This window comes from Rhincodon typus, chromosome 1, assembly GCF_021869965.1.
Source record: "Rhincodon typus isolate 14 chromosome 1, sRhiTyp1.1, whole genome shotgun sequence".
Taxonomy (NCBI): Eukaryota; Metazoa; Chordata; class Chondrichthyes; order Orectolobiformes; family Rhincodontidae; genus Rhincodon; species Rhincodon typus.
Window position 1 is genome coordinate 118,212,847 of NC_063332.1, and position 72,089 is coordinate 118,284,935.

Sequence of the window (72,089 nt, forward strand, 5' to 3'; positions counted from 1 at the left end):
GATGCTGCCAGACCTGCTGAGCTTTTCCAGCAACAGCGGTCTTTGTTCCTGATTTACAGCATTTGCAGCACTTTCGGTTTTATTAAAACTCGATATAGTTCTTCCATCGATTTGAGTAGGACATGTAGTGCAGGCCTGATAGTTATCATGAGTAGCAGCCCCAAAAACCAATGCAATTTGAAGTTGGGACTTTTGTGCAGCAGGACTTGACCGGAATGCTGGGAAAATCAAACGTGCCATAAGAGGCAGTGCAGCGGTTAAGAACAAACTGAGAGTTAGCTGACAAAGGTGTCAACACTGGCCCCAGTGTAGACCTCACTCTGGAGGAGGAGATCAGGAGGGATGTGACTGGTAGTTAGTAAGAGCTCATAAGAACGTAAGAATCTAAGAAATAGGAGCAGGAGTAGGCCATCTGGCCTGCTCCACCATTCAATTAGATCATGGCTGTTCTTTTTGTGCACTCAGCTCCAATTACCTGCCCACTCACCATAAGCCTTAATTCCTTTACTATTCAAAAACCTAGCTGTCCTTGCCTTAAAAATATTCAACAAAGTAGCCTCAACTGCTTCACTGGGCAGGAAATTCCACAGATTCACAAACCTTTGGGTGAAGAAGTTCCTCCTCAACTCAGTCCTAAATCTCCGTGCCCTTCTCTTTGAGGGTACGCCCCCTAGTTCAAGTTTTACCTCCCAGTGGAAACAACCTCCCCGCTTCTATCTTATCTATTCCCTTCATAATTTTATATGTTTCTGCAAAATGATCCCCATTCTTCATGGTTTCAATGTTGGGCCAGGAAAAACAAGCCTGTTACTTTGAACTCAACAATTGGGCAAGTGAAAACTTTACACTTACCACTTTAAAGGCAGTCAACGATGGTCCTTCGAAAAATCAGCAATGGGAGTTTGTACTGATGGACCAGGTGGTGGGATCGGGCATAAGGCTTGATAGAGGGGAAAGGATAGAGGGAAAATAAATCCCTCAGACAGATTCCTACCAGATATGGATCAGGATTTTATGTAGAGGCTGTGATCATGCCCAGTGGTTTGGGCAAGCCTGCTTCTGCCAGCCCTGGAGCTAGTCACTCAATTCTCAGGCAATTTGTTGTCAAAACCCATGGTTTTTAACGTGGGCTGGTCAGCTCTTCAATCTCAGCACTGCCACTGGGAGTAGTTGCAATCGTCGGGCCTGCAAGAGACCTGGACCCAGCAATGATGGGTCAAGCCCAGAGTCAGGATAGCTAATTTCCATTGAGGGCAGGCAGGGGTCATCCAGCAGGGGCAGCTTTGCTGCTCGTGGGCCCCACATGGACCACAGCATCCCCTCTCAGAAGTGACTCCCCACTATCCCGCGCTGACAGGGATGCTTGGTTTCACACAGCTGTAGTGGAACAGGTATACTGAGTGGCCTATATATTGGACTCTTGTGGGCATCAATTGGCCTGAATACAGGAGTATGTGATCCAAATTTCAGGCAAAATCCCTCAGTTCCCAAAGATAACTGGGTGTACTTTGAGGCAGTTAGAGGAGTTCAATTGATTGGAAACCTGATATATACCATACTTGTTTTAATCACCATTGATTTGCTCCTGTTTTACTCTGCTTGACGTTAACTATTACCTATGTAGTCGGATCTCAGGTCAGTAATTGCTCGAGTTTGTTTTTTCCTGTGCTGGGTGCTGGCCTGAGCCAATTTTAGCATGAGGCCTGATTTGAATGGAGTGGAAGAGCTGCAGGCATACGTGCCCATTGAGTTCGGGCTGACTCTGATGTGGAGCTAGCTGGCCAGTAGGTGCTGGGGGGCAGGAGATGAGGTTCTAGGAGAAACCATGGATGGAGAAATCTGGGCCAGGAGGAGCTGTTGTGTTTTTTTTTGTGTGGTTGTTTCCTGAACATCCTTTAATCATCATGAAATCTTGAAGTACAAGATGGAGTTGTGGCTCCAAGTGGCAATCTTCGGCTATCTGGATGTGAACTTTGTGAAAATGCCCTATAACCCACATTGGACCAGATTTGCATCATAAAGGAAGTTTATGCCAGTTTAATTCAGGCAGATTGCTTGCCCACTTATAGGCCATTCTGAATACCAGATGGGCCTTAGATATCAATAGGAAAGCTGAAGCATGTTATTACTGTCCCAAGTTGATTGGGTGCAACATAGACAAATGATCATTTACACTTTTCCTCTTCCATCTTCCTCCATATTTATTCTGCAAATAATTGGACAGAATATATAAACGTAAAGTGTAAAGATGATTTCAGTAAGAATGGTGGTAACCCAAGATTACGTGAACCTTACATCTGTTTCTGATTTGCAAAACATTGAACTTCCTAGTCATCATTTTTGCATTCCTTCAATTATGGATTTATAGGATGGAACTGTCTCAGTTGACAATGTATGCCAATCAAAAACACAGATTATTGCAATCACTCATTACTGTAACATGTTTCAGTGCTCCTGCAAGGTAGTTTGGGTAATGCTTGAACTTTATCACATGGAGTGTTTTCGCTTGGTAGCTGATAGGTGCTCAACATTAAGTTTCAACATTTAGCCAGAAGGTTGCTCCGTGTTGAGACTGGCAGTTGTGGGAAGCTGGGATTCCACAAGGGGCTCTTTTGGAGCCCTTGTATATCCTCTCAGAGCTCAGACTGCTGATCGGATCATTTGCTGCCCAGGGACACCTGGACACAACACGGGTGCAATATGAAAGTGATCAATTGCCCACACTATGCACATCAGCACTTCCTCTACAATATTCCACAGAACAGTACTGTGCACGTATCTGCCAAAGGTTATCGAAGGCATATTTCGGTAACACTCCATTGACTGCAATAGAGTGCATCAGAACTGTAACCCTCCACTCAGTACCCCTCAAATAAAACAAAGAATTGCAGATGGAGGAGATGTGACACACACAAAAACAGAAATTGCTGGAAAAACTCAGCAGGTTTTGCAGCATCTTTGGAGAGAAAACAGAGTTAATATTTTGAGTCCAGTGATCTTTCTTCAGAATTGGTAACAGTTTGGAAAAGGTGGTAGTTATGCTGATGATGGTGGGAGAGGGGAAAGGAGTGAGCGGATAGATGGTTACAGAGTCCAGACAGAGAGAGAGAGAAAAAAAATGTTGGCCAGACAATAGAATTGTTGATAGTAAGACAGGGAAGAACAGAAGCCAAATAAGAGATAATGGGGGCTATAAGCGGGTGAAAATGGTTTGGCTGTGCTGAAAGCATTCCATGTCATTACAGGCCTTGGGCTTCCTATCAACTATCCCTTTGTCTACCTCCATTTTTTCTCTCTTTCTCTGGGATCCGTTTCCACCTGTCTGCTCAGTCCTCCTCTGCCCGCCCCCTACAACTTGTCATTAGCATAAATGCTGCCTTTTCCTAGCTTCTATCAGTTCTGAAGGAGGGTCACTGGATTTGAAAGTTCATAGGACTTAAAACGTTAACTCTGTTTTCTCTCCACTGATGTTACCAGACCTGCTGAATTTCTCCAGCAATTTACATATGTTTTTATATGACTCAATATTCCTTCCTGGCTTCTTGTCCTTGCAAAATTACTCGTCCACATATTGCCCAACTGGCAAAAGTCCAGGTATGAGTTGAAACCATTCATATGTAATGAGATGTGTGTGATTTTTTTCATATAAAGTATATATATCTCAATTGCTTTAAAAATGGATTTTAAACTGGTGGCATATAGGGGTTGATTAACTTTGAGAAGGGGTTTGAAAATTAACTGGATCAGTCTTTCTGGAATCATGATTTTAATCCAATATGTAACAGTGATTGCAAGGACTCCTGGAGAGCAAATGAAATTTTATGTATATTGTGAGATTCTAAGGCACAGAGAGAAAACAATAATCCAATAGCTATGGCAGGATGAGTTAATATTCTTTTTAAGAAATTAGTTCAAAAGATTTCTAATACATTTTGAAGGTGTTCTAACTGAGATCAGAAGCAAATATAGTTTCTCTGAGGAAAAGAGATTGTTCTGAGCTATTATGGGAGTAAGTTATGTCTGTGAAAGAGTGTGGTCTGTGAAACCTGCAGATCAGGAGTGTTTGGTGAGAACTCCACAGATTACTTAAAGACTGAAAATGTCTAAGTTTTTGGATGTGAGGAAAAGATGTGTGAGGAAATGACCTAACATCTCATGGGACAGGAACTGAGAAGAAGTAGCTAAGTCAGCTTGTAGATATGATTGGGAAGGAAAATTTCCCTGGATTTTGATCAACTGTGAAGCGATGCTTTTGGGAAATAGATGGGGCTTTATTCTCCCATGTGCATCAATATCTTTCAGACTGTGTTAAGATAGCTTGCTTTGGTTTACTTTGTTCTTATTTACTTTTTTGTAATAAAATTCTGTCTTTTTGTTAAAACCAAACCTGCAGTATTGTGTGCTTATGTTTCAGAGAAAGATTTCTATGTTAAATTATAGACTTGAAATATATGATCCATCAAGCTGGATTTCATCCTGGCTTCGGACTTTTCCAGTAATATCATTAGCTGGGAGCACAACACGAAGTGCACCTCACTTAACACTCCATGATCACCTGTTCAATCCACTACTGCCTGCCTTCCACTTCTCTGACACATCCTCCTACCACCCCCTCGATCATGACCCTACCCTTGACCACCAAACCATCATCTCTCAAACCATTCATAACCTCATCACCTCAGGTGACCTCTCACCCACAGCCTCCAACTTCATCATTCCCCAACTCCGCACTGCCTGTTTCTATCTCCTTCCCAAAATCCACAAATCTGACTGTCCTGGCCGACCCATTGTTTCCGCCTGCTCCTGCCCTACTGAACTTATCTCTGCTTACATTGAGTTTGTTTTATCCCCCTCAGTCCAAGAACTCCCCACCTACGTCCGGGACACTGCCCACGCCCTCCACCTCCTCCAAGAATTCCGATTCCCTGGAGCCCAATACCTCATCTTCACTGTGGACATCCAATCCCTCTACACTTGTATCCCCCATATGAATGGTCTAAAAGCCCTCTGTTTCTGTTTCTTCTCTCCTGCAGGCTCAACCTGTCCCCTTCCACCAACACCCTCATTGCTTAACTGAACTTGCCCTTACCCTCAACTCTCCTTCAATTCCTCCCACTTCTTGCAAACTAAGTGGGTGGCCATGGGCACTCACATGGGCCCAAGCTATGCCTGCCTCTTCGTAGGATACGTGCAACAGTACCTCTTCTGCTGCTACACTGGTGTTATCCCCATGTCTTCCTCCGCTACATCGATGACTGTATCGGCGCTGCCTCGTGCTCCCACAAGGAACTTGAACAGTTCATCAACTTTACTAATGCCTTTCACCCCAACCCCAAATTCACCTGGACCATCTCCGATACCACCGACATCTATTTCAAGCCCACTGACTCCCACAGCTACCTAGATTGTACCTTCTCTCACCCACCTTCCTGCAAGAATGCAATCCCCTATTCCCAAATCCTCTGCCTCCACAGCATCTGCTCCCAAGATGGAGCGTTCCACTCCTGGACATCCCAGATATCCTTCCACTTCAAGGACCATAACTTGCCCCCTCCGGTCATTGAAAACGCCCTCGACCGCATCTCTTGCTTTTCCCACACCTCTGCCCTCACATCCCCTCCGCCCAATAAAAAAAAGACAGAATCCCCCTTGTCCTCACGTATCACCCTACTTACCTTTGCATCCAACGTATTATTTTCTGCCACTTCCACCACCTACAATCTGACCCCACAACCAAGGATATATTTCCCTCCCCACCCCCATATGCCTTCCTTAGGGACTGCTCTCTCCTCAACTCCCTCGTCTGCTCCACACTCCCCACTAACCCCACCACCCCCGGCACCTTTCTCTGCAACCGCAGGAAGTGCTACACATGCCCCTACATCTCCCCCTCTCACCTCTTTTCAAGGCACAAAACAAACCTTTCACATCAGACAGATGTTCACCTGCACATCTGTCAATGTGGTCTACTGCATCTGCTGCTCCCGATGTGGCCTCCTCTACATCGGTGAGATCAAGCCGAGGCTCAGAGACCGTTTTGTAGAGCATCTGCGCTCTGTACGTGACAAACGACAACACCTTCCGGTCTCCAACCATTTCAACTCTCCCTCCCACTCCCTGGGTGACATGTCCATCCTGGGCCTCCTCCAGTATCACAATGATGCCACCCTGAAACTGGAGGAACAGCACCTCATATTCCGCCTCGGGAGCCTACGGCCCGATGGCCTGAACATGGATTTCACCAGTTTTAAAATCTCCCCCACCCCCGGCCTCATCTGATGTCCAAACCTCCCTCTCATCTCCACCTCCTTGGCCTGACACTACTTGTCCATCTTCTCTCCCACCTATCCACCCCTCCCATCTCACTGACCAATCCCCACCACTCCCTACCTGCACTCATCTATCACCATCTCACCTACCTTTCCCAGCCCCAATCCTCTTCTCTCTATTTATTTCTGAGCTCCCTTCCCCCTCCCCCATTTCTAAAGAAGAGTCCCAACTCGAAACATCAACTTTCCCGCTTCTCTGATGCTGCCTGGCCTGCTGTGTTCCTCCAGCTCCACACTTTGTTATTTTAGGACAAAAGTACCCCTGCACAACCATTCGCCACCACTGGGGACTCAGTGCAAACTCATATGCCCCTGTGGAGATGCACAAACAACACTGCACATCACTTAGGAGTGTTCCCTCTGCAGTCTAAGTGGCGGACTTATTAACTCAAACTTAACAAATGAAGAGGCTAGGCTCCAAGATGACCTGTTCAACCCACTACTGCCTGCCTTCCACTTTTACACCCTATGAATTTGTTAAATTCGTTAGTATTTTACAGTAAGTGTAAAGCATTCTTCAGACTTGCAATCAATTAATTGTAGAGCTAACGGAGCAATTGCTTCTTACTTGCTTATAACTGCGTATACAAAGGAACACAATGATTCATTCGTAGGAATGAACGAGTAAATTTTGTGGCGATTTCAGTTTTGAGGAATTAGCCTTAAAAGGAGGGAAGGAGCTCTAACGGAGTAAATCTGTACTCATGAATAGATACAGCATGAAAATAGCTAAACGTTTTACACCTATGGAAAAGTCATGTTTTCAAAGAACGAGAATCGGATCAGTTTCAGTAGATTATTGTTGTCATTTTCTGAAAAGCCGTTGTAAATGCTGCAGCAAAGCAGTTAACTCTGATGTGGATTATACTGAGGAGAATGATCAAGATTTTGCAGATTTAGGAGTGAAGGTTGTACTTTATCATTTTTACACTCAAAGCCACAATGAATGCCAAGAATAAATAGACAAGGAGAACGAGAATGTGGAGCAAATCTTCCATTTATTTCATATCATGAGAATATCTGCTGTAACCACATCATAACAATCTCACACCAGATGCTGTGTTTTACTTTCCAAATCCTTGCAATTACTATTAATGCCAAATATCAGATGTGGCATCCATGGATCACCCTGGCATTTAGAGTTTCTTGGTTCTGAATCTAGCTGCAGATAGAGTAGGTCTTCACTGGGGTTTTGCATTGAAGCTGTCACATTTTCCATTATTTTCAATCTTTAAAAGTCGCATTCCCTTCAATTGTTTCAATCCTTTTTATGGTTGTACGCATAATCACTCAAATACTGCAATGTCAGAATAAAAAAAACTTTAATGACAATAAAAATAGCGGACCTGTGTAGACTGTGGTCAAGTGGAGCTTGGTAATGTTAAAATGCTTCATATTTACTGACAAAAGATGCTCAAGTTGATAACACTGATCTATTAGAGAATCTAATCTGTTAAAAATCTATTTTAAAAATTGAATTTTAAACTGGTGGCATATAGGTGTTGATTAATTTTGTGAAAGGGTTTGAAAATTAACTGGATCAATCTTTCTGGAATCATGATTTTAATCAATATGTATCAGTGATTGCAAGGACTCTTGGAGTGTTAATGGAAGTTTATGTATATTGTAAGATTCCAGGACAGAGAGAGAAAACAATAATCCATTAGCTATAGCAGGATGAGCTGGTGTTCTTTTAGAGAAACTGGATGTTGTAAACGGAGTCTACATTTAGTCATTGTAATTTCCATTTTAAGATATTTGTCCTACCTTTTGGATAAAACATTAACAATGACCATGTCTTCTCTCCCAGGTGGATGAAAAAGATCTGTTAGCATTATGTGGAAGAAGACTTGGAGCATTTTCCCTGGTGTCCTGGCCAACGTTTACTTCCCAGAGCTGTTAATGATATTGTGAAAGGTGCTACATAAATGCAAGCTCTTTATTCCTCAATTCGTAATTTTATTGATGACTATTTAAAAATGTGTAGGCAATGATACTGCTACGTTAACCACATTGCAACTGTCCAACTGATTTGAAGCTTTTCAGCTTATTTGGATGAGAGTGATAGCTGCAGGTGGATGATGTTACTGACAATGGCACTGTGGTACAGGAAGACATTCAGTTGGGAGAACTAAAAGGAATGGAATGGTTTTCAGAGAGGGGGATTGATAGTGTTTTCTCGCATGCACAGCATGAGACTAAAGAGAAGGCTACGTTGCCTGTCCAATGTCAGGTTTAGACATGCGCTCATTTGGAGGGTAACCTTAAGTTGGAGGGGAGGATCCAATTGTCATTGTCCATGTAGGCAATGATGACATAGATCCAGTTAGCTTGTCTTTGATTTGGGCAAGGCTCCTCAATGAGCAGATGCAAATCCTTTATCAAAAGAAACGGCAGGGAGATATAAAGCAGGAAACTACAGGCCAGTTAATTTGACATCTGTCAAGGGAAGATGTTCATGTTATTACTAAACAAATTATCGTTAGGTACTTAGTCAAAGCAATCAGGCAGAGTTGAAATAGTTTTGTAAAAGGGAAATATTGTTTAACATAGCTATTGCAGTTCTTGGAGGAGGCAACATCTACTGTGAATATAGGGGAACTGGTAGATGTCCTGTACTTAGCTTTCCAGATGACATTTGCTAAGATGCCACACTGAAACCTATTAGTGAAAAATGAAACCTCATGATGTCGGGGCTAATATATCAGCATGGATAGAAGATTGGCTAGCTAACCGGAAACAAAGAGTAGTCATTAATGTGTCATTGCCTCATTGGCAAGATGTAATAAGTGTTGTGCTATTAGAATCAGTACTGGAGCCACAATATGTTACAAATCACAGAAATGATTTGGATGAATGTACTGAAGATGTGGATGCTAAGTTTACTAATGACACAATAGGTAGGAAAGGAAGTTGCAAAGAGGACATAAGAGGCTACAGATCAATGTAGATAGTTTATGTGAAAAGAACTAGTGGACAAAGTGGGCAAAAAATGCGAAATTGTCCATTTCGGCAATGAAAATATTGCAAAAAAATCTGAATACTGAATGATAACAGAGATCTGAGATGCAAAGAGATCTGCATGTCCTAGCATTTGAATCAGGAAAGATTAATATGCCTATGCAGCAAGCAATTAGGAAAGTTAATAGAATATTATCATTTATTTTGAGGAGAATTGAATAGAGAAGTACAAAGATTATGCTTCAGTTACACAGGACACTGATGAGGCCATATCTAGTGTACTGTGTACAACATTAAGAAAGGATGCAAATACATTTGAAGCAGTTTAGAGAAGATTTATAAGAATAATATCTGGATTGAGTTGGTTATCTTATGAGGACAGGTTGGACAGGCTGGGTTTGTATCTGCTGGAATTTAGGAGATAATGAGGCAATTTGATTGAATAACATAAGATCCTGAGGGATCTTGACAGGGTAAAAATGGAAAGAATATTCCTCTTGAGAAAATCTAGAGCTAGGCATTAATGTTCAGAATAAATAAATTCAAAAGTAAATAAGTTGAAGGCAGAGATAAGGAGAATTTTTTTCTCATCAAGGGTTATGTCTTTAAAACTCTCTTGCTCAAGAGGTGGTGGAAACGAGACCTTGAATAATTTTAAGGTGGAGGTAAATAGATTCTTAATAAACAAAGGGGTGAAAGGTTATCAGGAGTAAGTAGGAATACGGAGTGTTCGGATCATTCATGGTCTTACTGAATGATACAGCATGCTCAAGGGGATGAGTGATCCATTCTTATTCCTAATTTGTATGTTTGTACCTGTGCTCATGACTAATTTTTATAAGGGGAGGGAGGCTAAAGGATTGGGGCAAAACATGATATACACAAGAGGAAAACTTGAACTCAGCAGCACCATTTAAATAAGTTTTTACATTGAAAGCTTTCACTTTTCACTTGTGTAGTAGTCAAATCCCATACAGCGTAACTTCTGAATGTTTAAAGTAGAATTAATGCTTTTCAAGGCTGGGTAAGGTATGCAGTGATGTCAACCTGTCAAGTCATTTTGATCCCTTTATCTTTCAGAATTGAATAAAAAAAAATCTACCTATCTGTGAACTCATGGTTGAGAAACAATCTGTTTTGATTGGTTCCATAGCTGTTTGGTAACATAACGCTAAGTATTATCATTATAGCATTACAGATAGTTTCCTGCTTTCCATAATAGATCATTATCAGAATGACAATGTAGCATGACTGTTCAAAGGACCACTCAAAGAGGTTACTAATTGGTTAGTGTCTTTGATGTAGGGTTCCTTGGATAAGGAGACCAAAACTGCACACAACACTCCAGCTTGGTCTTACCAATGTCCTTCCAATTTCATCAAGACATCCCTGCTCCTGTACTCGAATACTCTCACGACAAAGGCCAGCATTCAAGTTGCCTTCTATATTGCAAGGTGCACTTGCGTGTTTATTTTCTGCAGCTGGCACATGAGGGCACTGAGGTCTTGTGCACCTCTCTCTTTTCCAATCTATCCCCATTCTGATCATAATCTGCCCACCTAAAGAGGATAACTACATTGTAGTGCATCTGCCATGTATTTGCCCACTTACATAACCTGTCCTAATCATACTGAAGCCCGTATGCATCCTCCTCACAGGCTCACCCTCCCTCACCCAGCTTTATGTCATCTGCAAACTTGAAGGTATGACATGTAATTTCCTCATCTAAATCAGAAATATATATAGTGAATATCTGGGGTCCAAGCACTGATTCCTGCAATATCCCACTATCACTACCTGCCACTTGGAGAAAGATCTATTTATTACTACTGTTTGCTTCCTGTCTGCCAACCAGTTCTCAATCCATTTCAGTACATGATATCCAATCCCATGTGCTTTAATTTTGCAAGCTGATCTCTTATGTAGGACAGTATCGAAAGCGTTCTGAAAATCCAAGTAAACCACATCCACTGGTCCCACCTTATTCATTCCACTTGTTATGTTCTTTAAAAAAGTCTAGCAGATGTGTCAAGCACTACTGCCCCTTCATGAATCCACGCTGATTCTGTCCTGTCTCGTCATTATCTTCCAAGCGTTTTGGACTCAAGTAGTTCTACCACAACCAATGTCAGGCTGGGATGTGGAGGTGCCCCTGGGCTGGACAAGGTCAAAAATCACATGACACCAGGTTATAGTCCAACAGGTTTATTTGAAAACACAAGCTTTCGGGGCCTCACTCCTTCTTCAGGCATTAGTGAGAGAGGTGGCATTAGACATAGAATTTATAAGTAAAAGATCAAAGGATCACCCAGCTGATGAGGATGTATTAAACAAATATAAGATGCTGTTAAATCTTCAATCAGTTAGAAAGTTTTAATCGATTAATATGTATACGTAAATTCCTGAATGTCAAGCTAACCAGTCTTTTCTCTCTGTTTCACTTCTAAAATAGTTGGGTTACATTAGCTATCCTCCAATCCATAGGGACTGTAGCTGAGGCTATTGAATTTTATAAGATTACCTCTAGCACATGTGCTATTTCTAGGGCTAGTTCCTTAAGTACTATGGGATGAAGGCTATCAGGCATTGGGAATTTATTTGCCTTTAATTCCTTTAGTTTCCCTAATACCATTTCCCTACTAATAGAAATTTCTTTCAATTCATCTGCCCCATTATCTCAGTATTCCTCATAATTTTGAGATGTTATTTGTGTTTTCCTTTGTGAATGTAGAACCAATGTATATATTTAATTGTTCTGCCATCTCTTTGTTCCTCACTATAAATTCCCCTGTTTCTGACTGTAGAGGACCTATTTGTCTTTACTAATCTTTTATCTCTTCACATACCTGCAGAAGCTCTCATCAATGGTTTGTATGTTTCCTCAATTTTTCTCCTCTTAATTAATCTCTTTGCCTCCCTTTGTTGAAATCTAAACTGATCTCAATACTCAGGTCTGTGGCTTTTTTTTTCATGTATTTGTATGCCTTTTACTTGGACTTAATACTATCCATAATTTCTCTTGTCAGTCATGGTCTGATCACACTTCCCATTTTACTTTTAAGCCAGACTGGAATGAACAACTTTTACAAGTCATCCATGTGTTCTTTAAATATTTGCCATTACCTGTAGACCGTCATCCCTTTAAATATCTGTCCCAAGTTGTTATTGGAACATACCACTAATGGGAATGGATATTCTGCTGGACAGTCAGTGTAGCTGGAAGCTGCACATCGGATCCCTGATGAATGGATCCCTGAGAAATCTCCCATTGTGGCAGACTCTGGAGGAATTGCCTTGGAAATTAAAGATTATTATTGACATTGAATATTCCTCTGGTAACTCCTCTACCCCAGAGCCTTCTGGAAGTCTTCATAAAACGTAAATACTTTGGATGGATCTGATGATATTAACTAGTTACTTAGGAAAAGTTAGTCTATTAAATAGATAGTCTGAATCATGAGTAACTATTAAACAGACCCCATACTTGTAACTTCTCTGCGGCTGTTACACTGTATTTTGCACTCCGTTCTGCGATTTGATGCACTTTGTATGAGATGATCTGCCTGTAAAGCATGCAAAACAACACTTTTCACTGTATCTCAGTACACGTGACAACAATAAATCGTATCAAACCACCACCCCCCCACCACCCCCGCAACCACACTTCGCCCAGACTCTGACCTGACTATCCCAGGACCCAATTACTCCTCTGGGATCCAATACCCTTCTACCCCAGGAACTCAGTACACCCCAACACAGGACCTCTGACCCTGGTGCACAACATCCTACAGGGACCCCGAACCCTCACCCAGGACTCAACAATCATGTCTCAAAACCTGAGGTCCCCTGCCCTGGGGACCCAACATCCTCCCACTACCTCCCCAGTGGACCTGGTTACCCCACTAACCCCCACCGGGAGCCCCGGAATCTGACAGTCTCCCACCCAGGTCCTCCTGCTTTTGGACCTATCACCCCTCTCCTGCACTGGACCCAACGTTCAAACTCCTCCCAACTGCCACTGCCACTGGACCACGCACCTCCACTCTCAGCTGGTCTGGCAGCATTTGTGCGCAGTAATCAGAGTTAACGCATTCAGGTCCAGTGATCTTTCTTCAGAATGGACCCGAAACGTTAACTCTGATTTCTCTCCACAGATACTGCCAGAGCAGCCGAGTTTCTCCAGCAATTTCTGATTCTGTTTCTGATTTCCAGCATCCTGTAGTTCTTTCGTTTGTTTTTCCCCCCCGCTGCTAAAAGTACTAGCTTAGACTGTTCATATTGAAGCTGAGCCAGAAGCAGTCCCTGAATGCTACCATATTGAAAAGGAGACACTGATGAGGAAATGGAGACACCCCTCAAAGACCTCTAAATAAGGCGAATATAGTTACCCACCAGGTAGTGGTATCACTGAGGCACCGTGGGGTGGCTGTATTGGGGCTGGTTCAAAAGATCCCGATGGCTGTGTATGCCAGTACAGCCAAAATCAGCAGCATTTTACAAGGGTGCGGTAATGTTCTGCAATACCTGCCTCACCTAGCAGGTTGCGGGAAAAAAAACTCAACCTGTATTCAGATCTGCTTTCATGGTTCCCAAGCTGATTTTTGGTGATCCACTCAGCAAGGTGTTAATGGATGGTGTGAAACCCCTGCCCAGGATAAACGGAAGCTACAAGCATATCCTGAACATCATGAACATGGCTGCCCATTTCCCAGAGGGTGTTCCCATGAGAAGCATATCTGCCAAGACAGTGGTGAGAAAATTGACCCAATTCTTCACCTGGTATAGTCTGCCCATTGTGATCCAGAGAGACTAGGGCACAACGTCCTTGTTTATTGTTTCTCATAGAATCATAGAGCCTCTACAGTGTTGAAGCAGACCATTTGGCCCATCGAGTTAGCATTGATTCTCCAAAGAATACCCCCTACTCTATCCCTATAACCCTGCATTGCCCATGGCCAATCCACCTAACCTGCACATCTTTGGACAGTGGGAGGAAACTGCAGCACCCAGAGGAAACCCACACAGACAAGGGGAGAATGTATAAACTCCACACAGGCTGTTGCCAGAGGGTGGGGAACCCGGGTCCCTGGCGCTGTGAGGCAGCAGTGCTAACCACTGAGCCACCGTGTTTTACAGATCTAATTTTTTTCTCAGCCTTTATAATTAAATGATAATGGGTCACAAATTACTTGTTCTATGTGTGGGGTGGCAAAATGTCATGACAATGGATCAGAATTGTACTTGTGGACGTTTTGAACTCTCAATTCCAACATGTATTAACTTAAAGAGGACTGGTATAGCCAACGGATGACAGTGGATATAAAGTCAGTGACTGCTGGCTGAGCCCTATGAGGAGCCGTGGAGTGTCAGTCTTGTACGCAGTCAGTGAAAGCTGAAACATAAAAAAAACTAAAATGGGCTGATTACAGCTCTCAGCAGGAAACCACCTCATGCAGACATGAGATAACAAGGTGTAGAGCTGGATGAACACAGCAGGCCAAGCAGCATCAGAGGAGTAGGAAAGCTGATGTCGCGAGTCTAGACACTTCTTCAGAAAACCTGAGAAGGGTCTAGACCCGAAACGTCAGCTTTCCTACTCCTCTGATGCTGCTTGGCCTGCAGTGTTCATCCAGCTCTACACCCTGTTATCTCAGATTCTCCAGCATCGGCGTTTCGTACTATCTCTCATGCAGACATGTTTGTGTTTTATCCTTTTGGGACTATAGAAAAAGTAGGGGTAGAAACTGACTGCAATCCCTGATCTGGGTATATTACTGTCTGATATAACAGTGTGTAGGCTAGCAAGCTGCAAAAGTCACAGTTTCAGAACTGCTATTATCACCCCTGCTTTGCAGGTAAAGAGAGCAAAAATACATCATCTCAGTCTGCGTTCTACCAGCCACTCACCATCAAAAGAAACCAGGACCAAAGAATTTCAATAGAACTGCAAAGCTAAGAATGTTAAAAATGACTTGTCAACCTCAATATTAAAGTTACTGTTACCATCCAATGTAATTCCCATAATGTTATACTCTCTACTCTTCATGAATGACTCAGAAACTGATAAATTTCTCTTCTTAAGAAGATTCACTTCTTATTCCTAATTTCTATGATTCTGTATTGCATCATTATTTTTCTCACTTTTCATAACAAATTAACTCACTCATTTATAATTTAAGTTAAAATGGTTAAATTGACTCTTTCTAAAACAAAAATTCATTTGCTCTGGGAGAAGGGTAACCAGGAGAGAAGGATCCTTTTTAAATTAACCTTGTGGTGATCAATCAACAGGCTGATGAATAAAGAAGGAAGCCAGTTCAACCTTCCTTACCAGAGAGCTAAACATTTTGGGGTATCCTATCTCGAACCATACAATTTGGACAAAATCACCTATCGACTGGTCATAACATTAAAAACTGGGAGCATCTAACCTGTCCCTTATTCCATTGCTTTTGGAAGAAAAGTATTAATTCACATGGATGGAAACAAAGAAATTAAAATGTATCTTTAGTATAAATAGACAAATATACTTATTGCCATTGTGTGCTTGCATCATTGTTTCAATTTCAAATGCAAAGATTTGAGAATTAAATCTTTGGACATTTATTTGAAAATGTGCCTTGAATACAATATATAGACTTGCATGGAATTTGTGACCTCCAGGGTGGTCATATTATTATGCTGGCATTTATTCAATTTGACAGTTCTGAATATGGTAAATAACACCCAAATATTGGGGAAAAGTTGATTATTTGCACTTTTTTTGGAGCAAAATATTGTTCAGGTCAAGTTCTATGATTCAAGTAATGCCTGGGATGTAGATCAATTGTTGTCTGTTAATGAAAAGTGTGTTAAACTGTATGTGAGATAACATGACAAAGAATGGACAGTGAGGACTCTTTTTGGCCTTTCACGTTTTTCCATGATATTACGTGTGCAGGAAATGGGTAACCATAGAGAAAACCTCTAAGAACTAAATTTCTGGATTCTGAATTTCCAAAGGAATTCTGCTGATCCCGCATGGGAATTTTGTCTCCTAGGCACGTGGTAAAAAAATGTCACAACTTCTGTAAGATTTCTGGCCAGAAGGTTTTTGCATTTTTCTGACAATGAAAACTCATCAACTAAAACTTCAGAATATTAATTAAACGTCACAACCACAATGTACAATTGTGACCAGGAGTATTATATAGCTTCTATTTCCTTAGGCGTGTTACTAGGCTTGAAGTTCTCACCATAGTATTTGATTGTCTCTTTCAGTCTCGTTGTGAAAAGCATTATTTGGTTTCTCTTAAAACAGTCCATCATCATTTCATTGGCGGCTCTTCTTTGGAAAGCTTCTATGGATTTGTTACCTTCTGGTGGCAAAAAAAAAAATGTTTTTCTTGAGGGTTGTTAACTCTAGGCTCAATCCCTGAACTGAACTAAGACAACATACTTAAATATACATGCATGAATGAAGGAAAATGATTGGGAAACTCCTTAACTCCAGTCCATCCAAATATTGTACATCTATGTGAGCCACTAATCATATAATCCCCTGGAAAGGTAAATGAACAATTCCAGTTGATGGTAATATTGGACAAGTTAGATTGCAGAGTGGAACATGGACTGAAAATCTATAGATTTTGCTTTTGTAATTTGGTTGTTGTGTTGGTCAATGAATGTATTCACACAAGAATGCCAATGTATTTTTAACAGAAGAACATAAGTTTATTGCACAAAAGAAATAGAAACTATATACATAATAATTTGGAAAGATATAAATAGCAAAAAGAAAGATGCAACTATCTTTCCATGCCAAATCTTTTACAGATATGCAACCCCAATTAATTATCATTTCTATATCATTTCATAATTTCTTATTGAACTAACACAGTTGTTTGTTTTCTTTTGGCTACTTTCTACATATTCACCAAGTGAAGTAATTCTTGCTGCCTTTCCCAGAGATATGCAAATACGCTAACTCATTGACTTTTCTCTGCCTTTGACTACTTTGAGGCTGCCAAAATAGTACAGCTGCAGGTGTGGATGTTTTCTTATGAAATGTACCGAGTGTGACCTGTAGCACCTTATATTGTAGGTCATAAAAGCTGAACTTAGTAAACACTCAGATGTCATCTCCAAGGTAGCTTTCCCAGCCATTTACTTAAAGTTGCATAATTTATTAGAAAGTTTCTTTTGATCCAATGTTAACAAAAATGGGCTTTTGATCCTTAAAAAAGAGTCACTTTCACAGAATGAAAAATCAAAAAAACATTTATGTATACTTTAGAATACAAATCCCCAAAATGTATTGATATATTGTAGAGCACCCCAAAAATGAAAAGGTTTCCTTAAGAGACATTTTCATTTTCTACAAAAAAATTATTTTCTATTTTTCTTACTTTTGATGGTAATAGTATGTTGAAACTAAACACCATCAAATTTTGATAACAAATTAATTTATGCAATTCTACATTGATCATGATGTTCATTTACCTCCACATTTGCTCTTGAAGAAATGTCTACCGTAATATTGTATTGCTTTTCAAATTGTATGGTTATAGCATTAAACTCCAACAAAACAGTTTAAAAATCTTGATATCAAACTTCTCAGAAAAGGAGCAGAAGGAAGGATTATAATCTTTATAAATAATAGACACTGCAGAGTTGTTGGAAAATGGAGTTCAAGTTTTTGTAGATCAAATATCAAGGTCAGTGTTTCTTTGTATATCAATTAATATTTCTTTTTAATATTTATTCTTTATCACTCTTTATTAATGTATTCATTTCAGATAAATAACTAATTTCAGAAAAATAGGCTAATCATCTTTATTTTCTTCATTCATGGGATGTGTAGATCACTGGATTGGTCATTATTTACTACTCATCCCTAATTGGACTGGGGAAAGTGGTGGTGATCTGTCTCCTAGAGCCACTGCAGTCTTTGGGCTACAGAAATACCAAAATGCTGTTAAGGAGGGAGTTCCAGGATTTTAACTTAGTGACAGAGAAGCAATGAAAACATAGATCCAAGTCAAAATGTGATGTTGCTTAGTGGGAAATGTGCTGGTTCTGGAATTCTGTATATCAGCTGCCACAGGTTTTGAGGGTGCTGTCAGAGGAGTGACAGCAAGTGATTGCAATGCTTCTTGAAGGTGTTAAACACTGCTGTCATTGTACATCTGTGGTAAAGGGAGTAAATGTTGAGGGTGGTGGATTTAGTGCCATTCAAGTGGTTGGCTTTGTCCTGGTTGGTGTCAAACTTCTTGAATGTTGTTGAACATGCACTCATCCGGACAGTTGGGCAGTACTTTATCACACTCCTGAGTTATGTCTTTTAGATAATGGGGGGCTTTGAAGTGACAGGAGAAGAGTTACTTGTAGCAAAATTGCTAGACTCTGACCTACTCTTGTAGCCACAGTATTTATGTGGCTAATCCTGTTCAGCTTTTGATCAGTGGTAATCCCAAGGATGTTGATAGTGAGGGATTTAGCGAAAGTAATGACCTCTTGCTTGTTGGAGATTATCCTTTTCTGACACTCATGTGGCATGAATTTTACTTACCACTTATCAGCCCAATGTGGATGTTGCCCAAATCTTGCTGCATACATACACGGATGGCTTTGGTATCCGAGGAGCCATGAATGGTGCTGAACATGGTGCATTCATTTGTGAACATTCCCACTCTGACCTTATGATGGAGAGAAGATCTTTGATAATGGAATTGGAGATGACCGGGTCTCAGGCACAACCCTGAGGAACTCCTGCAGAGATGTCGTGGTACTCATCCACTGACAACATCAATTTTACTGGCATAAATGGCCAATTTATCTGGCTTATCATGCTTTGGTGCTGCTGGTGCAGTAGTCTGTAGAGTTTTCAAGTTGTTAAAGACACTCAGACTTTCTTATGTCAAATTGCCTGACATTTGAAACAAACATTTAATAAAACCAACTCATGCTGAAATATCACAAACTTTCTTGTTTTGTCTTTGGCAGTTAGTCTCTTTTTTTTCTCTTATGCACTTGCCTTGTCCCACAATATGGCTGAAGTAAGTCACTTTTGCTTTGGTAAATTCACTTAGGTGGGAAAATGTATGATTAAATTAGCTCTTGCTAACTTACTAAATATTTTGTTTTAAGTGTTTTAAATATTCTCTCCAAGTTTGATATATATATATTTATGTATACATATAACACACCTGCGTTATCCTAAATAACATTGTTGCTTAATTGTTGAAGAGTTACTGTTTCATTTTTCATTCCAACTTCATGTCATTAGATTGATAAAGTCCATCTGGTGTTACGAATGCTGATATTTATTTGCCAGCATCCATCTGTGGAACTTGTCAATGTCCTTTTCACAAGTTGATATTTGTAAAAAATCATGCCTGTCAAATCCTCCAAATGCAATCCTTCAATCATGGAATCAGATATCAATCCACTTCTTCATTATTGTATTGATCATGTGATAATTGACGCATAATTGTAGCGATCAAATCTGTTTTGGTCTCATCACAATAGAGGAGCTGCAACTACTATGATTCAGTTCAATAATGAACTTTCTTTTTTCTCTAAAATTGCTAACTTTTCTGGAGTGAATCTATAAAGATGTTATTTTGTGTGTAATACATGTCCTATATTAACATCATGTAGTGCTAGAGGTATCTCCTGTCTTGTTTGCATAAATAGATTTATAACTCTGTGATAGCTTTTAAAAATCACTTTAGGTTGGTGGGAGATAGCATAAGTAGAGGGTGTGTAAAGGAGATTCACCAGGGTGTTGCCCTGGATAGAGTATTTCAGGTATGAAGAGATGCTGGATAGGCTTGGATTGTTTTCTTTGAGCAGAGAAGCTTGAAGAGGACCCTGACAGAGATGTAAAAGATTATGAGGGCTTGCAAAGGGTGAATAGAAAATAGCTGTTCTCCTTAGCTGAAGGCCAGTGGAAGGGTGGGGGGGGGTCACAATTTTAGTGAAAGACAGAATATTCAAAGGGGATTCAAGGAGAAGTTTTTTGCCTAGAGCATGGTGGAAGACTGTACCATCTGGGAGGGTAGTTGAGTGGGAAACCTCACAATCTTTAAAATGTACTTGAATGAGCATTTGAAGTGTGAAAACATTCAAAGCTTTGGGCCTAGTATGGGAAAGTGAAATCAGTATAGGTAGTGTAGATATTGGTGGAAGTAAAAGAGTTGATGGATGAAGGGCTTCTTCTGTATTATATGATTCAATGATTTTACAACTACCACTTGACAGAGTATTGCCTGTTCCTCATGGGATGAAATTTGAGATAGTCTCAATGTCCTCATTACCACTTTGTCTTTTAAATAATAACACTCATATTGATTCTGATTCAGTTTCTGAGTAAACTATTTGGTCCAGCTCTTTCAACCCAGACACAAGAGTTAAAATTCTATTAAGGAAGATGGGCCAAACATGTCAGGTTCATTCTCTTTATTTTGATTTTTTTTGCTAAAGTTTTTGAACATCGTGGTAGATAATTCAAATTCTGAGTCACCTCCCTTTTTCAAGAGTCTTCCTTTTCCCATCTAATTCTATGAGGGTGAGATGTAGTCACGACACACTCAGCAAATAATCCAAAACATTCCTTCTGTAGCATCTCAATTTCTTTTACTCCCACTGGTTGTTCTAACACTTCTGTTGAGGGTAATAATTTTGAACCAACCAAGTCATTCTCCAAGACAAAGTTAATTCTTTCAACAGAGATTTGCTGAACAATTCTAACTACAGCAACTCTACTTACTATTTCCCTCATATTTGCAAATGTTGACCTTGGGGTGCAGGTTCATAGTTCCTTGAGAGTGGAGTCCCAAGTAGACAGGATAGTGAAGAAGTCGTTTGGTATGCTTGCCTTTATGGGTCACTGCGTCGAGAATAGGAGTTGGGAGGTGATTGTTGTGGCTGTACTGGACAATAGTGAGGCCACTTTCGGAATACTGCATTTAGTTCTGGCCTCTCTGCTATAGGAAAGATGTTGTGAAACTTGAAAAGGTTCAGAAAAGATTTACAAGGATGTTGCCAGGCTTGGAGTGTCCCAGCTATAGGGTGAGGCTGCTATTTTCCCTGGAGCGTCAGAGGCTGAGGAGTGACCTTACAGAGGTTTATAAAATCATGAGGGCCATGGAAAGGGTGAATAATGAAGGTCTTTTCCCCATGGTAGGGGAGTCAAAAACTAGAGGGCATAGGTTTAAGGTGAGAGGGGAAAGATATAAGTGGACTTGAGGGGCAACATTTTTATCCAGAGGGTGGTGTGTATGTGGAATGAGCTGCCAGAGGACGCAGTGGAAGCTGATACAATTATAACATGTAAAAGGCATTTAGATCAGTACATGAATAGGAAAATTTTAGAGGGATATGGGCCAAATGCTGGAAAATGAAACAAGATTACTTTAGGGTGTCTGGTCGGCATGGATTAGTTGGACTGAAGGGTCTGTTTCTACACTGTACATCTCTATGTTTCTAACTTCAGTGATCAAAACCAATGATCGCATAGCATTTCTTTTTCTCTTATAAATTCCACATGTGTCTGATTAAATACGTTTCTTATAGTCCTAAATTTTAATTGTTATGCCTCAGGGATAAGCTTCTAAGCATTAGTTAGTGGTCTTTTACCAGCTTCATAGTTTGCAGATTGCTCATCTTACAAACTGGTGTGCGTATTCACAGGTATTCCTACTAGGTCAATCTGCAATGTTAAGGTTCAAATGTCTCTTGCCCCCTTCACAACTTCATCTTCTCAGCTATCTGTTTTAAATAAAGTGAAATATCTTTCAGCTTCATCCTTTGTAAAGTCAAGCTCTGAATGTAGAGGCTTCGCAGTGGGGTCTAGGCCCGAAACGTCAGCCTCTCATCCAGCCCTGCACCTTGTTGTCTCTGAATGTAGAGTTCTGTTTAACTCAAGTCTCTCAGTGGGATCAGAATTGTTCTTTGACTACTGCCTCCTTTTTATTCCTTTACTCTAATCTTTTGTCTTGCTAATAATTTTGTCTGGGTTCGCTTTCTCTTTCATTCCCTTTACTTTTCAATATGTTTCCTTATGTTCGTTTTTTTTTTCTTTTTTCTCAATTCCTATTTTTATCTCTACCCTTTTCTGTTTCTTTTTGTTTCTTTCCTTTTTCCCGATCTTCTCATCCATCTTTCTCTGTCTCTCTTTTTCTTCTAATTCAAGATGTTTCTATTCATTTCTGGCTGACTCTTAGCTAACTTAGATGTGAATTTGTGATGCCAAGGCATACAAAGCTATGGGCCAAGAACTGGAAATGGCATTTGAATAATTAGGTGGTTGTTCTTGACTGGCAAGGATATGATGGGCCATTTTTTCTATGCTGTAGATCCCTATGACTCTAATTCTAGCAATGACACTTCAATTTAAGATTTCCTTCCTTTTAATTCTAAATGTTGATTAATCTTATTAAGCATCCATTCCAACAAGATCCTGCTTTTATTTTTATTTTCAATTTATTTGCTAACTCTCTCAATGTAGCATTAGTCAAAAGTCTTAGCAAGTCAAAATTATTTTTAAACTTAAATCTGTTTAATACACTTCATAAGCACTTCCATTATTCCGCCCAGTATCCCCACATTCTTATTTTCTTAAAAAAAACACCGATTCACTTAAATACAATAAATTCCTGTTCCACTAGGAGCCTATGCTTTGCTCTGACCCCAGCTGATACTGATAGCACCAGACAAGTCTGAATCCACTGTGAAACCTGGCTTGGTTTTATTTTTGTTATTTGTTTACTGTTGTGGCTAGTTATTGATCATATCTATACAAGTGTGCCAATATACTTTAACAAAATAACTCAAGTTTATTGCACAAAAGAAACTATATGTATATATATATATAATGTATGATATATTCTACATATTTGGAAAAATATAATCATAAAGAGCATAATTCAATCCTTTTTGCTAGCAATATCCTTGACAGATATTCAATCCCAGTGAGATACTTTTTACAGATGTTCAACCTGAGTGAAGTATCACTCCTATCTTCATTGTTTACTTTCTTACTTAACTGATAATGTCACAAGTGTTTCTTTTCAGTGACTTTCTGCGCATTCGCATTCTGTACTGCACATTCGGTAATTCTATCTGCCGCTCGCTAAGGCACTAAAGAGAGGCCAGACACCAACCTTTCTCTGACATTGACTGCTTCAAGGTTGCTAAAACACCACATCTGCTGGTATGGCTTAGTTTCTGATCTTTAGTAAAAACAAGTTATCTTCACAGAACTAGAAAATAACACTTTTACCTCTTCTTTAGAATACAAGTTCTCAAATAATTATAATATATTATGAATCTTTACCACACAAGTGAGAAACATTCTGCAGCAATTTCAATAAAATTTTATGAGTTTCTTGTCTGACTCCTTGGGTCATCAAGCAAGACACAAGGAGACCGTGATACTCAATGATTCATCATAATGATTCATCATGAACCCAAGTCTCAAGATGGCAGCATCGGCACAGTAGGTAATGTTCGGGCAACTGAACCTGTCTGCTCCAGGCCGGCGGCATCCTTTCCTCTCTCTCCTTTTCATCTTTTTTCTTTTTCTTTCTTCATCTTTTAGGCTGAAGCAATGTCAGCAGTGTGGATTGGGACTCCTGGTGGGAGGAGCAGTGCCTGGAATGGACACTGTTGGTGGTGGCAGTGCCAGGAATGGCAGTTCCTGGTGATGGTAGGCTCGGAGCCTGGACTCTTAGTGGTATCGGTGAGGTGGTGGCAGCAGCAGAGCTGGGGTCTCCTGGGACATCAGTATCATTTCTGTACCCGGAGCGGGAACTCCTTGAGACCTGGAACACCTTGCAGAGATCTGGCAAAAGCCCCGGAGCCTCTATTGAAGTAATTTCTTCTTATTCTTTTTGTAACTCAAAATGGTACCGGATTGTGATGAGAAAACACTTTTCGCTGTATCTTCCTAGATATAGGTGAAAATAAAACCATTCATTCATTCATTCATTCATAGTCGCAGCTAACTAACTAATTAGAAATCCATTTCAGCACTTAATAAATTCTGGGATCCATCAGAATGTTTCTTGTCTCTGAGGAACTCAAGTTAATTTAGAATCATAGACGACATCCATTTGATCCAATATCCTTATGCCATGTTCTTGATCGTGCTATCCAATTACTCCAACTCCCCAGGTCCTTCCCTGTAGCCCTACAATTTATTTCACTTCAAGTATTTATCTAATTCGTTCTGAATGTTATTAACGTTTTAACCATCAATTCAAGTCATTGCAGTTCTGATGACAACAGCTTGCTGTGCAAAATAAGTTTCTCCACATTATCTTTTCTGAAGAAGGGTCTAGACCCGAAACGTCAGCTTTCCTGCTCCTCTGATGCTGCTTGGCCTGCTGTGTTCATCCAGCTCTACACCTTGTTATCTCAGATTCTCCAGCATCGGCAGTTCCTACTATCTCTCTACATTATCTTTGTTGTTTATGTCAATCGCCTTCAATTCAAGTCTTCTGGTGACCAACATTCTTCCACAAGAAATAGTTTCTTCCTATTTACTCTTTAAACCATTCATGATTTTTAACACAGCTCTATCCAATCTCCTCTTGCTACTGTTAGAAGAAGTGGCCCAGTTTCTAAAATCTGCCTGTGTAACTATTATCCCCCATTCCTCATGGATCAAGAATGTAATAAAGTTTGGAGTTGAGTGGGCCTGGCAAAACCTGAGTGTCAGTAAGGAGGCTATTGTTGAGCTAGTGCTTCTTTGTAGCACAATTAATGATCCCTTCCATCATTTTTTTGATGATTGAGAGTAAACATGGGACAGCAATTGGCTGGGTTAGATTTGCTCAGCTTTTTGTAGGCAGGCCAGCTTTCTGCTTTGCCGGATAGATACCAATGTTATAACCCTACGGGATCAGCTTGGCTAGGGATGCAGCTAGTTCTGGAGATCAAGTCTTCAGCACGAGTGTCAGAATGTTGTCAGGGAACCGAGCTTTTGTGCTATCTGGTGCCGTCAGATGTTTCATGTGGCATGATTCGAATTTGCTGAAGAGTGGCATGTGTGATGCTGGAGACCTCAGGAGGAGACTGAAATATTGATTGGAACTGTGTGCAGTACTCCAAATAATGCTGTTTATTTGTAAAGTCCTGCTTCAGGACACCTAGTTCCAGACACTTCAGTCACAAACACAGCCTTTCAGCACCTACATTAAGGATTTAGAGCACACACCCCCTCCTGATAATTTCTATCAAATGCTTCACACTTATCCACCTTCAAGACATTTTCAAGTTCCATACCCCCTTCACACTTAAGTAGATTCATTAAAAAAAAACACATTTATAGCTGTCCTAAAACAGATTATTGAGGAACACCACTGTGTACTCCTCTTCCATCTGAAAACAACTTTCTACCCCAGTCTCTACTTTCATTCACTGAGCCAGTTTTGTATCCATGCTGTCATTGATTGCCCTTACAATCTTCCTAAAACATCAGATTTACATTCCAGGAACATCTTTCTTTTCAAGGCATTATTACTGTTTCAAAAGAGTTAGTTGGTGAGATATGCATACAATATTCTAATTAAGTTACATCTGACTGAAAACATACTGTTCAACTTACACTACATTTTCATAAAGCAACGTATTAGAAAGGGGGTGCAGCTTTCATTCCATTCATGTTAATTTCTTATGCAGGGAGCTCCAGAATGGAGCCAGTCTGTCGAATTGACCTCTCACTATCTATTAAATTTCCAATTTTAGTTAGATCGCAGGGTGCTTACCACACTGGTCATTTCAGTGTACTCATTGGTCACCTCAGTAAAATTGGTAGATAAGTATGATAGCATATCCAAAGTACATCAGCGGTATATCTTCAGTTGCTGCATGCCATTGCAGAAGCTCTGCTCGGCAACATCTCAATATCGTGGGCACATTCAATTGTTAAGAAGGCTGCTTTTGAGAGAAAGAAATCTTCACCTGTTGTGCACGTTTTGAGTGGGATAGATGCTGAACAGATGGATTTCCATATCACATCATTCATCCACAGCCATTGAAAACCTCTTTGCTGTAACTGCTGATGCAACTGGTTAAAAACGTTGCCTGCCAAAATGCACACAAAGCAGCTGTGTCTGATGTAGGGAGTTGTCTGACAACTTCTACAATATCCTTCTTGTCTCTGTCAAACAAAAGCTTTGCCATGGCAACCGCACATTCACTGCTGATGCCTGCATTAGTAAAATGCTCCTTGCATTTTGCCAAAATCCACTCACATTTCATTGAAGCTTCAGTTACCTTATCCTGTATTATTATTGGTGTCAACTTAATATCCAGACTTCAAAAGTACACTTCCGACCATAAATGAGAGAGCAGAATGCATGTAGTGTTGGTGCCTTTTGATGTTCCCAGTCTTCACAATCACAATAATGTGTGCATGTTATTATGCAGATTGATCCAGAAATGCATCTATTTATTGAGATCAGGCGATGTTTGTTAGTTCCGTCTGTATCAAAATTACAGTTTTTACTCTGTTTATTTTTGAGGACATCATAATATCACATTGATCTTTGTAGTTTTATAGAATGATATGGTCCAATTTATTTCACTGTTCTGCTTAATATCAACATTCTAGCGTATTTCAGACTATACATCAATCTGTTTGACACAACATTGCACTTTATGCCAGTGTGCATTGTCCCATTTTATAATTCTTTGTCATCTATTTCAGATCTCTGTCCTAGTTTTAAAACATCATAACATATTCTAATTCCTTACTATGGTTTCCCTATTTCACTTGACTCATACCTTCTGGTTCATTTAAAAACTTGTCGTAATTCAAACCTAAACAGATTATGTTCTATTGTGGAGCTTTACTTGCTAGAAATATGGACGTCAGTGTGCTGATCTTGATCTACATACCCAGTGAGCAAGTTGCCTTTAGGAGAAAATAGTCTCTAAAACAATTACACTACACTTTCATTCACTCAAACTTAAATAAACTACAGTGTACTCAAGATATGTTCAAAAGGGACGGGGATGAGTTCCCACAAGTGGAAAGTATGCTAAGTTATGGAAGTTTTATTCGTCAAACAGAGTCAAATGACACTACAGACACCTAGAGCTTGTTAGCCTTTAAGAGCCAGAGAAAACAAAAGTTGTTAATGAACTTGAACTTTTTACTTGCGTTCTTTATCTCCTCTGCGAAAGCATGTAACAGCAGTAGTGCTGGTGGTAGTTGTGGGATGGAGGGAGAATGGGGAATGGATTAGGAGAAATGCAGTGGGTGAAGAGATGTCTGGGGTTGAGTGGGATGAGTTATGGTCTGCACATTGCACCAGGCCAGGTGTAAACATCTGCATGCTTTTCAGTCATTCTAATGCACGGGGAGTGAAAAACCTGCAAAAATAACTGATGAAGGAGAAGATTCAGGAGAGCAAATGGTGAACAGTGGGAAGAACATCCATATTTTCTGGTGCATTTGCGCATATTCTGCTTAACAGATCTGTAGGACCTGGAAGAGTTGTATGCCTGGAGAATGAGAATAAAAAACCACATAACCGAATAGTACAGTCAGTGTGGATGGAGATGGCAGTGGTAATATACTTCATTGTCCCATTTCCCACTCTGGACTTTTCATCTCTAGTCTTCTACACCTACCCATCAAAGCTCAATGTGTTCTCGAGGAACATCAGCACCAATCTCTGCAAAGGAAAAATTGGACATCACTGCACTCATTTCTTTTGGGATGTGAAACAAGTCCCACGGCTGAAAGATGCATAAAAAAGTTCTAACGTTATTTTTGGTTGGATCATATTTAAACATTCTGAATGGCCACTTTAAACAATTACCCAGCCAGTGGTACTTGTTAATGAGGACTGTCTTGCCTGTTGAAGGGCCCCTTTGGGACATTTGTCAGTGGGTGATAACTGTTCAGGTTGGAACTGGTTGAATCTTGTGCAGCTCGATTTCCCTGGGGGAGGAACTGAAAACCCTGCTAAAATTAAGTTGAGTACTGTTTTTGTGAGACCTTTGATTTGGGGCAGTAATATGGACAGACTTTGCAAAGGTTTGTTTTGAGGAGGATTGTAATTATCGCAGATATAATGAAAACCCCTGGATTGTCAGAATCATCTCTAATGTCAGCTAACAAGGGACCAGGGGACAGAAAGTCAGCCAAGTCGAAAATTAGTGGAAACAGGATTGAGCAAACCCAGGAAATGTGGGTCTCATGGATTGGGTGAACCCAGAGAAGATGTGAAGGAAGATAGAAGAGAAAGTGGAGGAGGGTGTGAAATCATAGTTAGAGTAGGAGATTTCCGGAGAAATTTGGGCAAGTGACATCATGGAAGAGTGGAACATGGCAGAGGTGATTGATCGACCCCAATCTCAGTGCCAAAGAGTTTACTGAACTTCTCATGCTTATTATTGAAGCTGGCTTAGAGGGTCAAGGAAAAGAGAGGTAAGAAGATAGTGTGCTGTAGAAAACAGAAGCTGGCGTTATTCCTATATTCCAGGATGATCCTGCAATGCTGAGAATTCTTAGCAGACAAAAGCAGGATCGATATTTAAAGAGATTCAGTCAGATCTGGTGGGAGGATGGCTAACCCAATTGTCTATTTCCTGCATTCCTTGACCCAAGCCAGGTTAACAATCAGAGTGAAAGACAACAAAGGTTTTAGTGGAGATAAGGGCATCGAAGGTGGAAGTGAGGGTGGTGTTGAGTAAATCAGTAGAGGTAGAAAAGCTATGGGGAATGGAGGGCCAAATGCTAGATATCGGGACTTATGGAATTTCTGAGGATGCCTGCTGGAGGTGTTTCCCTTCGGCAGCCCTCACCATATTTAAATTTTGAATCCAGCTGAAAGGGTGCCACGAGGCAGAAGCACTCTCTGTCACCCACTCACAATAGCAGGCTGTGGCTCCTACAATGTTCCTGTTGACTGTGAAACTTTGAAATCTTAGCTGCCACCATCCTCTGGCCACTAACTGGTAAATTGCATGTTGGGTGACAGTTTCCAATATGATGCATGTAGGACTCTGACGTTGGGTTTCCAAACCTAAAACCAAAATCCTGTCCCACATGGTTAACCTTTAATGTCCTTTGACACAGCTTAACAAACCGTACAGTTGTAAATAAAAATAGTTTCAAAGTCCTAGAGGAAGAAAATCAGACAGACCCACTGGAAAAGATCAGTGATGGTGTCAGGGTACAACCTTAGGATTTATTTATTTATTCCTTCATGGGATGTAGATGGAAAGGCAACAGTTCTTGCCCATCCCTAATTACTCTTGAGAGGGTGGTGGTGAGCTGCCTTCTTCAGCTTCTGGTTTTGATATGTGTCACAGGGCCATTTGGGAGGGATTTGCAGCAGTTTGACCATGCAACAGTGAAGAAACAGCAATATGTTCTTAAATTAAGATGACAGGTGACTTAGAGAATAACTCGCAGTTGGTGGTGCTCCCATGAGTGATGCCCTATCATTCTCAGTCAGGCAATCTCACCCTGCCTGTCTTGGATCACAGTGTGTACCCAAAGGCATTTCTTTTCAGATTCAGTTAAACATAATTAAGAGAAGGCTTGACAACAGCAATTTACTTAAATGTGAACATTTATTGAGTAATGATAAAAGATGAAAAAACAAAGGAACATTTATTAAGTAATTAAAAAAATGAAAAAGAAAGGAAAAACCAGTAAGCCTCACACCCTACTGGCCATCGGAGACCCCTCGATTGACGCTGGTCTGGAGGCTGAGCTTGTCCCTGGCACCGTTCACGATTCCAGTCCAAGGCGAAGTCTAATGACTTGTAACCAAACTCTGTCTCTTGTGCAGTGTAACAAACAGCCAGCACAAAGAAAGCAGATACAGAAAGATAAAACTGCTGGCTGGAACAGAAAACACAGGATGGGAAAACAAGCTGTAGGTGTCATCTTCGGCTCTTAAAGGAATATTCACAGGACTCATTCAAGGTCCTGCAGCTTGTCAAATATCATTCTAAACTTTCCCAGCCTATTTTCCCATCCTGTGCAATCTATTTTCCCATGGAGTTGTCGAATATCATCATTACCTTTTGGTCGTTCGGCCCATCCTATACTCTACCTAGTCCTGCAAAGGCCTCCTTACTCATGTCTATGGCTGATGCCCATGCTTGGTGAATTGGCTGATAGACTGGTCAAGGAATAGTCATACTCTCCCAACCATATTAGTCCTCCAACATGTCAGACTCCCTCATCACCTTGACCCATGAGCAAAGTCCCATCAGAATGTGTGAACACAGCGGTGTAACGTAAATATGATAAATTTACATTGTTTCCACTGCATTTCTGAGATGTTTAGCTGTTCAGTTCCAAGGTAATTCCTAGTCTTTTTACCTTAAAAGCTTTATATTTCCAAAGATAAATGACAATTTTGGATTCATTTTCACTTGGTTACCTTAGTGGTCTTCTACCTCTGAATTTGAAGATTGAGAGTTCAAGACCCATTACAGACCTGCTTTGAAACCTGAGCAATCAAATGTGATGATTTAGTGCAGTAGGGAAACATTAGTGCCTTTTGGTTGTAATGTTAAACTCAGGACAGTCTACTTATTCTGGTGACTGCAAAAATGCCATGACATTTCTCTGAAGAGGAGCACAGAGTGGACTGGATTTACTCGGCTTGATGGGCATCTCAGTTTTGCTGGTTTCAATCTGAGGTATTTCGTTCCTGCTCAAGGTGGGAGCAACTTTATTCCTGTCAGTCAATGGTTAAATATTCCTGAATGAGGGATAATCAATTTTATAGAACAGGAACTTCACAAACCTTCTGCAAGTAGTCGAGAAGAAGAAACATACATTTTCTGATGAAGGGTCTAGGCCCGAAATGTCAGCCTTCCTGCTCCTATGATGCTGCTTGGCCTGCTGTGTTCATCCAGTTCTACACCTTGTTATCTTGGATTTTTCAGCATCTGCAGTTCCTACTATTCTGATACATTTTAAGAAGTTAGTGGTCATCATCTCAAAAATGCAGGCACATTGTGCATGGTTGGAGTCTGCAGTAAATTGAAGCTGACTCCAGCCAGCTCATTCAGATGTGACTGTTTAATGCGTTTACTGTTTCACCCTGTAACCAGTCTCACATTTCTGCCTGAATGTAAAGAGTAAGATGACAGGAGTAGATTCAGTGTCATACAAAGCATGAGCACCAGGGGGCAGCACTATGCTGGGTCATGCTACCAACGTTATGACACTGCATAACAGAACACTTACAGTATTTCACTTTAACACAGCGCTGAGTACTTATTTATCACTGGCACAATAAAGCTTAAGTCCGGTAAAAGACGGAAGTAGTTCACATTTAAAGAGTTATAAATACCTTTTGGGTTACGCAGGATGCAGTAGCATGAACATGGCCCTGAACATTAGCTATGGCAATGCAGCTGATGACTCTCTGAGTTCAGCAAACAGCTCTCTGGAACTGAGCTCACAGAATCACGGAATTGTTATGGCATGGAGGGAGGCCATTTGGCCCATCATGCCTGCGCCAGCTCTTCAAATGAGCATCATCTCATTTATACCAAATAATCTTCCAATGCCCTCTCGAATGTTTCAGCTGAACTCCCCCTCTATTTCCATTCTATAACCTAAATAACTTGTATTTTTTTCACATAACCTTGCTTGTTTTTCAACGTTACTTAGGATAAAGAAACTTATTCTGTCGGTAACTAGGAGTCGCAATTTCGAGACTGTCAGCAATAGAGCTAGGATTGAGATAAGGAGAAACTTCTTTACTCAGAGAGTTGTTAGGATTTGGAATGTGCTGCCTGGGAGAGCGTTGGAGGTGGATTCCATCAGAGGTTTCAAAAGAGAGATGGATATATAACTGAAAGTGATGAATTTAGAGAGATGGGGCTGAGAGTGGGACGAGCTGGGTTAGGGTTAGGGTTACGGTTAGGGCTAAGACTAGGGTTAGGATTAGGGTTAGGGTTAGGGCTAGGACTAGGACTAGGGCTAGGGTTAGGTTTAGGGTTAGGGTTAGGAACCTGGATGGCCTCGATGATTTTATGATTTTAAATCTATGTCCTCTTGTTGTTTTTATAAGCAGGCACAGCTTTTCTCAATCTATTCTATCCAGCTCATTCATGATTTTGAAAACCTCAATGAAATCTCCCATCAGCTGTATTCTCAGGGAGAACAATCCCAAATTCTTCAATTTAATCTCATAACTGAAGTTTCTCACTCCTGGAACCATTTTTTGTAAATTGCTTCTATAGCCTTTTCAATGCATTCACATCATTCCTATAATGTGGCACTCACATTTGTACACTATACTCCAGCTGAAGCCTAACAAATGTCTCATACAAGTTCAACATTGCCTCCTTGTTCTTGTTCTCAGTGCTCTGATTAATAAAGCTGAGGCCACTGTATTTATTAATTGTTCTCTGCACTTGTTCTTCCAGCTTCAATGATCTATGTACCTATGTACCCAGGTCTCTCTGCTCTTGCACCCACTTTAGAATTTTATTCCCTATTTTATATTGTTTTTCAATGTTCTTCATTATCAAAGTGCATCACCTCACATTTCTCTTCATTGAACCTCATCTGCCACCTTTCCACGAATTCCACCAACCTCTTTATGCCCTTTTGGAGTTCCACATTGCTCTCTTCCATTTATAATTCTTCCAAGTTTCATGTCGTCTTTGTGTTGCACCTCTGTCCTGCTTTTGGTTATTGCTAACATTTCCAATGTCACTGACAATGCTGAATAATATCAAACGCTTGATAAATCAGTGGAGACAAAATATGCCAATGTTGGAAAAAGTGATCTGTGCAAACTGGGAAAAGGGCTCATGAGTAAACACAAGAGTCCCAGGCTCACTTGGAATGTCACTGGCAGCATTGTGCATTTCCTGGATAATGCACTCCCCCGTCCATGCTTCCCTGTTGAATTCCGCTTCCGTAACCTCATCTCTTATGTTGTTACCGGGGAGACAGAACCCAATTGTGTCGTCCTGAGGGGGCTGCTACATCACAGGCACCCCTCTTGTGTTAACACGAACCTGTCCTTGCCCAGTCCAATATTTGTACAGCATTGAGAACAGTCCTCATTGGAGTACAAAAATCTAAAAGTGGAGAGAAATTTTAATTGACTCTATCGCCTCATTCTCCTTTAATACCTGTTCCAATTGGGTGGAAAACAAAGCATTGGACTAGTGATACAATACAGAGGCAGTGGGGACAAAGGCTTCCAAAATTTCCAAACTGCCACCAGAAACAGGTGTTCCACATGGTTGAATGCATTAGCAACTGAAGCCTGTTCCTACCTCTAGAGGTTCAGCTCATGCTGCGTACTTGCATTTTTGATATTGCTGCCCCCTATTGCTCACCCCTGGATGAAAGTTTCATGCTGACAACAATCTTCAGGCTGAAATCTCCAGATGTGTCTAGTGGCAAGGATATTGCCCTACACTGAAGTTTCAAAGAGAAGTGTGGAGTTATTGATGCGAAGAATTATTCATATTCTGTGCTTAGTTACAAACACGAACCGAGGCAGGGAAGACTGCACATTTATGGGAAATGCATTTAACTTTTCTTCAAGTGTCAAATCTGCTGAAAGCATTTCATTTTGCAGTGAATTCCTTTGCACAGTAGAGATTGCCTGGAGACACCAATCCCAGGCTCACTTCGGTTTTTCATGACAGTGACTCTCAATCCATCAGTTGGACCACACCTTCCAGAAACCACTGAGATTTAATTCCATTAATGATGTCATTAGAGGAATTTTGCTGCACTGCTTTTTTTTATTGCTCCTGTTTGAAATGTGTGTCAGCGAAGGCAGAAGCTTACCTCTCTGTACGTTTGTTCCTGTCCACCTTCAGAATCAAGTGAAAATAAATGCTTGTCACTCGAACACAATTTTCTGTAGACATCTAATAAAAAAAAGCAAAGGGATCAAGCTATCTTCTTCTATCTGACAGGTCATATTTTGTAATCTTCTAGGGTCACTGCCAAGCTCACAGCTTGGTAATTGCTTGCGTTGACATTCATATTGACACTGATTTACTTTGATTTTTATCTGATTGAGGTCGGGCGCAAAGGTAAATTGTTCAAAAAAATGGTTCACAAGAACATTTCAGTAATGGAATGGAAAATGTATGCTTGAGCAAACAGAACTTTACTCAGAAACCTTCAGTACTGAATTAATTCTGAATCTTGGAAGACATAAATAAGTGTCCCCAGTACACTATTTTAGACTGGAGTTTTTAAGCTGAATTTATGCTCTATAAGTATCAGTTAAAAACAATCATGTGCATTGAAGAATGATTGTGAGGCAATCATTAATGTAGAACATCTTAGATCCATCGTTGATTCACTGTCATTACCATTTCCATTGCTATTCCTGGGGTCATTGAGAGGGAAATTTAACAGCATTTTGGGTAAACCAATGGGAAAAGCTGCTTTGCAATGTCTGACTATCTATCTAAATCCCACAGTGTGCCTCATTTTCAGTCGATCATCTGTCTTTGTCTTTAACCATTCCAGTTTTTTTTGTGTCCTTTACTTTGTGCCTGTTAAACAAGTTGATTTAGTTCAGTGTAACAATATCTTAAGTACATAAGAAATAGGAGAAATGAATGGACAATATAGCCCTTTAAACCTGCTCTGCCATTCAACAAAGCCATGACTGATCTTCGACCTCAACTTCACTGTCCCATATTATCCTTAAACCCCTTAATTCCATCAGTCCCCAAAAATCTATTGATCTAGCTCTGTTCTTGAGTATGCTCAATGATTAAGCATCCATTGCCTCCAAGATAGAGAATTCCAAAGATTCACCACCCTTTGAATGAAGAAACTGCTCCACATCTCAGACCTAAATGGCTGATATTTTATTCTCAGACTTTGACATTGCAGATTCCATAGCCAGGAAAATATTTTCTTAACTTTACCCTGTCAAACCCCTTATATACTTCTTTTAGATCGCCTCTTATTCTTCTGCGCTGCAAGGATTATGGATCTAGTCTACTTAATCACTCATGATAAGTCAATTACCACATGCCAGGAACTACTCTAGGGAAGCTTGGCTTCAATCCTTGTTAGTCAAGTATGTTCTTGGATAAGGTGACCAAGACTGTACATATAATTCCAGGTGTGGCTTCACATATGTCCTATGTAATTGCTGTTGTACTCTAAACCCTTTGCAACTGATGATAACATATTATTTTCTTTCCTGATTTTCTTGGTGTAACTGCATGTTTACATTATGTAATTCAGGTACAAGAACACCCAGGTTCCTTTGAATGTAAACATTCCGCCAGTCTCTTCCCATTCAATTTTTTTGTTGTTTTATCTCCCAAAGTGGATAACTTCACACTTGGCCACATTGTATTCCATTGGCCATGTTCTTGTTCACTGATCCAATCTATCTGTTTGCAATCTCTTTGCGTACGTCTCGCGATTTAACATACTCACCTAACTGTGCACCACCAGCAAACTTAAATATGTTTCACACAGTCACATCATCTAAGTCTTTAATATTAATTGCAACTACCTAAGTCCAACTACTGATCTTGCTGTACACTCTTGGTTACAGACTGCTAGCCTGAAAATGTCCTATTCATTCCTACTGTCTGTTTTCTGCCCATTAATCAATTCCCAATCCATGCTAATACAGACTCTCCAATATATGAGTCATCATTTTGTGAGATATCTTCTTTGACACCTTATCAAATTCAAGTACATTCACTAGTTCACCCATATCCATCTTACTTCCTTAAAAGACTTCAACAAACATGTCTATCATGAAATCCCTTCCTTAAGTTTATACAAATCATTTTGGTCCAAATTTTCTGATCTATGTTGGAAACATTGCTTTGAAAGCTGATGAGTCAGAAAACTGGTTGTGTTTAAAAGCACCCAAATTCTGATGCAGCACCCTGAAGAATTCCCTTAGTGGTGGAAAGCATGCAGAGCTTGGTAATGAAATGAACATAGAAGACATGCTCAGAGATAGTAGGAACTGCTGATGCTGGAGTCTGAGATAACAAGGTGTAGAGCTGGATGAACACAGCAGGCCAGGCAGCATCAGAGGAGCAGGAAAGCTAACGTTTTGGGTCTGGACCCTTGTTCAGACATGGGGGAGGGAAGGGGACTTTGAAATAAATAGAGAGAGGGGGAGGCAATGATGGAAGGTGGATAGAGGAGCAGATAGGTGGAGAGAAGGTCAAGGCTTGGCCTATCCATCTTTTCTCCCACCTATCCGCTCCTCCCACCTCACTGACCAACCCCCACCCCCACTTCCTACCTACTAGCCTCATCCCCGCCTCCTTGACCTGTCCGTCTTCCCTCAACTGACCAACCTCCATCTCAACTCCCCACCTACAATCACCTTTACCAGCTCCATCCCCGCCTCCTTGACCTGTCCGTCTTCTCTCCACCTATCTGCTCCTTTATCCACCTTCCATCATCGCCTCCCCCTCTCTCTATTTATTTCAGAGTCCTCTTCCCCTCCCCCATTTCTGAAGAAGGGTCCAGACCCGAAACGTCAGCTTTCCTGCTCCTCTGATGCTGCCTGCCCTGCTGTGTTCATCCAGCTCTACACCTTGTTATAGAAGACATGTTCTTTCTTTTACCATACTGGCAGCTCAGAAAGGATAGTCAAGTCAGCGGCTATTTAGGTCAGGTCGGGGAGTGTAGCCAAGTATATAGACATATATGGGCATATATTCCAATGAAGATGTGACGTGGCATTGTTATTTTCCTTACCAACATTCTTCTTAAAAATTTTGTTAATAGAAGTTTAAAAGCATGGAAATATTTCAGAATTATCCTCCAACTTGAAAAAAAAGCTTCCAGATCTTTCAAGATCATTAAAGTGAAGAGATGCTGTAATTTATTTTCTATTGAGATGGATGGAAAATACTGCTACTTCATAAAAATTTATCCTCTTTCTTAATAGTGTTCATGCCTTTATTACCATTTTGAATGATTTGTATCCTTCCTGCTTCATAATTTAAAACTGAAAAGAAAAATGATGTTGCACTGTTATCGCAGATTTAAGGATATCTTCAGTTGCACAATAAAAATGGATCTTCCCTTAAAAAAAACTGACTTTCAATAAACTCTTCTGCCTTAGTTTTTTTCACTCTTGTTTACTTGAGTCATATAGCTGCTTTAATGATTTTCTTACCAAGTATCAATTTATCCAAAGATTTGTTTCATTGATTTTCTTGGTGATTTTGAAATATTTTAACAATGCTTGTTTGCTAACCATGATGATGTAAACTTTCTTTTAACTCCTCAGCCTAGAATTTTTCGTCAAATGTAAAAACATATTTCCTTCCTCTAAAGAGTTTAACTTGATTTGGATGTCTGATATTCGCCACTGTATACAAACATGCATATGAATATCTGAATTAGCAGCTACCTCCTGGAGACTGGTCTATGATTTACTTAGATTTGCAGCTGATCCATTTGTAACTTCAACTCCATATGTCACTCACCCTCAATAATCTTTCACATGCTGCTGAGAAGAATATATCTACTTTTGCCTCAAAAATATTCAAAGATTCTGCTTCCAATGCCTCTTGAAGATGGAATTCCAAAGATTCACAAACCCTCTAAGAAAATAAAATCTCCTAGTCTCTGTCTTAAACGGGTAGCTCATTATTTTTAATTGTAACCCCTAATTCTGGATTTTCCCACAAGAGATCTATCCTGTTAAGCCTGTTGAGGTTCTTATATGTTTCGGTTGTCACTTTATAGAATTATAGAATCTGTACAGTGGGGAAGCAGGCCATTCGGCCCATTAAGTCCACACCGATCCTCCGAAGAGCATCCCACCCAGGTTCATCCTCCAATATCATCCCTGTAACCCTGAATTTTCCATGGCTAATCCACCTAGCCTGCATATTCCTGGACACAATTGGCAATTTAGCATGGCCAATCCACCTAACCTGAAAATCTTTGGACTGTGGGTGGAAACCAGAGGAAACACACACTGACATGGGGAGAATGTGTAAAATCCACACAGACAGTTGCCCAAGGGTGGAATCAAACCCGGTTCTGTGGCACTGTGAGCTTACTCTTCTAACTCCAGCACATTCACACTTCGCCTGTCCAACAGTTTCTCATAAGACCATCTGCCCAATCTAGGTATTGGTTTAGTAAAGATTGTCTGAATTCTTTCCAGCGCAATTATATCCTTCCTTATACATGGAGATCAATGCCGTACACAGCACTCCAGATGTGGTTTCACCAGTACCCTGTACAACTGAAATATAATATCCTTACTTTGAATTCACTTCCCTTCACTATAAATGATAACATTCACATAACACTCAGATCCCCTTCTGCATCTCAGAGCTCTGAAAATTCTCAGCATTTCATTATTGTTTATCCCTCTTGCCAAACTAGATAATTTTACATTTTCCCACATTATACTATATTTGCCCCATCTTTACCCATGCACTTATCTTTTTCCCTCTATAACCCCCTTGTGTCCTTTCCACAATTTACCTTTCTCCTGATTTTATTAGAGTCAGCAAAATTTACCAATCTTTCTTTTGGTCCCTTCATCCAGATCATATATATATTTATATAGTACAAATTTGAGGTATTAGCACCGACCCCTGCATCACCCCACTCATTATATCTGAGGTTGTTGACTTGCTCGCCGAGCTGGCTTCATTTGTTCAACAATTTTTGAACAAAAACAAGCCAGCTCGGTGAGCAAGTCAACAACCTCATCCACAACCTGAGCTACAGATCTTTGCCAAAACTTTAAACTCATTATATCTTGCCAACGAGCATAAAAAAGTCCACTTATACATGCTCACTGTTTGCAGTTAGCAAGCCAGTTTTCTCTCCATGCCAATATATTACCCACTTTTATTTTCCCCATCTGTCTTTGATATAGCACCTTATTCAATACCTCTTAGAAATCTAAGCACAGAACATCCACTGGTTGCCCGTAATGTATGCTATATGTTTCTTCTTCAAAGAATTTTTATAAATTGGCTAAACATGGTTTCCCTTTTACAAAACCATGTTAACTATGGCTGAGTAACTTGATTTTTTTAGTTGCCTTGATATTATGTTTTTACTAATAGCCTTGAACATCTTAAATGTTAAGCCAAATGGCCTGTAGTTTTCTCCCTGCTGACTCCCTCCATTTTAGAATGAAGCAATTACAGTCGCTGTTTCATAATATAATGGAACTTATCTAAAATCTAGGGTCTTTTTAGAAAATTAGAACCAACATATCAACTATCGCACCAGTCATTTCTTTTAAGACGCAAGGATGAATTCTGACATATAGCTCCAAAAAGCTTGATCAGTTCCACTTCTAGGGATTGTAAATTTCTTTAGTTTTTCCCTGCCGTTCATTTTCTGATTTGCTGTTGTTTCTGAGATGTTACTTGTATTCTCTGCAGATGAAAAGTACCAGTTAAATTCATCAGCCATTACCTTTTCTTTACCAATATTAATTCCTCAGATTCACTTTCTCCTGGTCAGCATTCACTTTGCTAACTCTTTACCCTTTTAAATATCTATAGAAATTCTTCTTATCTGTTTTATCTTTCAAGTTAGCTTTATCTCATCTGTAATTTTCCCTTCTTTAATAATCTTTTTGTTATTCTTTTTACATTTCATCTTGTTTCTGACCTGTCACCCATCTTTGTGCAATTGTACGCTTTTCTTTAAGTTTGAATTTACCTTCAACATTTTTATTCAAATTGTAGAACTTCGTCTTTCTCATTGGAATGTATCTATTCTGTTAATTCTGAATAAATCTGCCATTGCATCTCTATTGACCTATTCCTTACCCTAATTTGCTGGTTCACTCTAGTTAGCTCTGCTTCCACGTTTGCCTGATTGCCTTTGTTTGAGTTTAAAATATTAGACTTCTCTGACTCAAACTGAATGTAATATTCAATTATGTCAGTATTTTTGAAACCTTAGGGCACCTTCTTTAGGTCATTAATTAATCCTATGTCAAAATTTTAGGTCAGTTGTAGCATGCTCTCTGTTGGTCTCAAAATGTGCTATTCTAAAAAATTGTCTGGGAAAACATTTATGAATTACTTATCTGGGCTATGTACGATCACCTCACAACTCAAATCTTTATGGTCAATTAAAATCCCCCAGGATTATCACTATTTCTTTCTGACAAGCTCCCCATTATTTCTTCCTTTGCACTCTATTCTGCTGTGTGGTTGCTGATGGAGGGCCTGTATATAACTCCTACAGCTGGCTTCCCACCTTCATCATTTTTATCTTGACTCAAAATACTTCTACTTCCAGTTTCAGGTTAGGAGGGTTTGCCTCCAGCAAAATATTTTACCTGATGCAATATTGCTTATGTTATTATTCATTATTATAGTTAGATTTTATTGTCACATATGTGCCGCCATCTTGAATGACAACAAATAGAATTAAATACAAGATCCAATTAAAGAAACAGAAACAAGAGGAAAGGAAAATGCCCAGATCACCTTCGCTGCCACTGCTATGAGTCTTGAGCCAGGCTCACCAACGCTGCCTGCACTAGACCCACCAACGCTGTGATGCCACCATCGCTAATTCACCACCTTGAGCCCTGCACCTCCAACATAAGAAAGTAGGCAAGATAACATAGTATTGAACAGCCACCATGGTGTGAGGGTTTCCCCCATCAGGTAATTTGTACCCGAGGAGGCAATACTTAAACTAGCTTTTCGAATGTGGAAAAAAAAAGATCCTGTAACGTAGCACCAAGATTCAACAGACAATTATTATAGTTCACTTTTCCACTTGATTTTCTGAGTTAAAAATCCTTCCTCTCTAATGTCTTTATCCAAAATTTTATTTTCGGTTCCACCTATTCCCTACATTTTCTAAAAGTTAGTTAAATAGAAATAATCCAATACATCAAGACTCTTGTCAGAACTATCATGTCCGGTATCATCCAGAGGAATAGGACATTTTCCCATTTGCTGTGGACTCCTGTGGACCAAGTAGCAATGAGACAACACATAATTCTGTAACGAGTACAATGGTTTCAGATAACTTGGCAGTCAGGCCTAAGCACATAGATAAAGTCTGTCTTTATTTTAAACATTGGAACACTTCAATCTAGAAGATAAAGGGCAGCAGATACATGGTAACATCATCCCTGCAAGTTCCCTTCCAAGCCACTCACCGTCCTGAGTTGGAAATATATTGCCGATCATTCACTGTCGCTGGTCAAAATCCTGGAATTCCCTCCCTAACGGCATTTGGCATCTACATACAGCACATGAGCTGCTGTGGTTCAAGAAGGCAACTCACCACCACATTCTCAAGGGCAAACAGGGATGGACCAACCAGAGATGCCTTCTTCCAATGAGTAAATAATATTTTAAAAAATACTGTTGTTTCCTTATTTACTCACATAGGAGGCAAATGAGGAAGATAGACTTGTAATTTTTTTGACCAGGACATCTCAAAAGTATTACAGCACAGAGGAGACCATTCAGTCCATCATGCCTGCACTGGCTTGTTAAATGAGCATTGTTACTTAGTGCCAATGCCCTCTTGAATGCCCCAATTAAACCTGTCTCCACCACACCTCCAAGCAATGCATTCCATATGCTAATTTCTCATGAGTGAAAAAGTTCTTTCTCACTTCACCCTTGCCTCTTTTACTCATGGCTTTAAATCTATGCCCTCTTGTTCTTATTCCATTTATGAGAAGAAACAGGTTTTCCCCATCCATTCTAAGCTAATGGAGTGCCATTCTTTATTACAAGAGGAATTGAACATAAATGTGAAGACTGAATGTTTGAATTTTGAAAGCTCCTAGGCTCATTCTCTCCTCTTTGTATACCACTGTTCTACCACTTTGAGTGCATTTATACTGCCAGTGGTTCAAGACCTTCTGAGTTATGGTGAATGCCTAGTGATCCATGTGTCATTAGCAGAACAGGCACCGTAGGATATTGATTGTAAGTTTCAGTGAGTGTGACAGTATCAGCCTAACTAATCTGAGGGACAATTCATCTAATGTTGATGTGAGTCCCCATATGATGGTAAGGAGGACTTTGCAGGATTGATAGGGATGGTCATGTGCACTATTTAATAGTTTAATTGATCTATGTTTGATTATAATAGTCTGTTGATCTATATTCATTGTGCTTGATAGATTAAACCTGGATGGAGGCGCTGAGGACTTCAGTAAACTGCAGCTTGCAGAAAGACCCGAGGAAATCATGCGATTGTTGAGATTTTTAAAGCACTGTAAATTAACCTGATGTAGACTTAGAACTTGTGTAATCTCTGTATTGCTCTGAGATAAATCATGTATATAAAGCCTGAATGAAAAATCAGCAGAGAATAATTTGCCTTTGTCATTTCTGGGACCTAGGTCTGTGGTTGGTAGCCCATCTGAATTTATAATTATTCAACTTTTCTGTTGCAAATTGGCACAACTAAATGGCTTGCTATGCAGATTTCAGTCCAGCCCATTGCTATATCTTAACATTCAGAGATGTCAAATCCAGATGAGGAAGACTTTGATCAGTACTGGAAAGCTACCAAGCAAGGTTTGGAGAAAAGGGCCCGTTCTTCAAATAGACACTATTAATATTTGTTATCCTGGAAGCAGAGAGCTTTGAGAGTCATGGAATGGATTAATACCAAATTCTAGCATCATCTGTTTTCTATCATACCTTTTCTATTCAGGCACTCACTCACTCATTTACTTATGTATACCACAGAGACGCACAGTTTACAATACACTGAGAAGGCATTTCTTATAGCCATCATTCCAATGCACATTCTTCTTCTGCTTCCATAGTTAACTTCCGGGAACATCCCAAACTGTCAGAGTAAAGGAACAATCTGGTACTTCGCACCAGTCTGCATCACTCATTATATTGTTCACAAACACAGACATATATGTATCCACTCTGGCGAGTTTAGAGTTGGTTTGAGAACCATTCATTGTGTAAATCATTGAGCATGAATGACTAGGGGCATGTGGCAGACACAGGGGAGGACAGAGAGCTAGCCTGTCCCTTCTTCAGCAGGATTTAGCAACAGTCAACCTCCATCTGAGCACAAGAGCTTCAAAGAATCATGGTAAATGCACATAAATATGGACAATTCCATTAACCATTCTGGGCATAGCTTCTTGTCTAAACTGCTGAACACAATTGAGTGTGGAACAAACCTAGGGACATTTGAGACATTTGAAGGAGAGGTTACAAGCTTATTGATGCTTTATACAATGGGGGTGGCTGTTAGAAATATTCACGGTGATGTTAAGGAGATCTAGAATTCTAATCACCAAAAGATTCTCTTGTCTTTCTCCAACAATTGAACAGGGCTATTTGCAAACTTTTTTGTTGCTGACCAGCAGTCTGCTCCCATGTGGATCACTAGACATGCTGCAGAAATGCCCAGCACCACAGGCTCATGTCCAGAGTAGCATGGATGAGGCCAGCAAATTGCAAGGTGACATTATATTTGACCCACTGAGTTTGCTCCACTCCAGTGGCATTCAATATGTCAGGAGCAGGTGGAAGAAGTCAGTTGTAAGGACTAGATATAGTGGGAATGGTTGCAGGATACTGCACATAAACGAGCACTATCATCTCATCCCCAAGGACAACTATCCCACATTTTTCTTCATGATATCAGCTGTGACTTTTTTGGCACCAGCCAGGTTCCTGCATCATAAAGTTCCAGGTTCAAATCTTTTAATCGGTCAAACACAAAAATCCAGGCTGCCACTTTAATGCAAGTTGGAGGGGCTGTCTTTTGGATGAAGTGGTAACTGAGGGCCCATCTGACTGCTCTGGTAAATGTAAAATATCCTGTGGTACTATTTGGGAAAGAGCAGGGGAGATATCCTAGGTTCTAGCCAATATTTATCTCTCAATTAACATCATAAAAACAGATCATCAGTTAAGTATTACATTGCTGTTTATGGGAGTTTGCTGCACAGAATTACTTGTGGTTTTTCCTACATTACAAAAGTGACTGTAATGACTGTAAGGGCCTTCATTTTTCAGCAGCAGAGGGAGAGGCGACAGCGAGGACCAGGGGGCTGCCGGGAATATATTTGGGCAGAGGCTGAACCCGAGACACTAAACGTGTAGTGTCTACCACCCACCCTCCACCTCTAACCAAAAAAAAAGGACTCTGTGGTGTGTTGGTAAGGTAAGGTTTTTATACTTTTTCTATTTCTTCTGTATTGTGTAATTGGTTAAAAATTTACTTTCTTTTTTTATTTATCTATTAATTGGTTATTTGAAAAGACCATAGCAGAGAAGTATTAGAAAGTATTTAACTCATAAATTGATATAAAGTAATCAAGTAATTAACTAAGTAGAGATGGCTGGGCAGGTGATGTGCTGTAGCTGTATGATGTGGGAGCTGGCTGATCCCATTGTGAACGGCAGTGACCACATCTGCAGCAAGTGTTGGTTGCTGGAAGAACTCCAGCTCAGAGTTGAAGATCTGGAATCTGAGCTTCAAACACTGTGGCACATCTGGGAGGGGGAGAGTTACCTGGACGCATTGTTTCAGGAGGCAGTCACACCTGATAGATTAAGTAATTCAAATTTAGTTAGTGATCAGGGACAACAGGGTGTGACTGCAAATGAGGCAGGCAGGGGGATCCTGAGTTCAGGAGTGGAGGAGCCTCAGCTTTTGACCTTATCCAACAGGTACGAGATACTTGCTCCCTGTGTGGATGAGGAAAAGGGCTGCGGGGAGGATGAGCCAGCTCACCACGGCAGCATGGTGCAGAAGGCCATTCAAGAGGGGGGAGCAAATAGACAAGTGGTAGTTATAGGGGATTCTATAGTTAGGGGGATAGATAGTATCCTTTGCAAGCCGGATCGGGAGTCCCACATAGTGTGTTACCTGCCCGGTGCCAGGGTGCGGGACATCTCTGACCGGCTTGAAAGGATATTGGAGCGGGAGGGGGAGGATCCAGTTGTTGTGGTCCACGTTGGGACTAACAACATAGGCAAGGCTAGGATGGAGGACCTGTTTGGGGATTATCAAGCACTAGGAACGAAATTAAGGAACAGGTCCTCGAGGGTCATAATCTCCGGATTACTGCCCGAGCCACGTGCAAATTGGCTTAGGGATAAGAAAATTAGGGAAGTAAACACGTGGCTAAGGGAGTGGTGTGGGAAAGAGGGGTTCCATTTCATGGGGCATTGGCATCAGTTTTGGAACCGGAGGGATCTGTACCGATGGGACTGTCTCCACCTGAACTGATCTGGAACCAGTGTTCTAGCCAAAAGGATAAATAGGGTGGTCACTAGGACTTTAAACTAATGAGTTGGGGGGAAGGGAAAGGGAAAATGACAGGGAATATGATGGTAAATAAAAAGGTAAGCAGCAGGTTAGCATGTGTGCAGGAGGGTTTAAGTTCAAGGCAGACAATGAAAGAAGCAAAAAGGAAGGATAACTCAGGAGATATTATTAGAGATGTTGGAAATCATGAGGGTAAGAAAGCTAGCATAAAGGCACTTTACCTGAATGCTCGTAGCATTCGTAACAAGGCTGATGAGTTAACTGCACAAATCATCGCGAATGAATATGATTTGGTAGCCATTACGGAGACATGGTTACAGGATGGTTACGACTAGGAGTTAAATATCCAAGGGTACCAGACTATTCGGAAAGACAGACAGGAAGGTAAGGGAGGTGGTGTAGCTCTGATATTCAAGGACGACATCAGGGCGGTGCTGAGAGATGATATAGGTTCTATGGAGAATGAGGTTGAATCCATTTGGGTGGAAATTAGAAATTCTAAGAGGAAAAAGTCACTGATAGGCGTAGTCTATAGGCCACCAAATAATAACATCACATTGGGGCGGGCAATAAACAAAGAAATAACTAATGCCTGTAAAAATGGTACGTCAGTTATCACGGAGGATTTTAATCTACATGTAGATTGGTCGAACCAGCTCAGTCAGGGTAGCCTTGAGGAGGAGTTCGTTGAGTGTATCCGTGATAGTTTTCTTGAACAGTATGTAATGGAACCGACGAGGGAGCAAGCTATCCCAGATCTGGTCCTGTGTAATGAGACAGGAATAATTAATGACCTCATAGTTAGGGATCCTCTTGGAAGGAGTGATCACAGTATGGTTGGATTTAGAATACAGATGGAGAGTGTGAAGATAAAATCCAATACCGGGGTCCTGTGCTCGAACAAGGGGAACTACAATAGAATGAGGGAGGACTTGGCTAAAGTAGACTGGAAACAAAGATTTTATGGTGGGACAGTTGACGAGCAGTGGAGGACTTTCAAAGCAATTTTTCAAAGTGCTCAGCAAAAGTATATTCGAGTGAAAAGGAAGGACTGTAAGAAAAGGGGTAATCTGCCATGGGTGTCTAAAGAAATAAGGGAGACTATCAAATTGAAAGAGAAGGCATACAAAGTGGCCAAAAACAGCATGAAACTAGAAGATTGGGAAAACTTTAAAGGTCAACAGAAAGCCACAAAAAGAGCTATAAAAAAAAGTAAGATAGAACATGAGAAAAAACTAGCACAGAATATAAAGACAGATAGCAAAAGTTTCTATAAATATATAAAACGAAAAAGAGTGGGTAAAGTAAACGTTGGCCCTTTAGAGGATGAGAAGGGGAATTTAGTTATGGGATATGATGAAATGGCCGAGGCATTGAACAGGTATTTTGTATCAGTCTTCACAGTGGAGGACACTAATAACATGCCAGTAATTGACAAAGAGACGAAGGTAGGTGAGGACCTGGAAACAATCATTATTACGGAAGAGGTAGTGTTGGGCAAGCTAATGGAGCTAAGGATTGATAAGTCTCCTGGCCCTGATGGAATGCATCCCAGGGTACTAAAAGAGATGGCAGGAGAAATAGCAGGTGCACTGGTGGTAATTTTCCAAAATTCGCTGAACTCTGGGGCAGTCCCAGCAGATTTGAAAACAGCAAATGTGACGCCACTGTTTAAAAAGGGAAGTAGACAAAAGATGGGGAATTATAGACCGGTTAGCTTAACCTCTGTAGTGGGGAAGATGCTTGAGTCTATTATCAAGGAAGAAATAGCAAGGCATCTTGATAGAAATTGTCCCGTTGGGCAGACACAGCATGGGTTCATGAAGGGCAGGTCATGCTTGACAAATCTTTTGGAATTCTATGAAGACATTACGAGCAAGGTGGACAATGGGGACCCAGTGGATGTGGTGTACCTAGATTTCCAAAAGGCCTTCGACAAGGTGCCGCACAAGAGGCTACTGCATAAGATAAGGATGCATGGCGTTAAGGGTAAAGTATTAGCATGGATAGAGGATTGGTTGACTAACAGGAAGCAAAGAGTGGGGATAAATGAGTGCTATTCCAGCTGGCAGTCAGTGACTAGTGGTGTGCCTCAGGGATCGGTGTTGGGACCGCAATTATTTACAATTTATATAGATGATTTGGAGTTGGGGACCACGTGTAGGGTATCAAAGTTTGCAGATGACACTAAGATGAGTGGCAGAGCAAAGTGTGCAGAGGACTGTGAAACTTTGCAGAGGAACATAGATACATTGAGTGAGTGGGCAAAGGTCTGGCAGATGGAATACAATGTAAATAAATGTGAAGTCATACATTTTGGTAGGAGTAATAGTAAAAAGGATTATTACTTGAATGGTAAAAAGTTGTAGCATGCTGCTCTGCAGAGGGACCTGGGTGTCCTTGTTCATGAATCACGGAAGGTAGGTCTGCAGGTACAACAAGTAATTAGGAAGGCAAATGGAATTTTGTCCTTCATTGCTAAAGGGATTGAGATTAAAAGCAGAGAGGTTATGTTGCAGCTGTACAAGGTGCTGGTGAGGCCGTACCTGGAGTACTGTGTGCAGTTTTGGTCTCCTTACTTGAGAAAGGATGTACTGGCACTGGAGGGGGTGCAAAGGAGGTTCACTAGGTTGATTCCGGAGTTGAGGGGGTTGGTTTATGAGGAGAGACTGAGTAGATTGGGATTATATTCATTGGATTTCAGAAGATTGCGGGGGGATCTTATAGAAAGATATAAAATTATGAAGGGAATAGATAAGATAGAAGTAGAGAGGATGTTTCCACTGGCAGGTGAAGCTAGGACAAGAGGGCATAGCCTTAAGATTAGAGGAAGATTTAGGACTGAATTGAGAAGGAACTTCTTCACCCAGAGGGTTGTTAATCTATGGAATTCCTTGCCCAGTGAAGTAGTTAACGCTACTTCAGTAAACGTTTTTAAAGATAAGGTAGATTTTTTTTGAATAATAAAGGAATTAAGGGACACGGTGAGAACGCGGGTAAGTGGATCTGAGTCCACGAAAAGATCAGCCATGATCTTATTGAATGGTGGAGCAGGTTCGAAGGGCCGGATGGCCTACTCCTGCTCCTAGTTCTTATGTAATCCAACAAGTACTTCATTGGCTACAAAGCATTTTGAGATGTCAGATGGTCATATAAAGTGTTATTTGAAAGTATGCCTTTTTTTCATTCTGGAAACATCTTGGAGAAGCATTAGGTTTAGTTTTGCAACATGTATTTTGTTAACAGTCTTTAAAGGAAGAACTCAGGGTAAAATACATTTGGTCTGTAAAAATGGCTGTAGCTCCTTGATGCTAGCAGCATTATGAGGTAGGCAATGGCCTGGTGGTATTATCACTAGATGATTAATCCAGAAACTCAGCTAATGTTCTCTGGGCCCAAGTTCAAATCCTGCCATGGCAGATGGTGGAATTTCAATTCAACTTTTTAAAAAAAACCTGGAATTAAGAGTCGACTGATCACCATGAAATCATTGTTGATTGTTGGAAAAACCCATCTGGTTCACTAATGCCCTTCAGGGAAGGAAATCTGCCAACCTCACCTGGTCTGGCCTACATGTGACTCCAGACCCACAGCTCCTGACTCCTCAAAGCCTATCCGCCATCTACAAGGCATAAGTCAGGAATGTGATGGAATACTCCTGACCTGCCTTGATGAGTGCAGCCCTAACAACACTGAAGAAGCTTGATACCATCCTGGAGAAAGTAACCCGCTTGATTGGCACTACATCAACAAGCATCCACCCCCTCCACCACGGATGCTCAGTAGCAGCAGTGTGTACTATCCACAAGATGCACTGCAGAAATTCACCAAAGATCCTCAGACAGCACCTTCCAAACCTACGACCACTTCCATCTAGAAGGAAAAGGGCAGCAGACATATGGGAACACCACCACCTCCAAGTTCCTCTCCAAGTCATTCACTATCCTGACTTGGAAATATATTGCCGTTCCTTCACTGTTGCTGGATCAAAATCCTGGAATTGCCTCCTTAATGGCATTGTGGGTCAACCCACAACCGTTAAACCACAGCAGTTCAAGAAGGCAGCTCACCACCACCTTCTCAAGGGCAACTAGGGATGGGCAATAAATGCTGGCCAGCCAGAGACACCCACATCCCATAAAAATGAACAGAAAAAAAGAAATTGTGCTACACAGCATTTGGACCCATTTTGGCACTGGCCTCTGTGCCAACTCCTGCTGAATATCTTGGGTTGGGATGCAGCATTTAATTTCCAAATGATCAGACCTCCGTCACTGATTCCTTCTCTTGCACAGACTGCAGCTTTGCAGTTGTGGAGGCGGGGGCCTAGAGGTATTATAGCTGGAATGTTAATCCAGAGACCAAGCAAATATTTCTGGGGACCTGGGTTTGAATCCCACATGGCAGATGGTGGAATTTGAATTCAATAAAATATCTGGAATTAAGAGTCTAAAGTATGACCATGAATTCATTGTTGGGGGAAGAAACCCATCTGGTTCACTAATGTTCTTTAGGGAAGGAAACTGCCAGCCTTACCTGGTCTGGCCTACATGTGACTCTAGACCCACAGCAATGTGGTTGACTCTTAACTGTTGAATGAGCATAAATGTTGTCTAGCCAGCAACGCTCTCAGCCTGTTAATGAATAAAGGAGATTAGATTGCACTCTGCATAGTGTTTTACTGGCACTGGAGGCAATCTCAGCGCAGCTAACAGACAAGTAAGCTCAACAAGGGGGACAGAGATATATGATCTAGAGGCATGCTAACATCTGGAGCTTTGTCAAATGAGGCTGCAATTTCTTAGTCCTTTATGAGGAACACCTTGAGTGAGGTCCAAATAAGCATCAGAAACTGGTGAATTGTCGGCACGCAATCTCAACCGAAGGGACTCCTTTCCAAATTTGCTGGCCTGAAAATGCAATTGCAATTGTCTAAAACCTCAAATGCAGAAAGTAAGTTTGGGACTAGAGCAAGTTACCTTTCTTGTGTATTGAACTAAATTTGTGGTGTTGCCCAGGGATTGGAGAACTGTTTTAATTGGTTTCAGATACTGATTTTTTTTGTTTTCCCTTATAATAAGGAAGTAGAGTAATAATTTGGCTCAGGTTTTAGCTTTCAAACAAGTATATTAAACAGTAAAACAATTGAAATGATACCAGTTTCACAATATATTATCTCTATTGCAGTGGTGAAAATTAGCTAATTTCTTTTGTAGTCAAAGTAAAAATATAGAATTAGAATTTGAATTTGAATTCAGCATATTTTCACATGTACTCAAGTATAGGGATACATGAGCACAATGAAAAGTGTACAAAGTTGCCATTTCCTTGCCATCTTAGGTACAAAGATACCTACGTACAAAATCTTTGCTTTAAATTAGAAAAATGATGAAATAAAGTTAAAGGATCAGCATTACAGTCCTTATAAAGCTAGGTAGAAAGATACCTCGGTACAACATCTTACAAAATAATAGTAAAGTACTGCAGATGTTGGAAATCTGAAACAAACGCAGAAATACTGGAGAAACTTTGCAGATCTGGCAGCATCTGGGAAGAAGGAAACAAAGTTAACAACTTGAGTTCTTCAGTTCCGAAGAGCAATCATACCAGATTCAAAACATTACCTCTGCTTCTCTCTTTACAGATGCTGCCAGACAGGCTGAGTTTGTTAGCATTGTATGTGTTTGTTTGTAATAAGTAATCCTCCTGTGACAAATAATGATACAAGCAATATTTCCTTCTTTTCTTTCGTTTATCTGCAGAGGCTAACTAGCCTGACCATTATTATTCAAAAGCAACAAGCAGATGACCTGAAATGAAAAAGCAAAATGCTGTCAAAGTCTCAGTGAACGTTTGCATGTTAACTTTCTTATATTTCAACAATGGCTGCACTTCAAATATATTGTGAAATAGATAAATGCAAATCCTTTCTTCCCCATTTTTGAATGCAGTGTCTTGACCCTTTTTCATAGATGTCGTTTTCCAGATCATTACAATAAATTTATCAACTGAAGTTGGTGTAGAATTTCTGTGAGTATTTTGAACTCTTCATGTGTGACAGAATTAATTAATGAAGTGAAGGGAAATCTTTTGATTAAAAAATACCTTTTTTGACATTCTTTCATTGCAGGAATAGGCAGTAGTGTTTTCTTGCCGGGCCAGTAACTGAGCTTTTATGGACAATGAGGTAGAATGAGGTATTTCTGTCCAGTATCGAATGAGGAGATAGGTGAGGAGAGCAAGCCAGACAATGAGTCAAGTGCAGACAGAGAAAAGCTGCCAACATGTGATTTGGATTCAAACATGATCAGACTGGTTTATCTCAGAAAATAGTATTTCTGATCAAAATTTCACAATGGAGATTTATACATGGAGATTGAATACATCAATATCTTTTTCATAGATTTTCCTTCTGGCCTTGGATAAAACATCCTGGTGGGGTGCAGTTCCAACAGCACTGCTGTTTCTTCAGTCATTCCTCATGTGTGAGTCAAAAATTTGAGGGTTGGTGGGTTTGCTTTACCATAGAAGGCACCACAAGCCTAATCTTGAGTTCACCCTAAGTTCACAAACAAGATCCATCCAGTTGAAGTCGCTGGCTAGAAAACAAAATCAGAGATTTTCTGATTCAGTTTCTCCTGAGCAGAGAGGGACTGATGCCAATTTTCAGCAAACCTCATTGATGCAGTACAACAACAACTTACATTTATATAGCACCTTTAAAGCAAGGGTGTTCACAGGAGAGTTATCAAACAAGATATGTCTGATCCACGTTAAAGTGGAAGCTAATTACCAAAAGTTTCATCTAAACAATCGTTTTAAGGGGCATTTTAAAGGATGAAAGGGTGGTAGAGAGGTGGAAAAGGTTAGGGAGGGAAGTCTAGTACTCAGGGCTTTGGCAGCTGAAAACATGGTCACCAATAGTGGAGTGACTTCTAAAAAAGAAATCTGCACTGAACAAAAGACTGGATTTGAAGGAATGCAGACATTATAGAAGGTTGTTGATCTCATTTAGGTTACATTGATAAGAACCTGTGAAACTAGTAGCGGGATTAGAAACAAAGGGTCTGGGTTTTACGCTCACGCTGCTGGTGCGTTTGAAAGCTGGGGGTGGCTCATAGAAATGGTCACTCAGGTGCTTCTTTCCTGCCACTGCTGCTATTCCATAAATGGCAAGGTATGCCCATGCCATGTACTAACCTGTCAGCTTTAGTTGCCTTCATTGGTTTTGGGCAATCGTAGAGGGTGAACCTTCATTGTGAGTCTCCTGTGCTCATCGGAGGTAAGTACCCCTCACCCCACCCCCGCTCCCTCACCCAAACTTCAAGGCTACACTTCCCCTTGACCCTAGTCCTTCGCCTCTCAAACTCGTTTTAGCTGAGGTGAGGTGGAGTAGTGTGCAGGGACAAGAGCACCCCATAAAATCCAGCCTGAGATGTTGCCTAATTGGGAGATAGCAGAGATCATAGGTTATAGGCGAATGAAATTTGGTGAGCGATGTTGGGATCTTGGATAACTTCAAGTTTGCAAAGATTGGTTACTCGGTGGAAAAGGCAATTTAGGGTTACAAAGGCACACAGGAGCTTTAAAATTGTGGCTTGGCTTGAGTCAAGTGATGTTATGAAGATGGAATATCGTGATGGTGTGGGTATGTAGTCAGAGACTTGTCTCAGACCCAAACACGACTCCAAGGATGCAACCAACTGCAGCCTCAGGTAGGTGCAAAGGTGATGAATGGAGTCGATCGTGAGGGAATGGAGTTTGTGACTGGAACCTATGATAATGGCTTCAGACCTCCTAACAGTTAAAGGCAAGAACTTCCTGTTCATTTAGTACTGGATATTGAGCAAATAGTTTGACAATTTGGAGGCTGTGGGGAAGACAAGAGACTTCAGCTCACATTAGAATATTTGCCACTGTGTTTTCAGAAAATGTTGTCAAAGAATAGCATGTAAATCGGAAATAGGAACCAAGGATTGATCCATGAGGGCCATCAGCGATAAAGGTGTGGAGGAAGAAAGAAAAGCCAGTGCAAATGATTCTCTGACTATGAATAGGTTGAATGGCATCAGCTAAGTATAGCCCAACCCAGCTTGACAAGGAAGGAGAGGCATTGGAAAAGGAAAGGATGGAAACAATTCAATAATGATATTGATGGATTGTTTATCACTGTCGCGGTCAGATGCAATGTATTTTGTTGATTTTCTAAGAGTTGTAATGATACTGTGACAGGGCAGAAACCTGAGTAAGGGATTGAACCATAATATTCTAGCTATGATGGATTTGTAGGGACTTTGTAGAGGTGGCTGGAAGTGACCTGGTAGTTTGCATGGAAGGTGGGGTTAAGGATTTTCTTTTTGAAGTGAGCAATGAGAATCCTGAGGAGGAGGGCAAGGCAATTACAACATTTAAAAGGCATCTGGATGGGTATGTGAACAGGAAGAGATTAGAGGGATATGGGCCAAATGCTGGAAAATGGGACTAGATTAATTTAGGATATCTGGTCGGCATAGAAGAGTTGGACTGAAAGGTCTGATTCTGTGTTGTGCATCTCTATGACTCTACGACCTGAGAGGGCGATTAAATGAATTCGGTAGCACAGGAGCTAGAGAGGGAAATAAAATGGTTAGCAGTTTAGTGAGAATAGAGTCAAGGGGGCAGGATGTGGGCCTCATGGAAGAGTTGAACTTGGAGACAGCATGAGAAAGGATAAAGAGAGAAACTAGAAAATGTTGTAATTTCAGGACTAGGGTAGGATGGATCTTTTGAAGAATTTATAAGGTGCCACACCAAAAGTTATTGTGGAAAATAAAAGCTCATGATTGAGTGGATAACATTTTAGCATGGATAGAAAGGAGACAAATGGTCTATGACTGCTCCTATTACATTTACAATTATAGTTCAGAGGGCTAGTGAAAGAAAGGGATCTGTCAGCTCTGTCAGCACCTACCAAAGTGATGATTTCTACCACATAAAAGGACAAGTTCAGCAAATGCATGGGAATATCTTCTCCTGTAGGTTCCCATATAGGCCACACACCATCCTGACCTGCAACTATCTCAATGTTTCTTCACTGTGACTGCATTGAAATAACAGAACTCCTTTACTAACTGTGCTGTGGATGTACCTACACTGCATGGACTACATTCACAAAATGTTCAACAAAACAGTCCACAACACTTTCTCATGGCTGATTAGAGATGGACAATAAATGTTAGATCAGCCAGTGACACTCATAGGCAGTGAACAATTTTCTTTTAAAAAGAATTGGCTGAATACCTATATTCTCAATCCATAGACTCCTTGCATTATGCTTGGAGGTGAATGAGGAGGAGATAGAAAAGAGGGACTTATGTAGATGATTTGTAGGAGACAATAAAAGCTGCAAGATACCTTTGTGTTCTCGGAAGTTTATGGATTAGTGAGCAGTTTCAGCAGATAAGAATAGGATCCAATTGCACTTTATGTAATCAAGCTGGATCTGGTGGTGGATGGTTTAATTTGTTGTCAGCCATATCTATTCAAGTTTGAGCCTCTTGGGTCTAAAATTTCTGTGCTGAACAACAGAATGGTCAGAATGAGAGACCGTAATAACTTTCTTGGGGACTAGGGACTCAAATGTGGGGAAAAGTGTGGAACTAGCTGAACTGTTCTTGCAGAGAACTAGCATGCTTAGAAACAAAGCGAATGGCCTCTTTCTGTGCTCTAACCATTCTGTGGATCTATAAAGGTTAGAACAGTTAAAGGAAGGAGATAAAAGAAGAAACGGAACTGATGAGCTCAAATGACGAATGTAGTGATTGTAACGAGGTCAGCCAGTGGGACCTCATAGAATATGAGTTCCCTGATTAGGGCTGTTAATCGCATCCAATCAGGGAGCCCTGGCTGACAGATAACTAGAGGAGCATCGGAGATTATGACACTTTTGGTGCTGACTCTGATAAGGCAGTGCCAGAGTCAAGGACTTTTCACATGTAAATAAAAGGTGACTTGGTGATGGGATATTGGCCCCTATGGAGTTATTTCAACAAACAGCAGCCAAAATGTGAGTATGAATAGACTCAGGGAAAATTTGAGTTACAGAGGCCTAATTATGATGCAGGATTAGGATCTACATATACATCCTGGTGAAAAACAGGGAATGGAGAGACAGTAGGAGGGAGTCCACTGACTTCAGAAGTAAATCTCTGTCTCTGACCATGGACTATGTTGCTAATTTCCTCAAAAAAACATCCATCGTTGTTGAGAGAAACACTTTCTGAGAAGAAATTTAAAGAAAATTAAACTGTGAACTGTGAATGTGTCTATTGATGACTATGCTCTGAGTCAGCATATATGTAAGACCAAATAATTTTCTGTGGAACAATTCCCTTTGTACCATGTCAGTAAAAAACTATGAGCTGCAGTAATCATGGATGGGGCTTGTATAGGATTGATACGTAACTTCATAAATTGCAATGAGGGAAATGCTTTTTTGGTGCATAAACACCTTGCAAGTTAGGACCCTTGTTGGCATGTGCCAATGGATATTGCAAAGAGATTAGTTCAATTTTTCTTGGCAAAATTTCTTATCTAGATTTGATTAATGTTATATTTTAAAAGAATAATTTGGCATGCACATTTTTACAAAACTTGATGACTTAGGCAATAGTCCAGGAAAGTTAGACAATGAACAGATTACTCACTCTCTGATACCTAAATGCAAATACTGTGTGAAAGGTACTTCTCTGTGCAAGAGGGAGGAGGAACAAATGGGTCCATGGATCCTCGTGACAGACTAGATCTAAGATTGCCAGCAATGATAAACAGTGAAACATCTTTATTTGGTAAGAGAAAACAGTTTGACTATTGCAGTGGGGTATCAAATTGAGGACAGGGAGAGGAAAATCCAGAATTTCCATCTTTCAAAATGAACTAGGAGGAAAAGATCATTGTCTAATTTCACGGAAACCAGACAGACAAGTTATCTTTGTGATTTGACAAAGGCCCCTAAGCAGTCACTTTGTAAGAATATTCTCCAGAGGCAAGTGTGAATATTTAGGCCTGATTAGAAGGTGATGATTTCATTAAGGGCTACAAATGAAATCATAAAGCCAACCCACTTTATAATCATCAATTAAATCCCAGGATTACTTTGCAGTTGTGCAACTCATTATATAGTCTTGGCATCACTGAGGACAGCATTTCCATATTTAAGGCCCTCAGCAGATTCTCTGCATCATACAGCTGTGGTTTTGAGAGCAGAGCCCACCAACACAAAAATTCATCTGTATATGAATGTATAAGAGAATAGAAAGAAGAAATATTGTGAAAATTCAAAAAAATTAAGAGGGTGCTAGTTCTTTCATAAGTTATTGCTCAGGATTCCTGTGAATAACAAAATGTTATTAAGTACCTAACTGGGATAGGCTTCCAGTTGTTATGCTGAAGAATAATGGGAACTGAGTGGGTAGTCTGGATCTGAAGCAAGGTTTACCTGCCCTGTTTCTTTAAGACTGCTGCCCAGGTACAGTCCTGATGAAGGGTCTTGGCCCGAAACATTGACTGCCGTGCTTCTCGGATGCTGTCTGACCTGCTATGCTTTTCCAGCTCACATTTATTGACCTCCACTGCCAACAGAAAGTCTGGTAAAATGTAGCTGATTGGTAATTAATCTCAAATTCTACAGTGAGCTCATAAATTTCAAATGCAAGATCAGAATAATCCAGAAGGAAATGCTTTCTTTTACTGAATACAATGAGATTTTGGGATGCTCTGCTACATCTGCTAGAAGCGCCTGACAGGCTGAGTGGAATCTTTGACAACGAGGTGTAGAGCTGGATGAACACAGCAGGCCAAGCAGCATCAGAGGAGCAGAAAGGCTGACGTTACGGGCCTAGACCCTTAGGCCCGAAACGTCAGCCTACCTGCTCCTATGATTCTGCTTGGCCTGCTGTGTTCATCCAGCTCTGCACTTTGTTGTCTCAGATTCTCCAGCATCTGCAGTTCCTACTAACTCTGAGTGGAATCTTTACCTGGTGAGATAGAGGTAAGTCCCTTTCTGGACCTAATGGTGACACCAGCATGGAAGTGGTCTGCCTGTACTGAAACAAAACCAATGATAATGGTTTTTTTGGGTATTGCTAACCCTGGGAAGAAAAAGAAAAACATTGATCAATGTACCCAACACCATAAAAATAAACTTTGCAGATAATCAATTTTTGTTAAATATGCAATGTTCTCATATTTTCTTATCTTGAAATATTTAGGCCAAAATTTGCAGCGAGTGGCAGGGTAGCAATGGAAAGGATTAAGTGTAGAAGGTCTAATAGTGCTATTTGCTGAGTCAGGGGTGTTCCTGACAAAATTTACTTCCTCAGCGAATGCTACCACAAACACATTAAATTTTCTTTTGCGTGAAAAAATATCTCCACCATCTGTAAACAGTTGAGAACAATCCATTGATGTAAAGTGTTTGGGTCAGGTTATAAATGTGATATGACGTTATACGAAAACTGTGGGTTGTAAATGTCACTAATGGCATACAGTTTCGAGTGTACCTTAATCAGTTGGGGATTTTTCCCTTGCCATTGGGAGATGGATTTGATTATGTACGGGGAATTAAATCCTCCAAAAGTGAAACAAAGACAGTATTCCACATCATTTCTCCCTCTACTGGCTTTCATCTAGGCAACTTTGAAGGAAAGCGAGATCTCCCAGACAACTGTATGAAAGAACAATATACTTTAGCATATAATTAAGTTCAAATTCAATCAAGAATTCAGCTTTAGCAGTTAGCACACCTATTTCTTGAGCTGTCAGCAACTTACCAGGGTCCCTATGTGTCTGCAAAGTGAGGAAAGTGTTACTTCAGTGAAACTGACATGCTGAGAAGCCTTTGATCAATTACACAGCAAAGCTCCAGCCATGGCCAAATGAGAAGCTGCTTCTCACAGCATTCCTTTTCAGGGTGTGTTCACTGCTTGACAGGTCTTCGTCAAATTTCTGGAAGTCACTTCCTCTGTGTTGACTGGCTACACTAGGAATGAACTTTGTCACTTGGTTGACCTGAAGTAACTCCACAGAGGCTGGTTTATCGTCACCAACTCACCCTTTATTTACATGTGGAGAGTCTGGACACTGGCACAGTTTCCTCAGAGCCAGTGAACAGAATCTCTGACACTCCTGTTTGTATCTGTCAGCCAGGACTCCCTAATTGGACTCGATTAACAGCCCCAATCAGGGAACTCATATTCTATGAGGTCCACCTGACTGACTGTGTTACAATTGCTACATCCCTCTACCTCTGGAGTCCAAGGACATAGGTCAGTTCTTTCTTTTGTACCTCCTCCTGGGATGTTTTAGCACTGGGTCGGATTCCTCTGATAAGGGTGGCATGCAATGCACTGTAGCTCACCGCTTGTGCCTGGAGTGTCTGGAAGAAGTTCATTCTTTGCTTCAGGTGGCAAAGGCACTGAGATGGCAGCATCTGATGTATCCATCTCAGATTCAAAGGTATCTTCTACACTTGACAGAGAGGGAGAACCCATGAAACAGTCAGAAAGGCTGTCGAGGAGCCAAGCACCTTTTGCAAGTTTGCAGCTTTCATATGGTCAACCTGCTTTTATAGGACCGTCGCAACTACCTGAACTTTTAATGTCACTGGTCCTGACCTTGCATCAACCACGCCTTTTACCGATACAGGGCCGTTCCTGTTTTTCCTACAGCAAACTTTGTCCCTTGAAGTAAACTGTCTCACTCACTTAGCAGAGTCTTGTGTCTGGCAGTGGCACTCCTGATGCCGTTTCACACGCCCCCACTGCAGGACAGGGAAGATAAGACTTAACTTGGTGTGGAGTCTTCTGTCCATGAGGAACTCTGCTACAGCTATCCCCGTAGCTGCATGAGGGATGGTCCTATAATCAAATAGGAACCAGAACAGTTGAGTATCTGTAGGCTGTTTCTTTAAACCTGCCTTCAAAGTTGGACTGCTCTTTCTGCCAGACCATTAGATGATGGATGATATAGCTGTCCTTATATGTCAAATACCATTCAACTTTAGGAAATACTCAAATTCCCTGCTGGTAAACGATGGCTCATTATCTGTGACCAACACTTCAAGGAATCTGTGCATTGCAAAAGATGTGCACAGTTTTTTACTGTCATCGTCCCCACGTTTGACAAATGAACTCTATGCACATCCAGCCACTTTGAGTGGGCATCCAAAATGACTAAGAACACTAAGCCCATGAAGGGACCTGCATAGTAACCGAGTCTAGGGCTTATCCGGTCATTCCCACCAATGTGGGGGTGCTGCTGATGGTAATTTTTGTCCTTGTTGGCACTCTGAGCTATGCCCCACCAATGCAGCTATGTCTGTGTCTAATCCTGGTCACCAGACATAACTTCTCACCAATATCTTCATTTTGGAAATCCTGGATGACCCTGCTGGAGTTCATCCAGTATCCAGTGGCGAAATTTGCTCAGGACAATCACTCTTGCTCCTTATAATAAAGTCCTCTACTGTGATCTGGTCTCTCCAGGTTCAAAAAGGTTTCAATTCTGGTTGGTGACGGCCCTTTGGTTTCCTCCATCAACATCAGCTGTTTCAGTTTTGCCAGGACCGGATCTTTCTGTGTCCAAAGCCTGATATTATCAGCTGTGACTGGAAGAGTATCCAGAAAATCTAAAACCATTACAGACTTTTCCAGTGGCAGTACCACCGCTGGTGTATCTGCCAGTGAGAGGTGGCTCAATGCATCCATATTTGCATCCACACTTGGCCTCCCGGGTGGTGTTCCAACTTGTAATTACACGCACTTAGCATTAGAGCCCATCACTAAATTTGGCCTGAAGTTATGGATGGCACTGCCTTGTCCTCTCTAAGTAGGCCTAGCAGCATCCATTATTATCACAAATTTACATCTGTAAAGGTATTGGTGGAACATCCTGATTCTAAATATGACTATCAAACCTTCCTTCTGTATCTGCGCATATCTACATTCTGCATTAGCCAAAGTCCTGGATGCATGCGCTATTGGATGTTCCTCTCCATTGGGCCATCTATGAGCTATACAGCCCAGATGCGGACAGGGAGGCATTGCATGTCAATACGAGGTCTCGCTTGGGATCGGAGTGTGCCAACACCTTACAGGTTGATAGCTAGTTCTTCACTTCACTTAAAGTTATGATTTGGCTATGTTACCATTTCCAAGGCTGACCCTTTTTTAAGAGTTGATGCAAAGATGTCAGGATGGAGGCCAGGTTATGTATGAATTTTCCATAATAATTCACCAGGCCAAAGAAGGACCTAAGATCTGGTCTTTGATTGATTGCCTTCACTTTATCTTCCAACATGTGTGACACAGTCTTGTCGATTTTGTAGCACAAGTAGGTCACTTGGGGTGCCTGAAATACACATTTTTCCCTTCTAAGGCATACGCCCACTTTGGAGAAACATCTAAGGACTGTGTCCAAGTTCTCTAACTGCTCCTTATTGGTCTTCTCTGTTATTAGCATGTCATCCAGATAAATGGTGACCTGGGGTAGACCTTATGAAATGTTCTCCATCATTTGCTGAAAAATTGCACAGGCTGACAATACTCCAAATAACAGTCTCATATATTGGTACAAACCCTGATGGGTATTAATTGTAGAATACTTCTGTAAATCCTCATCTAACAGCAATTGCAAGTACACATGACTCATATCCAGCTTCATGAAGAAAAGCCTCCCCCCTGCCAGTTTTGCGTATAAATCCTTTATGTGAGGGATGGGGTATTTGTCCAGCTGCAAAAGGCAGTTTACCGTTTGTTTAAAATCCCCACAAAGGCGAACCTACCCATTCGGCTTCACAATCGGTACGACCAAACTGGACCTCCAGCCTCTTGATTTCTGCCTCTACTTTTACCCATAAGGCAAATGGCACTGGGTGGGCCTTTCAGAATTGTGGAGTTACTTTCTGGTCAATATGCAAGGTGACCTTGTTTCCTTTGATGTTCCCAGACCTTCCTGAAAGACTTCCAGGTATTTAATTAGGACGTCACTCAGGCAGCCATTTTCTAATTGAGAAAAGTTGAGTCAATCTAGTTGAATCTTTCTCAACGAATTTGACCCCATCAGGCTTGGGCCCGAGCGTTTTACTACAATCAGTGATAACTGAACCAGTTGTTTCCAATACAAGATCCGAACCAAAGTTGCACCCTTATTCTGTAAAGGTTCCCTGGTATAGGTTCTCAGTCTAGCTGAACGTAAGGGTTGGAGTCCACAGCAAATTTTATTTTATGACTGGTTCGGCGATCATTGAAATGACCACGCTGGTATCAACCTTCGTGAGAACCAGGTGACCATTTACACAGACATTTATTTTGATTGGTTCTGATTTGGATATTGCTGAGGAATTAAACTGTTCCAAACCAGATATAGGTGGACTTCCCAGGGCCTGCACTCTACTGGATACCAGTCTATGAGTTCTGTTACTCAATTTACGTCTAGTGGGTCTCTTTTACTCTCTCGAGTCCTCACACTGGCAGCGACTACAATGGCTTGCCAACCCAGATCCTGAAGAAAAATGTAACCGTTTGGCCAAGACATTGCTTTGTTTTGGGGTTTTTGCTATGGACTGACCTAGAGTCTGTCCGTTCAGGATATGTCCTAAGTGAGGCTAAGCAATTGCCTTTACTCAAGTGGTGTTCCGCAAGCTCAGTTGGACTGCTGAGGGTGTCCACTTCTATCGGAATATCCTGGAACTCATATGCTCCACTTGCTGCGTTTTCCAATGGTAAAGCTAGTTGTAGTGCCTGTTTGAAGTCCAGTTGGGCTTCAGCTTGGCGGTGCTTTTGCATGGTTACATCATTAGTGCCACGTACCAAGTGGCCTCTCAGCATCTCATTAAAGGTTAAAACAAAATTGCATGCCTCTGCTAGTCATCTTAACCTAGTCAAAAATCCTGATACGGATTCCCTTAGTTCTCAAATTACTGAATAAAACTGATAGCACCTCAGAATGAGAGGAGGCTTAAGGTTGTAATATTCCTTAACTAAATCCGTAAACTCTTCAAACATTTTAGTGTCTTGTGCCTCAAGGGAAGTTAGGCTCCTAATAACCTAAAAAAGCTACGGGTCCCAAGCTGTCAGGACAATTACTCATTGCTTTTTGTCTGACCCAACGTCAATTGCCTGGACAAATTAATGCATTCTTTCCACGTTTTGGACCCAGTCTTCAACAGCAGGATCGAAGGAGTCAAGTTTCCCAAACAATGGCATTATGTCAGAAATGCTTACCCCCATCTGAAAGACAACTGTTACAAGCTAATTTCGTCAGGAGCGTAATCATTTGCTGCCACTGAAATAACTCCACAGAGGCTGGTAACCCATCACCAAATCACCTTTTTTTAATACATTGAGAGTCCTTGGCGCTGATCCAACTCCCTCAGAGCTAGCTCTCAGAGTGAACAAAACCTCTGAAACTTCTGTCAGCCAGGGCTCCCTAATTGGATCAGGTTAACAGCCCCAAACAGGGAACTCATTTCTATGATGTCCACCTGGCTGACTTTATTACAATCATTACATCGCTGTTTAACTCACTTATGACCTGCATCTTTCTGGAATCCACTGGGATTCCTTGCTCCTATGTTATGTGTCCCAAAACAATGATTTTTTTTTTTCTTTGAGAATTGACACATCTTGTTCAGTGCAAGGCCTGCACTTTACAATGTCTTTCAGACTCTCAGACTCATGCTGCATTTTGGTCTGACCATGTATCAGGGTATCATCCATTTGACAGAAATTGAACTAAGAGAAGTTCATGCACATCAGAAAGAGAAGGACGAGTGCACTAGGATCAGACAGCTTCATTGGGAAGATTGGTCCAAATATTGTCCAATAGACCAAGTTCTCAAGAAGTACCATGAACTGAAGCAACATGTAACAGCTGTACTGACCTCCTTGTTTATGAGCACAGACTGGTTACACGGATGTCCATGAGGGAAGAAATCCTGAAGTGACGTCATGGGGAACTTAGGAATCACTAGATGCAGAGGATAGACTCAACAATCAGTGCAGTTTGTGGTAGCTCTTTCCCTCTATTCCTCCACCTCATCAATCCAAATATTCAGGAGGGGGAGCTTATAGCCCAATCTATCAGAGACTAAATAGACTCTTGTTTTTCTGTCAATATGCATTCAATCCTGGATATTGGGTTACACATAACTTGACAAAATATGATATCGTTTAGAATAAACTGGTAATTTGATTGTTGACAAATTGTAACTAGTGTGTCACTGCAAGGATTAGTGCTCGGGCCTCAGCTATTTACAGGCACAGATTATTTGATGGTAATGACAGCTAAACTGTCTGTAATTGCTATCATTACTCCACTGAAAGTAGCAGCAATGTCTGGAGGCAACGATTGTGCATGATAATGTGGATAGAGGAGAGAGACAGAGAGAGAAATTGTTGCCTTTGGATGGCTGGGTCAAGAACCAGATGACTCAGCTTTAAGGCGATCAGCACCTTTAAGGGTGAGGTCAATAGGTTCTTGTTCATTTGGGGGATCAAGGTTATAGGAAAAAGGCAGGAAAGTGGAAATAAGAAATGCCAAAACAGCCCTTATTGTACAGAATGGTGGAACAGGCTGAAGGGGTCAACCGGCCTACTCCAAAGATGACATGGAGAATTATGTTTATGCAGCAAACGACTAGTATTCAAAATACCTGAGAATGTGCTGGAGGCAGATTCAATTTGACTACAGAAAGAGAACTGGATAAGCACCTGAACATTTCAAAAAGAAAGTGCGAGAGGGAGATCTCATGGGATGGAACTAACTGCATACCTCTTGCAAAGAAGCATTGTGGGCTCAACCACTCAAATGACTTTATTTGTGGTACATCAATTCTTTGTTTCTTTGATAAATAATTCAAAACTTACAACAAAAGTACTTTCCATTTAAAACAAAAACTCAGTGACAAAGTTCCATCTATGACCTATCAGGGAAGTTGATGATAAAATTGAATTAAAAGATGAGGCTTTTACAGTAGAGATGAACTGCAGTAAGCTTGAGGACTGAGAGAGTTTTAGAAACAAGAGTTTAGTGAAAAAAAATAAAATCTGGGAGTAAACAAGTGAGGTTTATAAAGATAGATTATGAGAGCTTTGGTAAACATATGAAATAAGGAGAGTAGCTAAAGTAAATATTGATCTATTAGAGACAGAGACGGGAGACATTATCATGAAGACAGAGGAAACAGCAAAGGTATTGAACAAATATTTGGGTCTGTTTTCAAAGAAGAAAAAAGTCACATTTCAATAATAGAGATGTAACCAAGGAGGTAACAAGAGTGAGGAAACTAAAATAATAGTATCAGCAGAGAAAAAAATGTTTAAAAGAATTCTTAAGGGAGTAAATGCCAGCAAATTTCCAGAACCCTGTGGTGTATATCATAGGGATGTGCACACTCTGCGCCAGTTTTAAGTCAACAAATAGCTGACAGTTCACTTTTCAGGGCAATGCTCTGACCAATCAGTATCAAGCTGCCAGGTTTGAAATCTAAACAAAGCTTGGGAGTTAAGTGCCGATCATTATTTACAACCGAAAGAACTGAGGATGCTGTAAATCAGAAATCTGAGGAAGGGTCATTGGACCTGAAATGTTAATTCTGATTTCTCTTCACAGGTGTTGCCAGACCTGTTGAGCTTCTCCAGCAACTTCTGTTTTTGTTTCTTATCATCATTAACTGTTGACAACAAGGTGCAGGGCTGGATGAACACAGCAGGCCAAGCAGCATCATAGGAGCAGAGAGGCTGACGTTTCGGGCCTAGACTCTTCATCATTAACTGTTGAATTCTTTATGTCAACACCTCTTCCAATCAGAGTCCACTTTCCACCCAATCGGTACTCTCCTCTCATACGGAAAAAAATATTGGTTTTCCCCTTTATTTGTATGCTTACAAATTGTCTTGATGACTGTAAGACAAAGAGCTTTGACAAAATGTATTTTATGGTACTTAAGTTGAATTAACAAGGCTTCTACAGCAAGTTTAGTTCATATCCAACATATAACTACAGCACTTCATGCTATTCAATGTATTTCAATTGTGAACAAATAGTGAAATGCTACTTTTGCAAAGCTAACAGCGTTATGGCACAAGTAATAGGGTAAGTAACCTTTGGAAATTTGATTTTAACAAGGAATTTCTGTCTTTGATCCAAGTTATTATTATACATGCAAATAAACAATAGCTAATACCATCAGCTTCACTGTGCTTTGATGGTATTGTATGGCCCATCACTGAAGCCAGAAAACTTGCATTTGTGTGTTAAATACAAACTAATAGCGTTTTAAAAGAAATGTATTCTCTTTTCGTATTTCAAGCGACATTTTCAAACCTGTTTGGAGCAGGTTTAAATTCCATTAGCGGAGGAAGGATTTGCTTGTGATTATTCTGGCTGACTCCCAATTAGATCGGTTAAAGTAACAGCTTATCCATGCAATACTCTTTTGATTTGAATAGATATGGGGGTCAATGTTTCTGCCTGTTGGAGGTTCAACCAAAGCCCAGATTGCCACTAAACATGCAACATCCTGCCTGGTGGATGTGTGGGCATTGGATTTAATCACAGCTGAAGAGATCATCTTCCTTGCTGCAGACTCATGTTATTAGTAGTGAAATTCCGGTCACACTTTATGCTCATTTATTTTAGTTACTTTTAGGTCAGGTTTGGAAACAAGAGAGCAGAGTTGTCCCTTAAATTCGACAGATATTCCAGTCTGAGTTTCTAGCAAAACAAAACAAAAAGCACTGGTAGCATGAAAATATTTTGGAAGTTTAACTCATTTGTTGAAAGTTCAGCTATCAACACTACAAAGCACTTTCAGCTGCTGAAGAAAATATGTTCTTTAACAACTTGCTGCTTTGAAGCTCTATTAGCATTTAATGGCACTTAATTATGATTTGCAGTGGGTAAGATACTACTGCTATTAAGTATAATTTGTACAATGGTAGAAACTGGTGTCGGCAGATCAACTATATTGCTTACCCAATTTTTCATTGAGTTTTGTGGAAAGGGAAATCAGACAGGTTATATAGTAGGCAGCATATCTGCTACATGTTTCAAAACATGTGCACGTTATTACTTCTTATCGAATCTCGATCAAACTTATTGACTTTTTCCCGTAAAAACGTATCAATAGCGAGGAAGATGGTGAGAAACAGAAAGCATTGCTTTAAGTATGAAACTTTTGGAATGTCTTTGCTTTCTGGACACAGCATTTTAAGTTGGAGATTTAGAAGGGAACACATTGAGGCTGTTGCCTGTTGTTAGACACACAGTGACGCTCCAGTGCGGGATAAGCAACAGCAAGTTCTGTATGCGCTGATTGGTTTGTAATAATTCTCCAATCAAAAAAAGAGTCCTGGATCATTACACTGTGGTTTGTTTTTTTTTACAGGAATGTGGTCTTGGAACCTCGATCATGCAGTATCGCTGCACTACAGATTAAATGGGTGTGGTCTGTGTACAATTCTCCTTGTTTTGATGCGTATTCACAGGCATCACTTTTATTGTCAGGCTGGCAAAACTGGCTGTATTGTTTCAAAGGCTCAATTACAAGATTTACAATCACAGCTAATTATAGGAAAAAAAGCCCTTATTTCCCTGTATGGAGGTGAAGAATTAAAACATATCTTTGAGACACACACCAACCTGCACAAAATGAAAATGCCTATGACATAGTCAAAAATGCACTAGCAACCGCATGCACACTCAAGAAAAATACAAGATACAAAAGAACAATACAACATACAGGACTCTTCTAGTGTATTGGTAGTGTTCCTGTCTCTGGCTAGAAGGTCTGGGTTCAAGTCCCATTTGGAGCCATAAGTCATACAGCACTGAAACAGACCCTTCGGTCCAACTCGTCCAGGCCGACCAGCTATCCCAATCTGACCCATTCCCATTTGCCCAAATCCCTTTAAACTCTTCCTATTCATCTACCTATCCAGATGCATTTTAAATGTTGTAATTGTACCAGCCTCCGCCACTTCCTCTGGCAGCTCATTCCATATATGCACCAACTACCATGTGAAAAAGTTACCCCTCAGGCACTTTCTAAATCTTTCCTGTCTCACTTTAAACACCCTCTAGTTTTGGACTCCCCCATCGTAGGAAAAAGACGTTGGCTATTCACCCTATCCATTCCCTTCATGATTTTATAAACCTCTGTAAGGTCACCCCTCAGCCTCCAATGCTCCAGGAGTAGAAAGTCCCAGCCTATTCAGACTATCCCAGTCATGCAAAGCCTCCAGTCCTGGGAACATCCTTGTAAATCTTTTCTGCAGCCTCTCAAGTTTAACAATAACCTTCCTATAGAAGGGCGACCAGAACTGAACATAGTTTTCTAAAAAGTGACTTCACCAATGTCCTGTACAGCCGCAACATGATATCACAACCCCTATACTCAATGGTCTGACCAATGAAGACAAGCATGCCAAACACCTTCTTCACCATCCTGTCTATGTGTGACTCCACATTCGCACCTGTACCCCTAGGTCTCTTTGCTCAGCAACACACCTCAGAGTCCTACCAATAACTGCATAAGCCCTGCCCTGGTTTGCCTTACCAAAATGCAACACCTCACACTTATCTAAATTAAACTCCATCTGCCACTCCTCAGCCCATTGGCCATCTGATCAAAGTCCAATTGTACTCTGAGATAATTTTCTTCGTTGTCCACTACATCACCTATTTTGGTATCATCTGCAAACTTACTAACCATGCCTCCTGGATTCACACCTAAATAATTTATATAAATGATGAAAAGCAGTGGACCCAGCACCAATCCTTGTGCACACCACTGATCACGGGCCTGCAGTCTGTAAAGCAACCTTCTACCACTGCCTTCTGTCTCCTACCTTCAAGCCAATTTTGTATCCAATTGGCTATCTCCCCTGGATCCCATCTGATCTAATCTTGCTAACCAGTCTACTAGTCTAGACCTGGAACTTTGTCTAATGCTTTTATTCCAGAAGTGTGTAATAACACACACTGTTGATTGGGAATATAAGGTGTCTTTGAATGCATTATGTCAGAAGGAAATGAGACAATCGACCAATATTGCAAGTGAATGAAACAGTCGCAATCAAATATGACTTTGGTGATACTGAGTGCGTCGAATAGGAAGTCAAAACACAAATAATTGAGACTGTTTTTCTAGTCAGCCATACTGCAAAACACTCGAGAAAGACAGAAATCTATCGGAGCTGCTGGAATCGGCAAAATCAACGCTGCATTCAGATAACCCCAGAGGTACTGACATTGAGGCCATCAATAATAATGACCATATTCCAGTTCAAATCCAGCGAACTCTGTTCATCTGAGATAACACGGTGTAGAGCTGGATGAACACAGCAGGCCAAGCAGGATCAGAGGAGCAGGAAAGCTGACGTTTCGGGTCGAGACCCTTCTTCAGAAAACTCTGTTCATTTCTCATGTGCCAGGAAACCACCTGGAAAGTTACAACACTATCCTCAAGTAAGGACTTGTCCAAAGAATGTTTTTATTGTGGAGTCTTTTGCTTGGCAATCAGAATGTCTTGCTGCCGGAAAACAGTGAAAAAGTATGTGGTGAATTTAGTTTGCTCACATTTGTTGCTCATCACAAACTTAGTTACTCAGAATGAAGCCAATATAGAGGCTGACAAATGTTAATATAATTTTATTCTCTTTTTCTGGCATAGAAACAGGCAACATGCAGCAGTGACCATTGGCTATTGGACACAGATGCTGTCGTAGATACAGGAACATCAGGGGCATCGGAGGCAAAATGTTCAACAAAGGTCAGAACTGCTCCATTCCTTGCAAATTGTGGAAGATAAAAGTTTTTCCTTACAATATTGACAACCACTGAAGTTTCTTGGGATTTATGAAACACAAGTCTCATTCAAAGACGTGAGACTAAATGCTGTATTCTATGTCAGATCTGGACAATACTACAAAATTAGCATGTAGTGAAAGAGTCACACAGCAAGGAAACAACCTTTTGGTCCAACTCGTCTGCACTGACCAGACATCCAAATCTGACATAGTCCCATTTGCCAGTATTGGCCCATATCCCTTCAAACCATTCCTACTCATGTACCCTTCCAGATGCCTTTTAAATGTTGTAATTGTACCCACAACCACCACTTGCTCTGGCAGCTCGTTCCACTCCTGGTACCACCCATCTTCAAAACTGGAACCACATTAACTATTCTCCAGCTCTCTGGCATCTCCTCTGTATCCAGAGAGGAATTAAAATTTTGGGTAAGGCCCCTGCGATTTCCTCTATGATTTCATGATTCCCATGGCAGCCTGCAATATAACTCATCTGAACTTGGTAATTTGACTGCTTTTAAACACACCAATACCTCCTTGCACATAGAAGCTCTTGAGTGCAGATAGAGGCCATTTATGCCCATCATGTCTGCACTGCTCTTCCCTGGACCCATGCCCACTAACCTATCCCCATAACCCCACATTAGGTTTTACCCCATGGCTAACCCACCCAGCTTGCACATCCCTGAACACTATGTGATTTAGCATGACCAATCCACCTAAACTGCACACCTTTGGACTGTGGGAGGAAACCACAGCACCCAGAGAAAACATAGTACTAGATTTATATAGAATTACAGTCACATGCATAGTTCTTAAAAATACCAGCAACATCCTTGAAATGTATGTTGACTGTTTTATTGGTCTTGGTAAACTAAAAGTTCTTATGCACAAGCTGCATACAGACCCTGAAGTGCTCCAGGTGAGCATCAGCGACAATGAATATTACTTTACACTGAAGAGCACATTGAGAAGGAACTTCAGACATTGTTTGAAGTTGATATCATTAAAAAAGTTGGGATGAGCTCCCCCTTGGATCTCAATCAAATAAGCATTAACACTCAAGAAACAGAAGAGTGAGAACCTGGTGATGATCTGCATGGATTTTTAAAAAATTCATTTACGGGATGAGGGCATCGCTGGCCAGGCAGCATTTATTGCCCATCCCTAATTGCCCAGAGGTCAGTTCAGAGTCGACCACATTGCTGTGGGTCTGGAGTCACATATAGGCCAGACCAGGTAAGGATGGCAGTTTCCTTCCCTAAAGGGCATTAGTGAACCAGGTGGGTTTTTCCGACAATCGACAATGGATTCATGGTCATCAATAGACTCTTAATTCCAGATATTTATTGAATTCAAATTCCACTATCTGCCGTGGCAGGATTCAAACCCAAGTCCCCAGAACATTATCTGGGTCTCCGGATTAACAGTCCAACGGTAATACCACTAGGCCATCGCCTCCCCACATTAAAATGTGCAATATTAAATCAGGTTGTGCAATGAGCTGGACACTTGACAGGGAAAGGTATCATAGAGAAAGTGAATGGTGGTAAAAAAATTTGCTAAACTCTCCTTCAGTGGAGGGTACCATCAAATTAAGCTTGTAGAAGAATCACAATACCTTATAGTATTCTCCACTGACATCAAACGTTTTCAATACAAGATGCTCAACTTTGGAGTCAATTCAGCAACAGAGGCATTTCAGGACATCATTCATTTTGCACTTCAAGGTTTTGAAGGTATGCTGAACATCAGCGATGAAACACTCATCTAAGGTCACACTGTAAATGACTTTGAGGCCCACCCACATCCATGCCTATAGCACCTTAGAGAATGTGGGCGCAACTTGAACAAAGACAAGTGCTTGTTCAATGAAAGCAGAGTCAAAATTTTTTGTATGAGCTCAGTGGTCAATGAGTATCATCCAAACCAAGGAAGGTTGAATCCATTGCAAATGCTACAGATCCTACAAACGTGCAGGAAGTCCACAGCCTACTAAGACTCACCACACACCTCATCTTGCTATTTTGTCTGCCCCCACTACATGTCTGATAAGAGACCAAGTGGGAGTGAACTAAATTACACAGACGATACACCAGTTTAAACAATCGTTCCTTGCAAGTTGCACAAGTACTTATTCCAACTCTAAAAATCCAATCAGCTAGTCATTTATGCAAGCTTATATGCTAGTTGTCTGCATAAAACCAGGCAGGCGACTTATCTATCATTGTGATGGCAAATAGATTGCCAATGGCTGTAGGCCAGCATTAATTGCAGAGACAGAAACCACTCTAAATCATCTGGGACACTTTTGTCTCCTCTTGTATGGAAGTGAATTTGAAATAAAAGCTATCACCTATTAGTAGGCTTGTTAAGTAATCCACACAGCAAGCACATGCTCAAATATAGTGTTAGATATTCAAACTATAAGAGTATCATTACCATGATAATTTCCAATTTGGCAAGTTGAATCCATTTGATCCATTGCTGACAGTCAATCCTACAAGGAAATTTTATCCAGCAATATCTTAATATGTAAAACTAAATACAGTGTCAAAGTCACTAAAACTAGTTGACATCAAAGCTACAGCAAAACAAGATGAGGTATTGCAACTATGTATAATGGTTCTTTCAATCACAAAACGAGGAAGATGTGGTTTGGGGTTCATAGTTTGGGCATGTCAGAATATTAATTGCCAATTCATGAGA